The sequence below is a fragment of the Lepidothrix coronata genome, unplaced genomic scaffold, assembly GCF_001604755.1.
Source record: "Lepidothrix coronata isolate B3197 unplaced genomic scaffold, Lepidothrix_coronata-1.0 Scaffold41, whole genome shotgun sequence".
NCBI classification, from domain to species: domain Eukaryota; kingdom Metazoa; phylum Chordata; class Aves; order Passeriformes; family Pipridae; genus Lepidothrix; species Lepidothrix coronata.
The window spans coordinates 4,573,871-4,637,626 of NW_016690221.1; the positions used below are offsets into that span (position 1 = coordinate 4,573,871).

The 63,756-nt window shown below is 41.0% G+C and overlaps 1 protein-coding gene across 3 annotated transcripts; it reads left to right on the forward strand.

The window, feature by feature from the left end:
- Nucleotides 1–3,376: 3,376 nt before the first annotated feature.
- Nucleotides 3,377–27,233, forward strand: PDILT (protein disulfide isomerase like, testis expressed). 3 transcript variants are annotated; one of them, XM_017813334.1, is made up of 11 exons: nt 3,377–3,693; nt 10,869–11,075; nt 13,934–14,067; nt 16,225–16,362; nt 17,084–17,194; nt 18,098–18,256; nt 19,222–19,419; nt 20,430–20,550; nt 21,958–22,139; nt 25,827–25,916; nt 27,047–27,233. In XM_017813334.1, the coding sequence occupies exons 1-11, from the start codon at nt 3,495–3,497 to the stop codon at nt 27,113–27,115; spliced, it is 1,608 nt and encodes a 535-aa protein (XP_017668823.1). In that variant the 5' UTR covers nt 3,377–3,494; the 3' UTR covers nt 27,116–27,233. The 3 variants fall into 3 exon arrangements, with proteins under 3 accessions (XP_017668823.1, XP_017668824.1, XP_017668825.1); XM_017813335.1 differs by having other exon boundaries at nt 18,131–18,256; XM_017813336.1 differs by lacking the exon at nt 18,098–18,256.
- Nucleotides 27,234–63,756: the final 36,523 nt, after the last annotated feature.

The following is a 63,756-nucleotide window of genomic DNA, read 5'->3' on the forward strand; positions in this document are numbered from 1 at the left end:
CTATATTTCTGACAAGCAAAACAAAATAGTGCATTCCACTCTGCAGCTGATCTATCCAGTATCCATCAGGAAAACTGATTTGTATCATCTGCACATTGTTCCAATGTGTTCTGGTTTTGGCTGGGATAGAGTAAGCACTGCTTAGCAACAACTAAGTCAAGAATTTTTCAGTTTCCCACAGTCTGCTAGTGAAGAGGTGCACAAGGAACTGGGAGGGAGCACAGCCAGGACAGCTGACCCAGACTGCCCAGAGGGGTATTGCACAGCATAGAATGTCCTGCTCAGTATAACCTGGGGGAAAGTTGGTCAGGAAGTACCGCTCACTGCTTGGGGACTGTCTGGGCACTGGACAGTGAGTGGTGAGCAATTGTGTTGTGCATCACTTGACTTTCTTGAGTTTTCTTTCTCTCTCTTTCTTTTTGTTGTCTCCAACTACTACTGCTATGATGATGATTATTATTACTATTATTATATGTTATTTTATTTCAATTACTAAACTGTTCTTACCTCAACCCATGGGTTTTACCTCTTTTTTCCTGATTCTCCTCCCCATCCCCCTGGGGGCTGTGCCTGTGTGTGTTCATGTGATCCAGTAGCTCTGTGGTACTTGGTTGCTGGCTGGGGTCAAACTACAACACAATGTCTATAAAGCAAAAGAAAAATACTACCTTTTCCAGTTGTGACCACTCATCTAAGACATCACTTGCAAAGTTGAAGTATTCTGGCAGTTCCTTTTTACACTGGTTTATAGAATCATAATGGGAAATAATCTGAGATGTCAGAAGCCTGTGGTATCCATGGAATGATCTGCAAGGCGACCTGAGAATCTGCAGACACCGAGGAATCCAGGATTTAATAAACATTCTCATGATAAATGATGTTTTATCAGACAGTGGGGAAAAACTCAGGAATACAGCTTAGGAATCAGTCACCTGAAATGAAAGAAAATACACTTAAAACTAGCCAGGTATAGGACACTGTGTGTTTTTGATATTGGATAAATTAATGCAAACCAGTTTGAATAAATAGGTTGTTTGTGCACATCCTCGTTTCCCTCTAGTATTTTATGCTCCTCTTTATCTGTCAAAGAGATTGTGCACTGCTTTTTCATTAGAATCTTTCTTCTCCACTTTGTCAGCTGATGAATGGTTCTCATATCTCATCTCTAAATTTCACTTAACTTAGAAAAGTCCTTTTCTAAATATCTGTCTTAATTCCTGTAAATTTTATATTTTACTCTGCCTGCTTACAGAAATGAAATGCCACTAGTTATTAAGTGCTTTGAGGACAGCATCACCTTGACTTAAAAGGGTCTCTGCAATTATGCTATGCCTTAAATATGCACTAGATGGCGAGTCATACTGAATTTATGCACCAATAAAACCAATGAATCCCTGAAATATTTCCTTGTGAGTTCTATTTTCTTTGGGGACATGGAATGAACACAAAATAAACAGTGGGTGAGCACAGGTGAAATGCCAAAGAGTTCCATTTGCTCTGCAGTTCAGCTGAAGTGTGCAACTTGGGAGAAGACACTGGTCATAAAACAAACTCACAAAGAAAATGCCAACACTTCCAGTTTCTCCTAGTGTTTCCCGTACAATATACAGGTCTATGTCTAAAAGAAAACATTGTACTCCTCCAGTTTCAATTTTCTGTTCAGCTCTGCAAAATCCCACTTCTTTCCTCACTGCAAACTGTCCTGGCAGGATGGACTGTTGTATGACCCTCCTTTCACTGGCGTTTCCTTCTAGGACACAAAGCTTAGAAGCCCTTCCAAAATGGTGCCTATTTCCTGGTAGGAGGCTTTCAGGAGGGATTTAAGTTGACTGCTATTATTTCAGTGGCAGATAGGGGAAAACCAGCTCTCTATTCAAATGGTTCTATCATCCTACCTGTGCTCTGGGAGCCTTAGGCTGCATTCTAAGCTTGCAACACTGCCTGTTCAGATCAAACAGACCTTGTCAGTTTAACCTGTAATTCTAAAAGATGGTTTTTAACCTTACTAAGATGTTACTTGAAAGACATCTGTGGAAAAGAGCCTGTTATGAAGAGAAAGAGACCACAAAGTCAAATGGGAGACTCTTATCTTTCTACCTTTTTTTTCCTCTCCTTTAGTACCTGATCGCTGAATCTGTATTTATGTGTGATCTTATCTTGCAGGCAGCCTGAATACACAGCTCCCTCTGATTTCATTAGGCACCCTGTACAAGTACAAATAGAGCACATCTTAAGGTGCATTACAACCCAAACCCTTTGAGACTTAGGAAAGAGTTCTCTTGAAACCCAGCCCCACTCACACCAGGCGTGAAAACAACCTAAACTAAAGCAACGTGTCACCCAAGATCCTTCACCCTCCACAAAATGGAGGCTACCATGAACACTCCTTCCTTTTAGTAGTACCCTCCTGGATAAAAAGTCTGCTAGGGGCATGAGGAGCAGAGCAGCACTTGCTGCTCCTTGAGAAGGAAGAGTCATTATTGGAGGAATTCCTTTAACTCTCAGTTTGGTTCTACTAATCCAGACCCACCTGTCCCCAGGTCAGCTCCATCCTTTGTTCAACTGAAACAACCACTGGGATGCCTGATCCCCTATAGAGAGGCTGCAGCTCTGGGGGCACAGTTCACAAATTTCAGCACAGTTTAAGGGTCAAAAATGTTTCTGCTACAATTACAGATATTTACAGAAATAATAATTTCTTAGTAACTGGTACCTTCTCAATATTTCTGTAAGATATTTTTTAAAACATTCTGAAAAGACAAGCTAGAAAGGCCTCGTAGTTCACAGGCATGGTTGATAGCTATCCAAAGATGAAATAGTACATTTAGTCCCTTTGGTTTATTGCACAGATATTATAACTGCATGAAATTGTGCTACCACTGAAAACCAGTGGTTTAACCCACAAAGTAGTATCTTAATTGAGCTACAACTTGGCACTTAAGTAGAGAAAGGAGCCTCAGAGACAAGACACTGAAGAGATGCAGATATTAAAATTACATATACAAAACAATGAGAGTTTTTCCCTGACTTCAGCACACTCTCAGTCAGATCCACAATAAGTAGCTCCATAAGTGCAAGAGACAACCCTCAAATGCTGTCCCAGGTACCTCACCTGCTGTTTTGTCTGCAGCACTGCACCGGGTAACACTGACAACACCAGGGTGTCTAATTACAGAAGTGCACTGGCTGCAAGCATTTCCTCCTGTGCTCTCTCTCTCTCACCCTCTCCCCAGGGTTTTGTTACAGAAACGCTAAACCCAACTTTCCCACAGATACTTTTTCCCCCCAAACATTGCTCAAGATCGAGAAGTAGGTAACTGTCTTAACCTTGTTGTGGAAAGGGGCAGTTGGCTCCACTGGTGGTAGACTCCTCTATCAACCTTATCAACCTCTTGGTTTGGCTAATACAGCCACAGCCACATGAGCAGCAAAACCTGCTGCTTAGTGCTCCTTTGTTTCTTTCTTTCTCAGTATCTGGATAAAGGCAGGACACGATGAAGACACATCTGCTTTTCCCTCTTCTATTGCTATTTCTTACAGGCTTCCTGGCAGCAGACACCATAAGCCCAAATGAAGCAAAGCTAAAGAAAGACAAGCTCCCCAAAATAAAAAAGGAGAACAGTGTCCTTTTGCTGAAAAAGAGCAACTTTGACAGAGCATTGAAGGAAACCGAGTACCTCCTGGTGAAGTTCTGTGAGTATCAATTTGCACTGTCTCTTACCCTGGTGGCTCTGCAGAGCATGACTGATGCTGGGGCACTCAAGTACTCTTGTTTTACCATTGCTTTGTCCCCCAGAAGTCCTTGTTTGTTTTGTTTTTCTCCATGTATCTATTTCTGATCATAACTGCAGTAATTTATTCCTTTTGGGGTGGTTAAATACCAGTCTGCTACATAAGACAGTGCTGAGTTTGCATTCTTCACTTCCACTGCCTAATTTTGCAAGTATGTGTCTCACAGCAGTAATGGGTGAAACATTAGGAAAAAAAATAAAACCAAACAAAAAATAATCAGCAACGCTTTTCTCCCTCTTACATTTTCATCAGCACTTTGAATGAGGTTTTTTTGGATGGCAGCTCCTCTGGGAGTGCTTGGGCTTCAAGGAACATCCTTTTAAAACATTTTGGTGTTTGTAATGTGGCCTATTTCCCTGGAATTAGCACTTGATCAAGTGGAAGTAGGTTTGTGATCCTTCTATCGGGTTCATGTTCATTCCTCACAGGGAGAAAAGTAGTGGGGGCTTTTGAGTAACTAACTTTGTTATAGGGTCTGGCCATCAGGTACCTCACAAAAGCAAAAGCCAAAAGGTGTATTCTGGATGTAGTCTAGGTCAGTCTAAAATGAAAACACTTGTATTTTTCCAAAAACAAAACCTAAAATACACTGAAATTAAACATATATTTGGATCATACCAAACATTCACTAATCCTAAAACAGTGTTATAACACTTTAAATATTTTTAAGCTTTCAGAATAATCACATTAGAAAATTACTTAAAACATAATGTTTAGAACTTTTAAACACTCTTGAAAGTGTTGAAATTTAGGAAGATTTTATTTACTAATTATGGATGTTCTAAAGCTATTTGCCAAATTCACACTACAGTTGTGAACTGTTTTATCTCTCTGAAGATGCATCATTTTGGTGAAAAAATAATTTATCAGAAAAACCTTAGTAATTCTCTAATCTTAGCTTGGTAAGAGCTGATTTTATGTACAGAATATAAATGTCCAGGTCAGAGAAGAGTTTGTAGCCAAACCTTCTTAGTACTGGCACAGATTATCAACAAGGAGATATTGCAACACACTTCAGGATTGCAACCTAATACGAATGGAAAGCAGACATGTGAAGAGACTCATAGAGGGACAGAAGTTGAAGAAAGAATTGTTCTGAATACAGTAGCCCAAGACTTGGGCACTCAAAGGATGGGGAGATCCAAATCAGGCTTTCTTCTCCCTACTTCAGAGGTCTTGGACCTCTCCAATATCCCATCACTCTCACAACTGGCTTCTTCAGAAGGGAAGGACAAACACATTCCCCATTCCATTCCCCACTCTGTCTTCCAAAAAACATCAGAGGTGAAACGCTGCTCCACAACCACACCTTGCTCCAGTGATCCTCATGCCTTTCTGGTTTGGACTAAAGGCCGAGATATCTGAAGGGCTTATTGAAAACTCATGGATTGCCTTTCCCCCACAAAACATAAAGGCATCTGCAATCCCTGTAAAGAATTATGAAATCAGTCACGAGAGTGATGAGCTCCACAGCCCAGTACCTGGAAATCACTGGCCTCATCCTCTCTAGCTCCCTTTGGAGACATGCCAGTAAACAGCCTCTGGAGAGTGAAAAACTATCCTGCAGTGAGGCAATGCCCCAGGATGTTGGAAACCCGACTCCACAGCACTGAACAAGATGATTCATTTGCTGTAATCATTTCATTGCCACAACACAAAGAGACTAAAGATGAGACACGCATGTGCACCTGCACAGAGAAGCCATAAAGCCCTAATATTTTATGTCCTACTCCCTAAAACAGGCTATCTGAATAAACAATCTGTGTGAACTATTCAGGAAACTTAGATAATGTGAGAAAAGGCAATATTGCCCAGATCACACAGGAAATCTGTGGGGCTGTCAGGAACTAGCTTCAGAAATCCAGAATGAATGCAAGACCTGAGATCTTTCTGTTCTTGACTCACTCTCAATCACAGAGACAGTCAGAGAATGGGAAGGAATCCATCCCAGGCTTCCCAGAAGGTGGGATTTTTTCTAGTGCTGTACCAACACAGGGAAAAATTTGAGCTCCAAACTTTGGTTTAACACTCTCTCTTAGACCTGTCGATTGTGAGAAAACCCCAATGCTTTCCCTGTGGCATAAGCTTATTTACTTACCAGTCCCACAACATTTATCAGGTGAGGCCTGTTTTGATGTCTTCTGCCCAGCGACCCCCAAATCCTCCTAAAGCCCGTCAGTTCCACCCTCACAGCGTCCCAGGTCTGCCTTCCTTCAGGCAAGATTTACTATAAATACACTCTGACTTTGTGCCAAGCAGTGTACGGGTACCCTCTGGAGCTGGGCAAAGTGCACAGGGCATGTACCCAGCGTGAACACAAAGTATTGATCCAGAAACCCAGCACTCTTCTGCCCTCATCCCAACTGTGCTGTGGAACAAGACGTGTCTGAAAACCATGCAAGCATCACACAGGAATGTGCAAGCCCTGCTGCCTGCCCAGCTGAGTTATGTGCCCTGCCTGTGCCAGGAGCACATAATCTCAGTGCTCAGTTGAAAGTAGTTCTTCTGCTGTGGCATCTCCTAATCCACGTTAAACTGACCCAAATTTCATACAAATGCCTTTTGGCACAGGGAGTACAGGGCACTTGTCACCAGCAGAAGGTAGATCAGTGATGCCTCCATGGGAGAATTTCACTGTTTACATTATACATTGGCTGAATAGGAGTCCCTGTGTTGGCTTTTACTGCAGAAACAAACACAAAAAAGATCCCAAGCACTGTAACAAATAGGCTTATCAGAGGGAGAATAAACTTTTTACACTCATAAACACGAACACTAGAAGCACTGCTTTCAGAGCACATGCTAACACCACTTCCTCCCACCTATCAGAAGAATTCAGGAAAAGGCACAGCTCCCACTGAATGCTTGATTCCACAGATCTCTGAGAATGCCTGCTCCTGTCCTTCCCAGTGAAAAATTGTCAGTTCCTGGATAAACATGTGGTTAACCTAAGGACAAGCACAAAAATGGTGCAGACCTTGTCCAGCTGCTTTGTGTACTAAGCCCACTCTCATTTATGGAAAAGTAATGTTTACCTTTTCTGGCAGAACATTTGTACATCCAGTGAGGCACCGGGTCACCCATAGGATTCCTGCAACCTATGATTGACCATTATGCTGAGATAATGACATTTAATAGGCAAGATAAGGGTTACTCTTAAAGATAAATATCTCCTTTTAAAGACAAAAAGGCTGAAGGTGATGTTATTTAAAAAAACCACCAAGAAATTGCTGCCTGTGTATGGATATACTAGTTCATAAAAAGGGAGATTTCTAGAAGGCAGGGTGGGGCATGACTGATCTTAAATCAATTATACAGCTCAGATGATCCGCTCGCTTATAAAGCCAACATCCAAAGCATACTCACTCCTGTGATATGAAATGATTTCAGCATTCAGGTGTGGTCTTCTCACCACAGGAGGTGAATGCAAACAGTTCAAACCCACACAGAATAGTTATTTCTTACAACTAAGCTTCCCACAGGAACATAGTGCAGTGTGAAAGACAGTGGAATGTGGATGCCTCATTCCACTTCATGCCTCATTCTGACTTCCTCAGAAATCTGTGTCGGTCTTTAAGGAGTAAATCTTCTGAAAAGAGTCACTTTAATTGTTTGCAAACTATGCATATAAAAATACCCAGGACAGTGGAAACACACGTGTGGACAGATAAAGAGTCACTAGATGATGTTCTAGTTGCCTGCTGCAAACTTACTGACTACCATGGGTTCCTCATGTAGGTGTCCTCCTTTGAATAAGGATCCAAACTTAAAATAATCCTTGATGTTTGCATAGCAAAAGATCTCAAATGAACTGCAAACATCAGTTAAAAAGTAGAGGTCAGCACAGACCATGGCTTTATCTCACTGTAGAACAAAATGGGAGAATTCAAGGTCATACAAGAAAGTTTGCAACTGCAGCAAGATTAACACCCTTCCACTCTGATCTGTTAAACATGAATCTATTCTTCGTCTCAAGAGTCTTCTACAGAGAAAATTATATATCTGTAACACAACAGAAAAAAGCAGCCTACAGGGAAGATGACAAATGGGACTGCTAAAATGATTTTGTGACCATGTCGGAAACTAACAGGTAGGAAATCAGTATCCAGCATGACAACAGGCACAATCACAATAACTGCAGCAACCCCTAAACCACGAAAACAGACAGCAGATTAAGATTGGAGGCCATCAGCAATTAGCTAAAGGAAAAGAACTCATCGTGCTTCCATGTATACTGACTTCAAGAATGCTTTATGGTCATTAAACACATCCATGTATCAGCAAAAATTTCAATCCACAGTTCAATATATTTTAGCTCAGTAAGCTGCACTATGAAAAAGAACCAGCAGCTTACTCAGGTTATTGATGTACTCAAGAGGAAGAGTCTCTCAAAATACAAGGCTTCTGGTTCTCTTACCACTTTTAATTTTCCAACCCTTAATTTATCCTTGTTTTTATTTACAACACAACTAAAACTACAGATAATGAAGACACTCTCCTACTGTGATACAATGCTGTTCCTGAGCTGATGGCCTTTGAAGAGCCTCTACCTTCTGGCAGCTGTGGCACAGCACCCTGGTTTACACAGGTGTCCTAACACCCACGAATGCCTTCCCCAGTGACCTTGTCACCAACTCTGTTGCCTCTCATCTGTGTCTGTTCTTGTACTCTGCTGATGCTCAGCTCTCCTTAAGTTTGCAGCCTGTGATGCCATGTTAACCTCAGCAGCTGCTTCCTCATCCCAATACCTGACGTGATCAGTGTCAGTAAAAATCTAAACCAGAGGAAGCGAAACAAAACTCAAGAAAAGGCTCCAAAGAAAAGGAGTGATGATTTGCTGCAACACTCAAGCGACTTGAAAAATAAAACACCTGGGAGGCAAACAGAGAATGAGTGGAATGAAAAGGAATTGATGGAAAGCTGAAGAGGAGTTTAATCACTCAGGAAAGCAGGGGAAAGGTGCACGATGGATGTTTCCACGTGGTTTCTGGGTAGCCAAGGAAACAGTTTTTATCTGTCTGATGAAGAAGCCTGTTCACTCACTGAACTTCTGTCTCGCAGTTTTCGGGTTAATGGTACTTGAATTTCTCCTGGTCTCTGACTGCAGTGATTACTTTTTACATGATGGAGTCATGCACTTTTCCCAGCTCCAGCCTAGAGCTGATAACTCTACCAACTCTCATTATCTAAACATGCTACTTGCGTTACTAGTTACCTGTAACTCTGACTACTCAAGTCATTCAATGATAGGAGATCATTCTTAAAATATCTGTTTGGAATTGAAATATTTAAGAGAAAAATGGATCTTAAAACCCCCCTGACAATCTACATCAATGTCTCACGTGCATAAAGCTTAATATTTCCTGTATATTTGTGAAGCTTCAGCTTCTGTGTCTGGACTTCAACAACAATTTCTTCTACCCCTTCTCATTTCACTGTGCAAAAAGCACTTAAGTTTCCAAGTTCCCATCTGTGGTAAAAGGAGCTGTGCAACATTAGGTTATTAGGAAAAAATCGCTATACTGAAATTGCCTCTGGTGTAAAACATTGGCTTGGAATTAACTAGAAGGTGCTGGATCCTGATTTTCTCTGTGGTTTCCTGATCCTCATTCCAGCTGCACTCTGTCCAGATCCGGACACCCTTCCTCCTGGAAAGCCCAGTAAGTGCTCTGGGCTAGCCCTACCACCTGCAATCACTGTTTATCAGCACATTTAAACTCCATAGCAAAATGTCCCAGGACATAGCACATTACAATCTTATGGGGGAAAAGGTTCATAAGACCATTTTTATAAATTGGAAAAAGGAAGTTAAGGTTAGGATGAAATTTCTTTGACAAATCATAAATTTATTTGATGAAATAATAATGTTGCAGGCAATTAGAACATAGTTTGTTTTGGACTGTTGTTTTAAAGCTCATTTACTTTAGAGAAGCACCTTCTTTTCATCACCACAGTATCTGAGTGTCCCCTGAACAGGCACTAAGTTTTGTCCTACTAAAAAGCTTTGGCAGGTGAGCAGCTGGAGCAGCTGTTCCAGTCCATTTACTTTTTTGTTATAACTACACTGGGCAATGTCTTCAACAGGTAGGCTGTAGGGAAGTGCATCTGTAGTTTTGTGAAAGAATAAAAGACAGATGCTTTGTTAGATTTATGCTTTCGTGCATTTGTGTGTGCGATTGTGCAAGTATGTGTCTGATCGTGTGTGTACACAAACACACTCATATAGGCACAAAAGAGTAAACACAAATGTACGAAATCAAGATTAACTGGATGTTTTTCATCTGTTCGCAAAGCACATTGAAGAAACTAAACATTTGCTGTGCAGAATCTAAAGAAAAAAGTTTTGCTCTTTAAAATAAAAAAAATTTAACAAGACAGGGTATCTCAATTTTAATAAATTTTTTTTTTTCAACTGAAGTTGCAAAACTGTAAAGCTTCAGGCCTTCACCTCTTACTTAACTTTAAATACAGATATGTGACTTGTTTCCTTCTCTTGTCCTTTTTTCATGTTTATATAACTTACAGCTCCAGATCCCAGACTAAGATGGCCCTTCTCCTTCCCCCAAACACTTAGCTGCCACGTGAGCTAGAGAAGGGCTGGCACAGAGCACAGCAGGCAGAAATACATTGCCAGTCTCTAAAAGACTCTGTTCCTCTCCTCGTATCTTATCTGGAAAACTAATTTCTGCATTACAAAGGTTTGCCTCATGAAGTGCTTACAAAAACAGGATCTTATCAAAGAGTGTTAATGTGAGTGATATCTAACTCTATCTTTGACCTCCCTTTAACTCATACCCAGCACAGTCAGTCAAATTACTTCTTAATTCCTTGTCATATCTTCCCAACAGAAGACTACTGAAATGTTAGTAGTTGTTCACCACGGCTGGTCAAAGGACATGCAGAGTGGTGAACAACCAGCATTAATATAAAGAAGTAAATATAATCTCTCATTTATTTCTGAGTCGTATTTCTGCATTATTCAACTCCTCCAGCTACTACTTGACACAACAACCTCCACTAGAAAGCTTCACCCTGTGGCTTATGTAACCCACTTGCTTTTGATTGGCCTTTTCCAGATGTTTCTTTATCTCAGTCATCTCAGAATTTCTCTGAAGAATTTGCTGAGGCTGCACGACAGCTTAAAAAAGAAGCTCCAAGAATCCAGTTCGGCAAAATTGATGTGACACACCAACCTGATTTGAGAAAAGAATTTAATATTCAAGCATTTCCTACTGTGAAACTTTTTGTGAATGGCAGCAGGGAAGATCCAATAGACTGCAAAGGTAAACTGTCTTATACACTGATAAGATAATGATATGTGATGACAGGATGTACCTCTCTATTATGCTGTTGAGAAGAAAAACATAGATGTTCAGATAAAGAATACGCAAGGTAGCAAACTGGGTTTTACAATTACCTTTGTACCAGTACAAGAACTTGAATCTGAATTTATCTTCCAAGTGCATAAGTGAATATGCTTCTCTGTGTTATGTTCATACAGCCAAATTAATTGCTGGTGTTATTACACTGAACAGAGAATCACCTCAACAAGACAACTTACTCCCATATACTACAATAAACATTAATGAGCTATGCCAAACAAGAATTTGGTCCCAAACTGCTCCATTTACCCCTCTGGTCCACTACAATTCCCATGGGTAGTGTGCCTACAGGAACAGGCTGGAGCAACACTGTGCATCTATCAATGAATTGTGAATTCACTAGGTTCCCTGATATACAGGTATGCTTCCTAAGCTAAGGAAAATAATTTTGCAATTTAGCCATCAGAGGGAGCTCATTCGTGGCTCAGAAAAAATGTGGAATAACTTGAAGTCTTTTGGAGAAAGTTACTAAGCAAAGACAAGGACAGACTTGAGCAATCCCAGCAATCCAGGCCTTATTAGAGGTTTTTGTTCACTTATGGTATATACAAGAAAGTTTGGGCTTTTTCCTAAAATGATGAACTTTTACAGAGATGATAAAAATTGCATGACTTGGGCAAGAATTTCTTAGTGTACACTGAGTGCATACAGGTGAATCACAAGTTTAATACAACTAACAAAAGAAAGGAACCTAAAGTTTGCCTCCCGAGTCTGTACACAACCAAGTGCTGAGATATCTTTAACTGCTGAGCCCCCTGTGGCTGCTGCTGAAAGCTGATCTTCAGTATTTTTAGTAACTTGCTCCTCCTTGCTATTGAATTTCTTACCAAGTTCCCACCACCTAGACTTGTGCAAACAGCAGCTTCTGCACAAATGCCACTGAAAGCGTGATGTGCCATACTGAACTTTTATTAGAGGTGCTGATATCTGAAAGCAAAAGCCCCTGCCTTCAGTCTCCGATTAAATCTATAGCATTGAGAAGAAAACCTCTTTTAAGCTGGTAAAGCTGACACATTTTCTCGTGTGAACCAGTGAGTACAGAGTATCTTAACAACGCACACAGAGCCACCGTTCAGCAGAGCTGCTCTTTCAGACACACTTCCCATCAAGATGCAAGAATTAGGAAATTGTCTTCTGCTCTGTGTTTTGTACACCAACTGTTCAGAGCACATGTGCCACCAAATAATGACTTAAATTACATTTTGTTAACTGGTGAATGCTTATGTGCAACAATGAGTAAAACCTCACCTACCATGTATGACTCTCAAACCACCGAGCATTGACAACTGGAAATGTGCAGTGACCACCCAGTGACTCCTCATGTAGAACTTTGTGCATGCTTCATACCACAAAAAACCCTGCAGAGTTTGCTTAAATCAATAAATTAATTCAAACATTTTATGGAAGATGGAATTTTTGAATTGCTGCCCTGGCAATGGACAGAACATGAAAGCCAAATTCTAGGCTTTATAAAATCGTCACTTACAACTGCCAGGCCAGAATTTGGCCGGTGAAAACAAGCTACATAGGCTGTTTAAAGCAACCCAATAGAAAAATTAACCACATAGAAAATATGCTAAGGGGCTGTAGCACTGATATAAGCTGCAAAATCTCAATGCTGGATTTAGACAGCAGAAGTCAAGCACTATATGACCACTAGATATTGCTCTGTGCTTTGCTCTGCAGCCTGTACACTCCAGAGCAGATGTCTGCCTGCTTAACCTTAAAAAAGCCTGTATTTTAAACTAGTTGCAGTATTGCCTGCTGTAAAATTAAGGACAGTAAAATGGTCTGACTCTATTTTGATCTTGTCATACTGCTAAGTCCAGTACCAGGACTTCCATCTTTGATAATCCACTTGTTCTGTACATCTTGACTCTAGCACTTCACAGCATACAGGCTTTTTCTTTCTCATGTATGATTTTCATTAACCCTTTGTTGGACTCTTGCTCTGGTCCAACAAGGCTGTCTGTCACAACAGACAGAGTTAAAAGGGCTACTTTACAGCTGAGATTTTAATCACCTGAGCCTCAATCTGTTGCTTCAATTCCTCTGTAAAGATGATAGCTTGAAAACATATTTTTTAAAGATACCCAAGATTCTAAAACTCCTGAAATCTCGAAGAGAACTTACCAAAGAAACAGACGAGATGGAACAATCCAGAATTAAAGAACAACTTCAACACTTGCTTTTTTTCTTGTGTCTAAACTGAAGTGATGCTACAGCTCCACAGAGGAATTTTAACAATCTCTGTGCCTATCAGATCCCTCCTGCAGCACCAGAGGAACAGTTTTGACACCTAATTTAATTGAACAAACAGTTCAATAAAATCTGCAATTGGTTTGAAGTAATTTTGGATTAAGCCTCAGGTCGATAGCGCTTTGTAGCTTACTGTGATTTTGGGACATATGAAATCTTGCAGGACAGGTTTTCTACTTGTCTGAATTTCCTCATCTCTATTCTCCATATGTGATTAAGAATTTAACTGGATTTGCAACTATTTGCAGGGGTCCCAGAAAACACAGTACTGATCCACCATTGATCTTCCAGAGTCAGCAATAGTTTAAATGATGACTAGACCCTGGGGTTGAATTTAGATGTCCCAAGCCCACTCTGAATCAGCTTTGACCTCAGTCTTAAGGAGTCCAAGTCCATTTGTATTCAGCAACCCCCTGTACCTACACTGCCGCTATCCTGATTGCACAGAAATTTCTGTTGTTCATTTTGGTGGTCATTTTAACTTTCTTTTCCTTCCACAGGAGTCAGACAAGCCTCAGCCTTTATTACATGGGTGAAAAGAAGAACAGGACCCAGCACTGTTTTAATCAACTCTACTGCTCAGGCTGAAGCCCTCATAAAAGCTGATGATTTGGCAGTGATCGGCTTCTTTAGGGTAATTCACTGGAAAGCTTAAAAGGCTGGTTTCTGTTCCAACTTTGGGATATACTGCTTGCTCTCACCACCAAATCCCACACATCCAAAAGACCTAGAATTCACCTGAAAAACTCAGGCCCTCAGTTTTCTAGACATTTTAAAAAAAAAATTAATTGTTTCTATCTACTCTTTCACACTTCTAGACAAGCATCCCAAGCAGAGATAAGAAAACCTCACACCACAACACATTTCCTTAATCAGTACCCAGGCACAGAGACCCTGAGAACAGATTCTGAGAGCATGATGCTACAGCAATGTTTGCACAGCCCTGGCTGGTCACAGCAGTCTTTCCTGTATCCTCAGAGAAAGGGCTTCTGCCAAACCATCCCATATTTGGTGGGTCTTGGGAAGAGGGCAGAACTATTGAACTTCATTCTTTGGTTCACAGAGACTTAACCCATTGCTGGTGTGAGTTGCACTGCTACTGGAGTCTGCAAATGCAAAAAGTTTTAATTGCTGCCCAGAGTTGCTACCTATCACTGCATTTCTGTTCAAACACAGTGTAAAATCATAGACATGATTAGCTGGAGGCTGTTCTGGTGAAGGAATGTTTCCCTTATTGCTAAAGTCCATTAAAAAAAAAAAAAAGGCAGTAGATATTATCTAATATACTGAAGTGCTTTTTCTTCATCTTTCCAGCTGATGAAAATCAGTGAAAATCAGGGGTCAGAGCACAGTTCTATGAATATCATGCTAACTGTGGTTTTCAGCTCCTGTCAGCTGCCAAATCTTCATGGATAGGAAGTCATAAAATACTACCACTGTACATAATCCAACACATGTAGTCCTTTCTCAAGCAAATTCTGCCAATTCCCAGAGCAGAATAAGATTGTTAGAGTTTGGAGCTGAATGCTTGTGAACAATAGTCAATAGGCATGCTGTCAGAAGTCAGTAAAACAAGAATAGTTTTTCCCTGTTTTTTCAATTTTTAATATCTGAAACATTCAGCCAAGGATTTTCTCTATCTAAAGAGACTTTTATTCTGGTATCTCTCTGCCCAGTTGAAAGCACAGTGTCTGGACTCATACCTGAACTGATAATGTCCCAAATGTGCTGGCTATAGTAGATAGTCCAAGTTTAATGGATATGGAAAACAGGACTCATTAGCAAAATACCCCATAGTAAAAAAGCTGGTGAACACACCCAGCATAATAGGACAAACTGTGAAAGCGCTCGGAGTGCCCAGAATTTTTCTTTGCAGCAATCTGCTCACAGGCATTTAGGAAGGAAGGCAGCTTTTCTGTGCTGGGCCAGATTGAGAAGCCCTGGCTATCACAGTGATGCCAGAGTTCCCTGAACCACACTGATGGCAGATATTGCCTGCAGATGTGTTTGACAGGACACTGATTTCACTCGGGGGCTGAAATGACAATCGATGAGCATGAGCTAGGGCATGTCAGAATTCTAGTGGGTGGAAGCCAACAAAATAGTGTTCAAGCAAATAAAGAGCTGTATTTGGCCTTCTATTAGTCACAGATTGCTCACAGTTGTGAGTGCCAGGATGTGTTGGAAGGTCTCAGCATATAAATTACTATTCATCTAGCATGAAATAATTGTCTGATTAAATCAAATCTGGAAGTGCTGCTGCCTTTCATCATGCTTATTTACTATTAGTTTGAGGGTGGACAGCACAGTGACTATTTGACAGATGTAGAAGTAAAGGTCCTTGCCTTGAAGAGCACTCAGTCAAAGCCCCAAACACATCAGTCAGGTCCTCTTGCAAGCAGAGAGCCCTCCTCTCTAATCTATCACATCCTGCTGGCTGTGCAGGCACTGTGGAAGGGGAGCAGCTGGTGGCTCCATCCCTCCCCACTGGCAGAAGGGGAGTGCAGGGCAGGCAAGACATAGGGGACCACACACCATCCCTACTCACCCATGTCAGCCAACACTAGCTGGAAAGGTGAACACACTGGCCATGTCACAGCATTTCTATGATCTCCCCTGTGGTGAAGAACTCCCCTTGGAGCTAATCATGGCAAGCTATACCCACTTCACAATTATACTCTCCTCTCTACATCACAAGCCTTTAGGGGCCTGTCTCTCCTGTAGCTCTCACTCCCATGTGTCTTGGCAGGATGCAGGACACAGTCTTAATAAATACTCTTTCTTGGACTAGGAACTTCACAATGACAGTGTGGAAGTTTTCTATGAGATGGCAAGAGATGTGCCAGAGATGCCTTTTGGGATGACAGCCAGTGAGGACGTCTGTGCTGACTACAGCATCCAGAAGAACACTCTTGTTGTGTTTAAGAAGGTAGGAGTACAAAAGGTACAAAAGCCTAGCTGTGCTGTGGCAGTTTTGGGCTATGGAAAGGCAGTTTGGGAGTTTTTCAAGTTAAATAATTTTCTAGTTGAAATTCAAACAGCTTAACACAAAAAATAATGCATTTACAGACAGGAGAGACAAGTGGGTGGCAAAATGAGCAACCTTTGGACAACTGATATTTTCAATCTGGCTGCCTATATTCAGGTTTCTAATTTATGCTTAAGGATCTGGATGTAACAGCTTTACTTGCCAACCTGCATTTTAATCAACATGTGCTGCCAGGTTCAGTGAGATTTGCAGACATTCACCTCTTTTCCTATCTGTTGTTTTTAACTAAGAATCTTCTTTTCTTTCAGTCCACAATATAAGAAGTGGCCAACAGTAAAAACAAAACTACACAGAGTAATACCACTATTTATGCTAGGAAGTAGTCAGACCTAGAATTTCCTGAGAGAGTGTATGTCACAGATAGTGTGTATAGATGTAGAAAAGATTTTTCAGTATGTTAAGATTACTGAACAAATTAAAACTGTCAGCTGTACCTTGAATTTTAGCTATGATCTCATTCTGTAATCTAGCTGTGACAGTTATTTCACAAGTTACGGAATTTCAGGTGTTAAGGATCATAAAACTCTTACTTTTAAAGGCTGTCATTTTGCTGCTTAAGTTGATAAGGCCAACAACCTCACAAACTTCACTATTTGTCCAGGGAAAACCTGTGCATAATGAAGTGCTTGAAGATGGCAGACAGAACAAACTGGGTCTAACAAGGCTAATCAAAACCTTCACTTTGGATTTGGTCACTGAATATAATATTGAGGTATGTATTTCTCTGCATTAGCAAAAGCCACAGAAGAAAGACAGGAACCCACACAGAAAGAGACCTAGGGAGCTCTTCTGCTCCTTAGTGACTGAGAATTTTGTTTGTTTGTTTGAAAGGGCCAGCCCTAAACACATCCAGAAACACCAGCAGAACCCAACACACAGCTTTTGGTCTAACCCAGGCAAAATGATGCTCTCCTCTGGCAAGACATTGTTTCCTAGAGGAGAGGAGGAGTGGCTGGTTGAACAATGAACTCTGAGCATGCAAACACCTTCCTCCTGTGGAGCCAACACAAAGGCCTGGGCTGCCTCTGCAGCAGCTAAGTGGGGTGGGAAGTTGGAAGGTCCTGGCTCCAATCATTCCACTCCAATGCAGCAACCAGGTGCTCCGGCCAAGACAAGGACAAAAGAAATCAGCAATAATTGTTGCTAGTGCAGGTAGGGAGGGAAAGACATGGAAATACCTGCTTTCCTGGGGGACACCCCATTTCCTCTGATCATGGGGTGGCATGAGAAAAAGGGCAGCTCTGTGCAGGGAAGGAGACATAGGCTGCTGATGCCACCTAGAAGTGAAGGATGTGCCCAGCCAGGTCTGGCTCCTGCAGCTGGGCTCCCAGGGTAACACTGCCTTTTACTTTCAGCGTGTGTTATACAGGAGGGCAGGCTAGAAGATCACAGTCCCTTCTGACTGTAAAAATCTATGAATAATTATGAGGTTTTCCCTGGAACAGAAAAACACCAATCAGCAGCTGCTGATTCTTCTCACTTTATCTTCTTTAAAACAATGAAAAAAATCCAACGGTTGTGGAAATGATTGGGAATTGAGTCTTAAAAAGTAAAATTTGCAATAACAGAACTGAGTGATACACTGAGCCTCTGATTCACTGTTCTGCTTACAAAGAGTGGAACAGATGTTGAGCCTTTTGTTTCCCAGACATCTGTGAAGATTTTTGATGTCCCTGTTGAAAATCACATCCTGCTGTTCACCCCAACGAACTCGGAGACGTTCAGTGCGATTTATGAAAACTACAAGTCTGCTGCTGCGGAATTTAGAGGACAGGTTTGTAATGCTGAATCCAGCTCTGCAAATATGAATGCCAAAAGATCATGGAAAAACACTCACCAACATTATTAATGGTAAAAGTACTGCTGTCAGCTCATCTTCTAAGTCTACCAAACCACTTAAAAACAGTTTCAGTAACTATTATTTGAATTTGTTAAGGACAAGCTGAAAAATAAACTTTACTAGGACATGATTTTTTAAAATATAAAGTTCACACAAAGGAAGACTAATTCCAGCTGCTCCCAATTAACCTGTTCTGATTTTACAAATATGACTTTCCAGGAGCAGCTTCCAACCAAAGATAGTTTTAGCAAGGTTCTGGCAATTTCTGGCACTACCAGGAAATGCCATGAGGATCTCAGAGTATTGCCTGAACCAAGGGCTGGAACCAGCTACAAAATCTGAGAAATATTGTAAGGTATGTGCATAGCCTTGCTTGCAGCATGTGTTTGCATGTGTATGGACAGTTATAGGCAGTCATAATCACAAGAATTTCAGTTTTCCATTGTTAATCACTCTGGTGCTTTTCCTGCTCCAAGTACATGACACACTGAAGAATTGTACTAAAGTCATCTTGTACTAAAATATCACATATTGGTAAAGACATATGGTTACAGATGTTTCAGCTCTTCTGTCCTGTTAAGATTTATGAGGAAGAGCAATAAGCACTCTGAGGAGTAATTTAGAAGTGTTGCTAAAAGACGTGATAGCAAACCACTGTGAGAGGACAGAGGGAAAAACTCCATTACTTTTGGCTGCTTTAGCAGTTGTTATTAACTGAGGATGAAGGTATGATAAAGTCCATAGAGCTGCTGGTTTCTGGTCTGAGACCAAAAATTGTTCTACACAATTCCTTGCATTTAAGGTTAGATCCTCCTGCACTGCCAAGCTCCATTTCTCTAAAATAGCTAATGCAAACCTGGAAGAATCAACCAGATGCATGACTCTCTCTTTACTATCAGATACTGTTTGTTTTGGTGGATACTAATGAAGGAAGGAATGGACGAATTTTTGAGTATTTTCGCATCAGGGACATTGATGTTCCTGCCGTGAGAATCCTGAATCTGACAAGTGATGCAAAGTACAAAATGCCTGCAGACGAGGTGACTGTGGAGAACCTTAGAGAATTTTGCCAGAGCTACCTCAATGGAAAAGCAAAGGTATGTCCATTACTAATAAGACACCTCTCTACTACAACAGCTAAAACACTAACAAATTTGCAAGGCACCCCTTTTTAAGTTAGAACAGTGTCCTGTTCTGATCATCAGTCTGTTAATCTACTGTCACCCTAATGCATTCATCTACAGTTGTTGACAGAGCATTCCTCTGTATTTAACAACTGAGGTGGATTACAAAGTTTTCCAGTCCTTCAATGTAAAAACTGGATGGAATAATTTCTGACTCAATAATTTAGTTGATGTCAACTGTTGCATTTTAGTGGTTTAAAAACTTCTGATGTCTCAATCTTCCCAATACTATAACGGAGATATTTCACTCCCTTAGTTGGGATAGATGCAAACAATGATTGTGACAAATGTTGAGGTTACAGGAAAGTCCAGTAAACAGAGAATTGACAGTTTCAGAGTGGAGTAGGATTTGGTATTTGTTTTAAGCTAGTTTAGCAGAGTGAACTTTCCCAGGGGGATCATTCCCAATGGTAAATAGAGCATTTGTTGTCATAATGAGGCATCATCACACTCATGTCAAAAATACATTAAAACGTTTTGCTTATTCAGTGCTCTTCAGGCTCATTTATAGGGAGAAAAGATGGTCAGTCTGACAGCAGGCAGAATTTAAGAAATTTGAGTAGTAGATCCTGATTTCAGTGTTGGAGGGGGGCAGAAATACAGAAGAGACATAATGTCACCTTATCCCCATCAAGATCCGCTTGAGTGGCACAGTCCCACCAGGGACTCTACTATAGTAGAGTCTGTATTCAAGAGAGGGATGATTAATTCTGACTAATAACTGTGTGAGACCCCAGCTCCTGCTGAAGGGAGAGGAGGTAGTACCACGTGGAGGCTGGCTGGGATATAAAGATATAAAATAATTATCACGTAGTAACAGTGCACATTAGGTAATGTTCCACCATTCTCACATTAACTTGAGCTGGAGTACAGTTTCTCAATGGTCCCTGGATTTTCACAGCAATGTTTCTGTTTCTGCTTAGGTACATCTCTCTAGTGAAGAAATTCCAGAAGACTGGGACAAGATGCCTATCAAAGTGCTTGTTGGGAAGAATTTCAACAGTATCGTCTTCAATAAGAGCAGGACTGTGTTTGTTATGTTTTGTAAGTGTTATTGTTGAATTCAGATTTTAAGCTGCTTTAACATGATCAATTGGAAGGAAAAAATGAAAGCTCATGCTCATATACCAAGCTAACATGCTTATATACCAAACTAATTTTTGGACTTTACAGAAGCTGAGCTCAATGAATCTTTGTTGCTTGTGGAAAGCACTGAAGAAAAATTTGTGTCATATCTATGGTAACGCTGTGATACCTTTGCTGACTTAGTGTTGCACTGAGCAGTGCTGGATCCCTTCAGCAAATATTTGTCAGGGCCATATCAAATCTCAGTGTTGAAAGACAACATGACACTAGAGCATCATGTTGTACAATGGAACATTACAGCGTGTTGTACAGCATGAGTCAGGCTGTCTTCCAAGGGCAGAGGGAGAATTAAGTGAAATGGTCTGGTTATAATGCTCTAGGATTAAATCCCAGAGGAATTGTGGTTTAGCAAATCTTAGCTCCTTTTATCCTCCTCTGTCTGCAAGGGAAGTGGCTTTCCTACATTACTCTTTCCAGCAAGAAGCCACTGCCCTATCCTTGTACCAGCCAGCACGGATTAGTTTGTGCCTTGGTTACTTCAGTAAAGCAAACATGCAGCATTAAGAGAAATAGAGATGACTAGCTGTAGTGCCCCAAATTCCAGAGGCTCACGAAGGCAGTACATTCCTGCCACCCTCCTTGTTGGCTGCGGCCATTTCACTCACACAAGTAATTTTTACATTTCAGTGTCATGAACAAGCTGAATGATCTAAGCAGGAATTGAACCAAGTCCTCTGGAAATGAAAGGCTGGTAAATGGGAGGTACTCTACTCAGCAAAGTGCCCCAGAAATTTTAATTCTGTATAAACTGAGTATGAGCATTCTTCTCCTGACTGAAGGACTGCAACTGTGTTTTATGCTGTTTCAGGGGATTCTGGGTTTTCAGCAGTTTGCCTTTCTGCTAACCTGCATCAGTGCAGTGCTCAGAGTCAAAACAGCACCATACCTCAAACTCCTCCTTTTAGTGTAAATATAGCATGCTTTATGAACACAGTTAATTTTAGTCTTCAGGAAGTATTTTGTGCCTCAGACAAATATTTCATCATAGGAATGATGCAAGACTTACCTGGGTGGCATTGGTTACCTGGCACACCTCTCCAGCAAAATTGTCCAAGTGTTGCATTTATAGTCACAAAAGGCTAAAGAGAGCCAAAGCAGCACTGCTATCAGAAATGCATTAGTGAATAACTAGTTATCACTACATAAAAACCTGAAAGTCATGAAGGGTGAATGGTTTCAAGCAGAGACTGACCACAACTGAAATCCCAAACCCTGTTAACTTGAAGAGCTAAACAGGTCCCAGCGATCGCACCAGCACATGCTCTCCTGTCAGACTGTATCCTACCTTTGTTTTTTAATTTGCAGATGCCCCTTGGTCCCATGACTGCAGAAAACTCCTGCCAATCTGGGATAAGCTAGGAGAGCAGTACAACAGTCGTGAAGACGTAATCATTGCAAAGATAGATGTCACAGCAAATGACATCCTGTCTGTTGGATTAGCTCGATATCCATTCTTCACACTCTTCCCTGCTGGATCAGATTACCAGGTGAGAAGCTGTCACAGAAGAGTGTGGAGACACAGCTGCACACCAAGGGAGAGGGGGCGTGTTTGCACGTGCACATGTGTCACAGTGAGAAAGGACTCCTTTAAGTAAGAAACCTTTGGTCCTCATCTACTCAGCACTGGTTTTTGAGCAGAAGACATTGCTGTCAAAAACCTGAATTAGAGGAGAAAACCTTCTATTGTCTCCTTCTGTGTATGAGGCTGTGGCAAGAGCCCACATATAATTTACTGACTTGGACTACAAGTCATTACAGCCTCACATTCTGCTGTTTAACAGCCTCCAATCTTCTTCTTGGGTTCTAGCAACAATCTGAGTGAATTTACAGATACCTCCTGATGACTGCAGTGCCTTTTTACTTCAAACCATGACAGGAGATGTACTGTCGCAAAACTACCTATGCTAGTTGTTTCCAGAGCAGGTATGACCACAGTCTCTAAAATGCTGGTACTGCTCTTGTTATAGCCTCTACATTTTCACAAAACTCAAGTCCCAAAACTTTCTTCTATACACTCATGCCAGTAATTTTACACAGCCTCAACTGGGAATAAATATTTTTTGTCAAGACCAATGATTTTTGCACTATGCAAATATGAATCAGCTATGTTACAAAATAATCAGAAAATGCTGCTAAAAGAGATGGCAAGGAAAAATACTAAATAGCTTCATTTTCCATCTATATAGATTATCTAATTAAAAAGAAAATATTTCTGAAGAAAAAAATCAAGATACTGCTATAATTAAGATATTACTAAGCTATTCATTTTTCTTCTTAGTACTAAACTTAAATTAAATTCTCAGACATTTGCCCATGTCCTCATTTAATCTTTGAAGGAGAGATTTTCCTCTCAGATGTGCACGCACATCTTCTAATGAATTGAACTGCAGTCCTGCACACTCTCACTGGGTTTAGTCTTCATGCAGAAAAGCAGAAACCCATTAAATGCTCATAAGAAATGTCAGTTTGCAAAAAAACCCAAAACAAACAAACAAAAAACCAATAAAGACTTCCATTAACTATTAAGGGACTGCTTCATACTTAAAAATACCCTGAAATGAAAGAGTATTTGAAATCTCAATTTCATCCTCGTGCACCATGTTTTTACACTAGTTCCCTCAAATGCAGAGATTTTGACTTGTACTTGACCAGCAGTGCAGGTGTCCTGTACATGTCTGCAGTCTTGTGTTCTGACCTTCTTTCTTATGGCACAGTTGGCCACAGACATCTTTTCTCACTACAGATGACCATAAATGGTCTGAGACACAACTGAGCTGATAATACACAGTCACTTCAACATATTTATTTCCTGCCCAGCCAGCATTTACACTAGGAATTCTCCCACATGTCCTTCTCTGGAAGTTAATGAAAATCAAAGCACAGGATACAAATGTCAAGGCTCTGAGTATCTCCCCCGTTTTTCACCGTATAGGCACTGCCCCAAAATTACAAACCCTACTCCCTTATTCTGGTCAAGAAAAGAGCAATAGGAGGGGTTTGGAGCTGAAGAGAAACTGGTATGTTCAGAATGAAGAATAAGAGGAACAGGAAATATATGGAGTCCAACAATAACAGTGTCTCTTCTAGCCTTCAGTATCTTGTTAGATTTAGAAGCACAAACACATGAGCTTTCCAATGATCTCTACTGATCCTTCCCACTGTTTAAGGACTAAGAATGAATTGAACACTAGCACAGAAGTAGGACCTCTAAAGATGAAATAACTATGAAAAGACTGTAGAAAGCACACCAAAATGCATGTAAAGAAGTCTAAACCTGCTTCTGATAAAGCAAGGGAAATGTGGCTAACATAACACAAAACAAAGCTGTTTCCTAGAACTCAGTTATTGCGTTCACCACAGACACCCTCACACCTCGTTAAAGGCACAGCCAGAGGCAGAACACGTTGTGCAGTCCCTTCCAAGCACTCTCACCTGATGAGATCATATCAGATACCCCCCTCCTCCAAACAGAAGTATCTGCCAGGTCTGCAGGCTATGAACTGTCTTCTTTCCATGGACTGCCACTCCTTTGTCTGTTTAAGAACAGATTCAGCTTTTCATGGAGTTGAAGACAAGTCACTCTCTTCCTTTCAGTGTATGCAAAACCCGATGAGTGACAATATTTTTAAATCAGGAACCACTTCAACTTAACTGGAGTTAAATGGAGCTGGATGAGCCTAGAGACCTAGATCTACAGCTAGGTGTTTAAGCATGTGTCCAGTTTTCCAAAGCACCAACTAAGTTTCCAAGGAACAGTTATAGCCAGAGCTGAAGGAATTACAATTAATCTGATGATTTATATTGAGGAGGGAGGTGACCAGGCATCATCTGAGCTCCATCTGTGAAGCTGATGAGCAACTCATCCACTGCATTATCCACTCAAAATTTAAGAGAAAAACATGCAGCCTTTCAGATGGATTTAAGATGATTCTATTTGTTTCCATGGGTTGAGAAAAATAACATTTATATACTCTTATCCCCTGATTACTCTAATGAGAAGTGTTGACACCTATCTTCAGTAACCAGTGCAGGAATCAGCTTCTTCTCTGGATTTACAGGTCTTCAGGCCCTGAGAAATAGCTGTTCCAGCCATCATCAGAGTCAATAAAAATCAAGACTCATCTGAGAATATTAATTGCCTCTGGAGAAATAAAGTAATTTTTCTCAACTGAAGCTTGCAAACATATAAAAGTAGTTTAAAAGCCGACACACTTTTTATTACAAGAGAATACCTTACTGATTTGGAATAAAAAACTTTTAGTATACTAGAAGTGTACACTTCTAGTGAATTCACCAAAGACTGGAGGTGTTTTGTTTACAGACCTTTGAACTCAAGTAAGGTAAAAACATGACTAGTGTAAAGTAACACAAGATTATTCGTCTCAGTGGGAGTAAGTGAGCTTAACCCACAGGATAACAGGCATCTAAATAATAGGCCTATTTCTAAATACACTCAGGTAACAGCAGACAATTCCCAATGTCACGTACATGAGCTTTTACAACTTTTTTTTAGAAGACTTGTGCAAAACCCTTTTATACTTCCAGAGAGCAAAGGTTTGGTGGGGCGGCATCTTTAAAACACAACATAGTGCCTAGACTCACTCAGAGAATTTTAAAGCTCTAAACTGAAACTTCTTCTTTCATTAAACTTCCTCAGGAGAAAGTCCTCAGTAAATCCCCAACTTAAGGTGAAGGATAAGAAAATTGATGTCACTGCTCATCTTCATCCTGTTCTTTCAAGCTGTGCAACACTTGGTACTTCTGGACTGTCTATTTCAAAACTATTTCAGAATTTGAATTTCCATCAAAATCTTTAGAAAAGATGGCTGGACACTGAGAAGAATTCTCTTCAAAATATCTTGCCAGTATTTATTGTTAAGCACAAAGAACCCCACTAATGTCAGCAGTTGGCAGAATCCCAACTGAAACTATACAATAATAGTTATATTTTTTATACAAATCCTTTTCTTCTCAGGGATGTAATCTACTTCTTCTCTACACTTGAGTTTCAGATGACGTCGGAACCTGCTGTGCCTCTGCCCTCACTTTCTAAACTGAGCACGAAAGTCTAGAATTTGGTCAGTCTAAAGAACTGAAATGCTCCAGCTGATTTTGCTGTTATTTCTGGAATTTTACGTACAGAGTTAAATACTTAACCTTAAAATTCTTTTCAGGAGGTGGCCTATGCTGGGGACTATACACTGGAGGCATTTTCTGAATTCTTAGAAGAACGAAGCAAGACAAAAGCAGAACCAGGAGAGAAGGTAGGCATTTGACCCAGACACTGATCTGCTGTGTGATCCAAGGCACTTTCACACCTCGTGTGGGCATACCTGAGCTGGCCATAGCACAGCCACACTCCTGGGCCATTGTCATGTCAATACTTAGGTGGTTCTTACCAGCTCGTAGCTGGTTTCAAGCTGACTAGCTTGGCATGACCACAGCAGTTGCAGTCATACACACAGCCTGGCAGGCACACACCCCCTCACATCCTTGTTTCCATCACACAGAAACCTTTTCTCCCACTGCTCCTGTTATCGCTGAGTCACTACATCAACACTCTGGCAGTAAGTACTGCATGGCAGAAAGGAGCCTGTACCCTGAGAGGTGTAAGAAACACTTGCTCACAATTTTAGCCGGAAAAAAAAGCCCTAGCTAAGTAAGATTCAGCTGCAGCCGGAGTGGTTCAAATATCCATTGCCCACCTCATTCTGTTACATTCATTGCAGTTTCTCTTCATGAAACAAGGACTAACTGAGAGCAGATGATGTCTGGTTATGATAATCTGGTTATGATAATTGTCTGGTTCCTTGACCCTTTCTTCTCCACTGTAAATCAGACCAGATAAGTGCTTGCTGTCCCAGATCAGCCTGTTATTTAATCACAGGCACTCCACTGCAAAAAGACACACTTTAAGTGAGTGATGTGAACAATCTCCACACAGACAGCTACAGGCAACAGAAAAACCCTGACATGTAGATGGAGACACTGTCCATCCACTATAAGAACCCTGGGCCTATTCTACCCAGACATGAAGTGGATCCACAGGATGCCAATATTACTAATGTTCTTTTCAACTAGTAGGGAAGCTGTCTGTGGTTGAAGAAATAGTTTTAAGTTTTCAGACTTATCTCCACCAGAGGCTTTGGTTTGCTCATGCATTCACTGCTCGAATATAAACCAGCGAAAAGGTTTGAAAACCTGAAAAGCACATTTTAGCAACAGCTGCTCTACTTCTGACCTCATTAATAAGACCTCAAGCTGCTTGCTTGAAAAGATGAAAACCTGTGCTTCAACCAATCTTAAAAATTTTTTTGAAGAGAATTACTAGAGCAATTGTCTTTGTGAATATTAGTAATAAGCAGCTTTTCTCTTGCATTTTATTTTTTAAAAGGATCCTTTGGGAGGAATCAAAGAGGATCACAGCCAAAAAGAGACTGTAATAACAGAGAAAGAACTTTAGTAGTGCAGAGAAAGAGAAAAATTCTGAGGATTGTGGGGAATCATTCCTGGAAGGAGCTCACTGGAAGAATGAATCATCTCAAGTGAACGCAGAGCTGAATTAAAAAATAAAAATAAAGAATTCAATATCAATGGCTCATTATGTGTGACTTCTCTTCTGAATCAGATTTAACTCCTAGTTTTACAGGGATTGGTTGTCGTGGGTTCTTAAAATAAATGCCTCTATTATCAGTAAAACTGCCCTCATTTAGAAAGGTGTATGTGCCATGGAAAATCAAGATATAAAACCATTCTTTCTGAACAAGATCTGCAACAGGATGACAACCAATTTGTCTCCAATTTACCCTAAGACAGCCCTATTGTTTTCAAGAGGGATTAACTGCTCCCACAAGGATGGGTCTAACACTGCAAAGAGCATTTTTACAGTGATCTTCGAAAGAAGTAATTGAACCTAGGGGCTGTGCCCAAAGGGGCAGCAAGGCACAGTTCATGATTTTTTTATTATCAAGCAGTAAAAAATGCAGAAATATATGAGATATAATTTAATTCCAGTAAGGAAAATACCATATCTGATACACAAAGACACAAGTATGACTCACATTTTACTTGCATGAGGTCCCTTAACTACCCCTCACATGTTATAAAAGTAAAACAGGTGAAAGTGCTGGAAAACACTAAATTCTTCCTGCAAGGACCAGATAAAGCAGAAATAATTCTGAAGATTTTAAACCTTTTCTTACACAATTATTAAAATTTCATTTCACAAACAGGTGCCCAAAGTCTTTGTTCCCAACTTGTTATTGCTAATAAGTTACTTTCTTAGATAAGCAGAGGAAAAAATGATGAAAACTTGGAAAAAGAAGGAATGCCTATTTGAATGGAAGAAGGCTTAACCACTGCAGTGAGAGAAACCATGGAGACCCCTTAACCCACCTGTCACACAAGTCAGCAAGAGAGGGACAATTTTAAGATACTGGACCTCTTACATTTTACAACTATTTGCTAGAAAGTGCAGTTCATGAATGATGGCTTGTTTGCTGCCCAGGTTGCAACATGTAATTAAATAAGCACATGCAGAGATTTAAACAACTTCTCTACTTCCCAGTTCTTGCAAATAAATAGGACTCAACATGCAACACTCCTCATGAGGCTGTCAGTTGTTCTTCACTGATGAGGACTTAACAAGAAGACACAGAATGTAAAACAGTTTATGTTGATTCCTCAGGGGCACAGTTTAATCTCTGCTGGGGTCAACATTCGTTGGGACTGCAATTAAATCCACATAATGGAAGAGTATTCTTGTGGAAGCACATTCAGTGCTAGATCACCATTCCTAATATGGTCCACCTGGGTTTTGTAGGTCTTGGACCTAGTTTCTTGAGCAGTTTACTTCAAACCAGCTGAAACTGCTGAAGACCACAGATCAGATGGGCTCCACACATTCAGGTTTCTGCCAGCTGTAGCTCCCTCCTCATCCAGAAACATCACCTACAAGGGAGAAGGGACTTAAAGCTACACAGGGAAACTGTAGCTTAAAAGTCAGCATGGAAGAGGTGAGAGATGCAGCCCACTTTCACTTCTAATTATGAACCACAGCCAAGTTATTATTATTTGGAGCAATTCTCTGAAGATGACAAAGTTTAATTCTCATATGTTCTAGGACAGATTAAATTTTTGATAGAACTGCAATATGGTACAAATCAAATCAAAGTGTCACTTAGTGGCATGAGGAAGAGATGGGATGGTTTTGAAGAGTTCAAGCTGTTTGCTGTGGGTGGAAACTCCCAGTGCAGCTGGACAGTGTGGGATGCAGTTAACAAAAAGTGTTTCTCAGCACCCTTGATAAGAGGACTTCATTTATGAATACCACACAGAAAAAATAACTTGTCAGTTTGATCACTGAATTATACCCAAACTGCCTCTCTTATACACACTGAAGAAGACAACTCTCCATTGGATGTCATACATGAGTTCTCTGGGACACTGCCAGCAGGACCTTGGACAAAGTAAACCTGATCACTGCTGGATATTGGGTTTCATTTGACTTTCATTTAACATTGGGCATTCATTAACAAACAGAAGCCCTCATTTGATATCCCAGGAGATCAGATTAGAAAGCGAATGAGGTGAACTGAATCCCAAAGAGAAGGAAGTGTCAGTGTGCTTTCCCTTTGCTGCTTACAACATGATGAAATCTGAATGGCAAGCAGTGCCACCTATATATTTTGAACAACTATTTAACACAGAAGCTATAATCTTTTAATTAGTTTCCTTACAGAAAAAACAGAGCAAGCGATGTTCAGCACCACTCTGTATCTGGCAGATGGGTTTACCATTCAAGATAATGAAAAAAAATTAATTTTCACTGCGTCTACCCACTGTATACAAGGCTCAATCCTGAAACTGCTATCTATCCTATTATAAGGTGCAAGATTACATTTTAATGAAAACATGTGCCATCTCAGCAAATGATGTTCTCATTTCTATTCCAGCCACTCTCAGATGTTGTGTCAAGACAAGGGGCCAAGTGCAGACTCACATGCCATGCCCTGACACATGACAGGAGCTGCAAATCATCTGGTAAGAGCCTGACTGAAAAACAAGTCTTCCCTAGCTGAAAGTTTGCCTTGTTGCTGGCTGGGTTCCTCCAACCCTCAACAGTGGCAGGATGTGCCCTCAGTGTCAGGCAAGTGACCTGGCACATTGTCTTATTTTCCCTCTGACTCAAGTCAGGTGCGGAATATTTCCCTGGAACAAAAATTTAAAAATGTCACGAGGAGAATTGAGCCCTAAATGTGTGAAATGGAATGACTTCCTCAGGCTTTGCTAAGTCAAACACTACTTGTAATTTAGTCTAAACATGAAGTGAATCTGTTTAGTTTTAAAGAGTACATAATTATAACCGTGCTCAGACATTCTAAGCATTACTTAAAACCATATAAAATATTTTAAAAATCAATATTTATTAGTTGAACTTGTTCCTGTAAATGAATACCCATATTCTGAATGCCACAATCACATGAAAAATCTCCTCATGCACATAAACAAGCCCTATCAATTAAGACCGACAGAGCTAAGTAAAGAGATATCAATGTTTACCAACAGTGGAGCTGCTTTAATCTGCAGTGTCAAGCTGATTTGGTTATCAATATAAAGCAGCAAAAGCAACACTCCCAGCTAGGGATCATATTTATAAAAAGCCCACCAAAAAAAAAAAAAAAAAAAAAAAAAAAAAAAAAAAAAAAAAAAAGCAAAGCATAGCAAAGTTTAATACAAAAAAGAGGTAAACCTGAACCATCCCCAAGAAATGCTGACTCGTTTTTTCACTAAATGCCAGCCTATTCCGCCTTAAAATACAAGCTTTTAGCACCTTGAAGATAGCAATTCATCTCATTAAGTTCTTTTCTTAAATCCTGAGGAAGAAAAATGATGTTCAGAATTGACAATCATTCATAAATGCTCAGATGAACAGGAAAAATAATCAATCCTAAAGAGAACTACAATAATTCTTTTTCTCTTTACAACCGCTTAATCCTAGCTTGATTTCCCTGGAATCACTTTCAGCTGGCATTAGCATAAAAACAGAAATAGAGCCACAATATATCAAAAGAGATTGATACAAACACAAACGCATTGACTGTTCAAAAAAAAAAAAACCACCTGATGTGTAGCAGTGGCATAATTGGTATAACCCAAAAGGTCTGGCTTGGAGGTCAGAAGTTGGGTGTTGGCAGAAATACATACGTGTACTATATGCTTGAAGACTGATGGGACAGTCAGAGAGAAGTGTCTAAATCCAGTATTTCAGGCATTTAATTCAGAGAATTGGATTGTCAAACTTCACATTAGGAAGTTTGATGTTCTTGTCATTCCTTTCTCTCATACTCCTGATAGTAAAGAGAGGATAGTTTGTCCAAGGCCACAATGATTTGATGCAGATACATTAACAAAAAGAAACAACTTACACTTTAATAAAAACACGCTCTTGTGTTAACTCAAGTGGAGTTTGACCAGTGGAAATTACTCAGCTCAGATGTCTGCAAACCATGCTTGGTATAATCAGCTGTGATGGGGAAGGAGGGTACGTTAATTTAAAAACTTTCATTTTGGAAAAGCTTTAAACCCATTTGTCCTCTGGGCTTGTGGCCATGCTATTGTGGCTTTGCATCAGGAGTCCCACACAGGCTGTCAGCCACTCACTCAAGCTCGTGTCCAGTTCAGAGGGTTTCCAGGTGGATTTCACTGCTCACGTTTCATACTTGATTCACTACATTTGGGAACTAACATGACTGAAAGGCCAAGCCCAATGCAGCTATTTTGTCAGTTTTAGAGGAGGCAGCTGTTTCTCATGGTGCAGTCCTGGACCAACAGGATCACACATTGCCCAATGTGTCCTCGGTTTCCAGTTTCTGAGAATCACCTTGGAAATATTTGCTTTATGTAAAACATTGACAGAACTAAAGCCGTGCCAGCCCTGCTGGCCACCCCTCTCTCTGCTGAACAAACATGCAGTGGCTGCCCACTCCTCTCTCTGCTGAACAAACATGCAGTGACTGCCTTTTCACCAGAGCCTGCCAGTTACCCTGCACCAGGTCCTGGGTGGGGAATTTCCTGCACAGGGACTCTTACTGTTCACACGCTGGATCTGCATCAGCACTTAAACACCATGCAGTGAACACAAACAGCTAAAGAATCGTTTTCTCCCCCTCCCCAGCAAGAAACACCATGTTGTATTTCATTCAGCTCTCCTGGGCAAATGCATGTTACCAACAACTGCTACCAGTGAGTAATAAATATTAATAAAGCATTTAATTGGAATCTTATTGAAAAGCACTTTCACCAGCACAGCTGGCAAGAGCCCCCTTAAACAAATGCTTCTACTTGCCAAGTACAACATAGGTAGAGTCATAATTAGTCAGGAGAGGCTAAGGACCATACACGTGTGAACATCACTGCTGAAGCCTGAGCTTTTCAAAGCACGTATTTAATAGACTGAAATAATTAGGGAATTCTGCCTAAATTTTCCTCCTCTGGCCTTGTCATTTTTGAGCAGATGTTGGTTATTTCTTAGTACACACACTACATACTAACCAGCATCCTGGGAAATCATTCCCTCCAGCCTCTACATCCCAGGATACATCACCTATGGCTGCTAGGATAATAAATCTTTGACCAGTAACGGATGAAAGGTTTCATAAAATCTGGTTAACTATCGTTTCCCTTTACTTAGTTTGACACTGGTGGGTCCTTGTCTGCCTCACTCTCCTTTCCTCCAAAGCACTGATATTTGCTGAGTCAGGGAAAAAAAAAAAATCACCCTCTTCCTCCATATCCCAATCCTTTTCTTAAATAACTGTTTGCCAAGGTCTAGGAGCTTCAATGGACCAAGGCATTTGCCCAGAAACCACATTTGCTTTTAAGACTCTGAGAACACAGCAAAAATCTGTACCGCTGTTTTACGCTGGCTGCACAGCATCAAGTGCCTCTGGGAATACTTGGTTTAAAGGTGGTAACTACAGTCTTTGTAAGAGTCAAGTGTGGGATTTAACAGCTTTCCAACTGGTATTAAATACACACTCAAGTCTAAACTATTTCCATTCCAGTCTTCAATATTTTCCCGTGTAATCCTTTATTAAGATTCACAGAAGAAGAGATTGGACACTTTTTAGAGTTCACTTAATTGACAATCTTTGCTGCAAATTCTTCTGTGTGGTTTCCCACTTGAAACCCTTGCACTAAGATGCTGCTTGGCATAAGAATTCTCAGGACAATTTCCTCAGAGAGCACACTGGTGTGGAAATGTGAAGAATGTGCTCCCTCAGTAACCAGAGGACTTCATACAGAACAAGGAAGATGGTCTTCTACGGAACAGTCATTGGGGAAAGTGAACCATAATTTGTGACAAATAAAAAGAACATTCATTTGGATAAATAAATGCCTTCATTTTGAAATTTTGCAACCTGAAATCTTCTCTTACAACTGACAGTCACTGCTGTTTAGAACGGAACAAATTCTCATTTATGTTAGGAGCATGCAAAATACTTTTTCAAATATGTTTATTCTTCTACAGACTTGTTCCTAACATTTCATTCAAGCCAAGCACAACAACGAATTCCAATCATATGGTCAGAGATGAGAAATAAGACTACATGACTTAGGAATATCACACTGAGTGTTGGACAACAGAAGCTTAAGGCAGTCATTCTGCACAAGATTTGAAAGTGTCAGAAAAGCTGCCCAGGTGCAGCCTAAGGGGATGGGCTGGCAAGTCAAGAGGTGACAAGGACAAGCCCAGCTTCGCAGGAGCCAGTTCTGCTAATTCCTTTAGGAGTTCCCACGGCACGTCCCTCTCTGCGCTGCTACCACCACCTGCTGGGGGACCGGGAGATCCCACCCCCTGTGTTGGTTCCCTGGGACGCATCCTGACCTGGGGAACAGCACGTTCCAGCACCGACGGAGCCAAAGAACAGTGTATTTGGGAGAGAAAACACTCATGGGCTACGCTTATGGGGACCCAAAGGATCACAAGTCCATCCATGTATCCTCGTGAAAAGGAATGGCTGAATGAAGATCTACCAGATCCTTCATACCTGTACATAACACACTCACCAAGCTCTGGGGCTGCCAGAAAGACCAGCTCAGTGCCAGGGGATCTTCAAACAATGCAGTTAACCAGAGACTTCCAATTAATTAAACCTGACATCAAGGGGGAAAAAAATTCTGAAAGCAGTTTTACACTTGCTCCCTGAAATGGAAATGAGGGAGGCAGAGTTTGTGTTTCCCTGCACAAATCAGCTTTTTCTGTACACAAACACCACTAATTACCTTCTCTTCATGTCTGAATATCAGAAAAATTATCTATATTTAGCAGACTCAATATAACATTAGGAGTAGGATGAGGCTTTGGAGCAAAATACATTGAAGATCTCATTCAAGAGAACTCAGCGTTTCTCAAAGCTTAATGCAGTCAATCCATTTGCTTACAGAGAGAAGAGAATGAATTTGATTAAAATTTCTGCTATCCTTTCGATCTTATGGGTTCTCAGCAGAAATCTTTTAGAGGACAACATGAAAGACTTGTGTTCTGTGCATGTTATTCTTTCCGTGGATACTACTTTTTTATGTATTCTACACCATACTCAAGCAGATAGCAAATGACACAATCTCTTATCTTCAGCATGTTGTATCCCCTCTTCCCTCCTGTGTTCTTCTGGTGTCACAATAAATACAGAGGGAAGCGCAGAGTGCAAGAAAGGCAAGGAAGATTTGTGAAACGGAGAGATGCCATGGAACTGGTGAGAGACCAAGCCACTGACTAAATATGGGACTCCCAAAGGAAGAAAACCTAAAAGTGGTAAGTAGGACAGGACAAATAAAGATCATGAGAGGAGATACATATAAGTGTGAAGAACTGAAGAAAAAAAGAAAGAACCAGTTTTATAAGAGGGGAGAAGCTCTACTGCTAACTAATGTTGCATCCAGTCCCAAATACAGAGCCCTATTGTACCTAAGACACCTCACATTTGGAACACTAACTATCAGTGCAAGTCTCCCTCTACAATTTTCTGAGAAGAGCCTTTGGATTCTTCTATGGAATTACTTGGGTTTGATTCAGAAAGCCTCTACTTTGGGGAAACAGTTTTAGTGCAGTTTTATTGAACCCCAGAAGAGTGCCAGGCAGTGGAGAACATTTCAACTAAACCTAAAGTTAAAACTGTCAATATGTGATAAAACCAGTTCCCTGAAATTTTTCTGATCATGAAGTTTCCATTAAAACTGTGCAGTATGCCCTGTGGAGGTTACATCAGGCTGCACTGTGTTATTTTTCCAAGTACATCATTACCATATTGTCAGGATAACAACCAAGGACAGCTGAGAGATTATGACATCCCATGACGGCACTCGCCTCATCTCAAGTCATGAGAGGTAAAATGTACATCTCAGGAGTGAGAGAACAGCCCTCATTCTCATTCTAGAAGACACTGACAAGTGAGTTTTAGTTAGAAGTACTGTAATTATCCACTTTGCAAGAGATAGTGATCAGTGTTTCTAATTAAAGATAGGTGACTGTACAGAACTTTGTAATTATGTGAGATAATCTTTGCATCAAAATAACACAAGACCCATACTTCATTTGTGTTACCCAGACATGTAGGTTTGGAGCATGGCAAAACAATTTCACCCCTAGGCAGCTACACCAAAAACAGAGGTACAGACCTGTATGAAGAGGATCATACCCTCTGTACAACTCATTTCACTCAGGGAACTTGCACACACATGTTAATTTGGGTGACATCAGTAGCATCTACAAGGAGAGTTTGCCAGGCTGCTTGCCATCAAGCATTTTCTAGTAGAAAGATCTATAGACTCTACAAAGATCACCAGATACCTACTGAAGCTTCAACCATATGGGTCAAGCCCATTTCAACAAATTTATTGGGCGTCACTTTGAGGAATGGAGCCTCTGGGAACTGTCAGTGCAGGCATTTCATCTTAATCCCCTTCACAATGGTTTCTATGGTCTTGAGCCAGCTGGCTTCCTGTGACAAACCTTTTAGCTTGGTCAGTTGACCAACCATAACCCAGGCAGAGAAATCACAGGCAATCACTTTCCTAAGCAACCCCAAATTTCAGAGGCATGAGTAGAAGCAGCTATGCCCCAGAATGATCTGTAGACCATCAACATACAAGTTATGCAGTGAATTATTCGATGAGAATCTGACCTGCACTTTCAAATCAACAATTTGTTCTTCATTTTCTGACTTTTGTCCTCAGGGCTAATCGTTTTGATGGTTTTATACTCAGAATGAACCTGCCCTTGTGTGCTTATGGCTGTTCCTTCAGTTTCTACATACTTTTTCCTCCTTGCTTCAGCACAGAGATAGGAAAAGACAATGAGTGCTTCAAGACAGCAGTAGAGCAAGGTAATAGCAAGCAGTGATGAAGAAATGTGGATGGAGGTGTTACCATGGCAACAGGGGGACAGAGAGTTTTCCAGCTTTGGGAAAGCAAGAACATTTTTCATCACTGCTTCTACTCTGAGTTCTGAGCAGCCCTTGTGACTTTTAGGGTGAGGGACAGGAGTTTAAACAGCATTTGGCCCCAGGGAGCTGTTATGTTATGGAAGAGGGTAAAGGATAAAGAGCAGTTGAGAAAGCAACAAAGAAATTCAAATTGGTGTTCAGGTCAACACCTTCAGTATAGACTTACACTACTGAATTTTGCAGGAGATCCATAAATCCATTATTTTTTCAGAATAACTTACAAAAATATAAAACCTATCCTTTTCTGAAACAAAATGTTTATTATCACATTCCCAAGCAGTGGCTACATTTGCCGAGTTTCATGTAGGCACAGCATTTCCTTGACAGAACTGACTCCAAGAAGAAAGCACCATATGTGACAATAGGTGTGGAAGAATCACATTGCAAGCAAGGGATACCATAGGTCTGCAGCTAAATAAGACCACCTATTGATAGTCGTTTAACAGGGCTAACTTTGCCCCTTTTTGTTGGTAGAGGTTTTCCAGATGAACAGTATAGCATGTGGGATACACAGACAAGCTCCACGTGACTGTGGCACAACACTGTGTACAACATTCTCTCTTTAACAGGCATAACAGTGAAAATACATTGCTCACACCAGCTATCATTTACAGTAACTGTTGTTCCTAAAGAGCCCAGCATAAGCACAGAGAAGGCCAAAACCAGAACTCATTTCCCCACTAAAGTTATCAAAACATCACAGTGACTGGCCAGCTAATGTGGCTATACTATAAGAGGGAGCACCAATTTTCTTTTAAACGTGTAATGAAAGAGCAAGAAGGCTGCAACGCTTTTCTGAGTTAAGATACAAAGGGTATGTATATATGTGTTCTTAAATATAAAGAAGCTGTTAGCCTAAAGGACAAACCGCATGAACTCTGCAAGTAGGCAGAAGATTTACAGAGAGGCAAAGCTGCCAATTTGCAGAGATCACCTCCTGGGGCAAGCAGTCTACAGCAGTTATAATTTCTGAAAGGTACTGTGGGAGTGCTATTAGGGGGAAGTGCCATTTGGAGTAAAGGAACAAAATGCAAGAAATTATATCTGAATATGTAGGTCTGTGGATGGCAGATGCCTCTCCTGGTCAATACAAATACATTTTAGAGGAAATAATGGTAGTTCTAATGTCAAAGCAAAGGCTGCTAATATCAAAAAGAAAATGCAAATCTTTCACCTTCTCAGGGGTGTGATACTTCTGACAGTGATATATGATATAATCTCACCTCCTGCTTCTTTGGGAAGCTGAGTGCGACAGATAATCTCACATTGTTTTTTTGGAGGAGTAGATAAATTCATCTGGTGAGCCAGGAAGACCCTTGTCTAGGTCACAGCAGTTTTTGCAGGATGCCATGTCACAGCATCAGTCATTTGCACTTTCCAGTTTCTTTCTGACTCTGTCCACAGTGAGACCTCAGCAGCACACAGAATACACTCCAGACCACTTTTAGAATATGAAACAATAACCTAGGAGCAGGAGGCTCATGGTATTAACCCACCATCAGTAGTGACCAGTGAGGCATTCAGGCTGCTGGCTGCATCAAACAGAAAGCTTATGGACACAGCTTTGCTATTCCCACCCAAACATTGCCTGCCTCTGGCTGACAGCTCACCCAGAGCAGGACAAAGCAAATCCCTCCAAACCTGTGGCCATATACTACTTTGCATTTGTGGGATGGTGAGTATTAAAGGAGTGAATTGATCCCTTCACCCGCTGACAATGGAGTTGTGATCTTCAGGTTTTCTAGGAGATGCTCAGCTGTTATACTGCTGTTGGCTGGAATAGAGTTAATTTTCTTCACAGTAGCTGTATGTCTTGGATCTGTGCTGTAAACAGTTTCCAGAGATACAGAGATGTTTTTGTCATTGCTGAGCAGTGTTCACACAGAGCTAAGGCCTTTTCTGCTCCTCAACCCACCTCACCAGCAAGGAGGCTGGGGGTGCACAAGGAGTTAGGAGGGGACACAGCTGGGACAGCTGACCCTGACTGGTCCTATTCCAGACCATATGATGTCACGGTTGATGTATAAACCTGGGTGAAGAAGGAGGAAGGCGGAATGTTCGGAGTGAAGGCGTTTGCCTTCCCAGTTCACTGTCACTGTGATGGAGCCCTGCTGTCCTGGGGTGGCTGAACACCTGCCTGCCCATGGGCAGTGGTGAATGAATTCCTTGTGTTGCTTTGCTTGTGTGTGTGACTTTTGCTTTACCTGTTAAACTGTCTTTACCTCAACCCACAAGTTTTCTCACTTTTACCCTTCCAATTCTCTCCTCCATCCCAGTGGCAGCGTCTGAGCAAGTGGCTGTGTGGGGATGAGTTTCTGGCTGAGGTTAAACCATGACAGCTGCTCTCAGCTGTGCAAAGCCTGTGCTGAAGCCTCTGCAGGCCTTTGGAGTAAACTCTATAGACACAAATACCCCATTAACATCACATACTGAGAGAAGTTCTATTATCAGAGACACACAGTACGTTCCCAGGCACCTTATACCTCTGTTTCCCATACCTAGTCCTTGCTATATTCCACTTGCTGGTAAATGTGTAATAACAATGGGCACTGTCAGCTTGAGTCAAATATGCAGGAAAAAAAGAGTCTGATGTTTTCTGAGAGGACTCAATGTCATCCACTGATCTAAGGTGAGGGAAAATCTGGAATAACAGATTTTTCTCAGTCATATGGTATGGAGACTTCTATGTGTGCCCAGATGTGCCTCTGGGAAAATGAGAGGTCACAAGTGGAGTAGGCAAATGGATATGATCACTTGCTTTGTACTTCCCAGAGCTGTTTTCTATGTGTATATTAACTCCCAGGAAGATTGAAATGATGCGGTTTCAGTTGTTACAAGCAACCTCATGCCTGAAATTATGACTTTCTTCAACAAGCAGAGGAATCTTCTCCCCTTCCTGTATCACCTCAAATGGTAATCCTACAATTTAGCAGATGACAGTGCTTGCAGAAAGCAGCTGTTTTCACTTATAAAATGGTCCCTGACAGTTCCTGCCCACTCATTAAGAGCACATTTATATTCACAGTGGGGTGGATACCTCTCAAACTGGCAGTTAATACACTATCAGACTTTTCTGAATAAAGAATTTAGTTTTCCTTATTCAAATCTCAGTTACCAGCCTGTTAACAGTGGTATGGATCAAAATAACGTGGTGACTGCAGCCAGATGGTCGAGCAGGAGGATTTCAATCGGCATAGCCAGCGGTTTCTGTGGAGCCAAGACTTCACTTACACATGGCAATCACAGGCAGGAATGTCACTGTGCTGTCTCAGTGTATGCATTTTGGGGAGGAAAAATTCATCAGCTCTAGTTTGGAACCTGAACTCCATTCCTAACTCCCATCCACATTGCAATAGTGAACATGGGCCACAAGGCACCAGGAGACTATCCTCCAGGCAGCAACCTCACCAAGTCATTGCCCAAGCTTGGGTTGGAGGTCTGAATAACTAAGACCTGAACAAACAGATGTTCCCCAGGCACTTCAATACCTCTTCACCTGGGATGAAAAAGAAAGAACTGTTTCTCACTTGGCCACCCCACCACTGAGCCATGTTTCCAAGAAATGCTGAATACATTTCTGTAATGCTGTCCTATTTCATGGAATACCATGACAGCAAATAAAAGAAAGATATAAACTATAGTTGCCCAACTCTTTCATGCAACTATCACCTTCTGCTACAGAAAAAGAACCAAACATCAGCATGGAGGGAAAAATACAACAAAGTGAAAGGAACTAAACAGAACAGGTACAGACAGAAAAACTGCCACATACTTTTAAAGGCTTTTGAGGCTTAATAAGGAAGAAATACCTTACTGAAAGCAGAACCACAAGTTGTGAATTTTTGCGTTTGCCTCCAATTTGTCTTAAAATACTATCAATCATATCTCAACGGATAAACATACTGCTGGCAGTTTCACCTTACCATAGGCATCATCTCCATCTTCAGCCAACAGAGGTGAGCATGTTTTCTTTTGCACTGCTTTGGAAAATCCTGTAGATCTACTTGGAAAGGAAAATTCCATCTCAGGAGTCCCTCAAGCTATAAGCACACAGAAAAGCCTCAGCAGAAGGGGATCACTCAGCTGTTTGCACCAAGTGCTGCAGCAACACTTTCGGGGCTGCAGAACAGAAGTGTGGGCCAAGCAACTGAAATGCTCAATGGTCCAAATTCCAGCCTGTTCCCTTAACACAAAGGCCATATCAGCGGAGGGATGGGCATTGAATGGGCTCTGACGACAGGAGACTGGAAAGTGCTTAGGTGGGAGTCGAAAGGAAGTATGTGGCTACATTTGGTGCAAGCCTACTGACATGTCTTCTCCTCCCAGGCTGATCCAACAACAAAAATGTACATGTAAATTAATGTCTAGGAATCAAGGGCAGGAAGGTTAAAGTTATTATTTGCTCTAGATCACAGCTGCACCTTATTACTGCCGCAGAATACATTTACAGGGTAATCTTGAGGCTGCGAGTTGTTCTTTTTTACACCACTAAGTTAAGGAGGATCATCTCTAAAGGAGTCAGATAGGGATAGAGTATTTTTCATGGAGCAGTTATGAAAAATGTACCAAATACCTTGGGAGGAAAAAACCCATCCAGAAGCGTGAAACTATTTTCCAGTTCCTATTGCCTTTCCTGCTTCATTCCCAAGGCACACACCAGGGCTGGCAGTCCTTCCCCCTTCCCCCACTAAATAAACCTCCAGGTAAGAAGACAGACAGTTCAGCAGAGCACACGGTGTCAGAATTGATTCCACCCAGCATCCAACCTGACTTCTCAACTTCGCTTTATTCAGTTAGTGCCTATGACTACTACAGCACAGTTACTGTGTGTATTCTGTTTTGATCTAAACTTCTCTACATAATTGTGGATTTAGGCTACTTCAAGGGGGAAGAACAAAGAACAATGGCAAAATAATTTTATTCTTACAGAACAATCTATTTGCAGGAGAAAGAGATGGTAAATTGCTGCCATTTTACTGTCTTGTTTGAATAATTTTCTGTAGGAGAATTTTAAATGCCTTGTGTATCAGGAAGGGGCAGCTGCTCCGTTTTCCATATGGGTATTATGGTACGAGGCACTGATGCAATTTGGAAGATGGACTATTGACTGTTGTGAAATGATGCTGAAAATGATGCAATCAATTTAATTCTCTAATGGCCTAAGGAAAAGAGGGGAAACTTTCTGGGAATTGTTTGACCTGCCTTATGAGAGGCTGAAAACCCTCTTCTGAGTAATCAGAAGATGGATCTCATTTTATACAACTTTTTTTGATTCAGTAGCTGAAGGAGGAAGAACTGAATCTCAATTTATAATTCTAGTTCCTTCCACTATTACTCAAAATGAGCGAAGACAACAGTTTTCATTCCAAAACCCAGAGTGCTCCAAGCCTTTAGATGACCTTCAAGAGAACTTCAAGATAGTCTCACCATAGTCACAAAAACATTTCTGGTTCAACTGATCTTGTAGAAGTGTGCTCTTTTATCAAATATTTTGTGGCAATCAATTAGTTTGAAGTTTTCTTTTTTAAAAAATAAATACAGAGTGAGATGGTTGTATCACAGGATGAAGGGAGGCATCAGTTCAACTCCCTGTTCTGACCAAGTCAGGGATATCTGGAATGAAAAATGACCTAAGCACATGAACCTCTGTGTGTGATTTAGAGGGTGAGAGAGTCCATGTGTCTTGGAGTCACACAGAAAAATGGGCTTTCATTCTGAGAATATAAATTGTGGCAATTCTACATTCACAGTAAAAAAAGGGTTCATATTGCTCCCCTGCAGAATTAACATGCATTTCAAAGCATAAAAAGTTGCTGAAATTGGAATTGCTGCCCTTTAATCGATAAAATATTGGCATCAAAAAAGAGGGAAATTGTTTCTGAGGTACACGCACTCCCTTAAGCAACCTGTATTGCCCAAGAGGATGTGACAATCATTTCTGTTCCATTTTTATTATTATTTATGTACAGTGGAAGACAAAGATCATGTTATCATGTTCCTCTTTTTTTTTTTTTTAATGAAGAATTTTTTAAAAGAACAGGGAAACTACAAAAGATAGTTTTACCTCACACCTGGTAAATAGAGATTCCGTGGGCACATTCAAAACAGGTATCATTCAAACAAAGCACCCCTAAGTTCAGAGTATTATCCATTGCTCTACACCTGAAGAGCTCCTGTGCATCTGCAAGGTCTCTCCTGAGCCATACCCTGGGCCATACTATTGGGATGGCCATAGTATTTCTCTCTGTTTATTGTATAATGAATTATTGCTTTGTAACAGTCTTCTGACCCTAAACAGATTAACCCGAGCTGCTCTCAATCACATCAAGGTCCAGGGAGCAACACTAATCCAAAAGTTGTTTGTCTGCATTAGCCTGGTGCTGTCTACAAAGGACAGCTTGGCTATAAAGGCATGGGATAAGGATTCATGAGATCTGTTTTCAATTCTCAGTCTCACTACAAGTTTCCTTAGCAGGGCATTTAATTTCATTACAGCTTTCACCCACTCCAAGTATACACACTTCCTGCTTAAACTCCAAACTACCCAAGAGCAGGGCCACCCAACCCTGAGTACCTTTAACAGCTGGCAGAGAGCAGAGAAGGAGTTGCAGCTGGACTCCAGTGCTATATTGCATTATGAACATTAAGGTACCCAGCAAGCTCCTCCCTGCCAGTGAGACCTGACTGGGCATTTCTCCCACTGTTTCACTGGCATTCACAGGCTGAACAGGCAGTGAGACACTCCAAAAAAAAGTCAGGCACTCAGCTTTTTGCAGGAGGATTTGCAAGGTAAGCGAGGCCAGGACCTGATGCAACCTTGCTGGTTCAGCCTGCCTCCCCTCTATCCACCACATATTCCCTTTATAATGAGTCTTCAGGATAAACAATGCCTGAACATTTTTGATTAAATGCTTTTCGAGCTCTTAAAGTCCCCAGCAAGCGAGTTAGTTTGGACTGTGATATTGCATTATACAAGAATGATTGATTGAAACAAACCTTTTTCCCCTTTCACTCTGCAGCTATTTCCACAAGTATTTTGAATCTGGCAAGAAGTATGACATTATTGATTTGCTCTGCACTGCTTGGTCTGGAGCCTCATCTGCAAAAGCATTACTCCTTATTGCTTCAATAATTTCCCTGAGTGCAGAGAACTCCATTGTATTTTTTTTTACATAGCATTTAGTGATTCTTTAAATTTTTTATGTGCTCTGAAGCTGAATATCAGCCATTTGCAGAAACACACTGGAAGGTAACCAGAAATTCAGATGTCTCCATAGACATATGACTACCACTCCTGCTGATCCGAAGTTCTCCACCAACGTTTTGCTTAGTCTGGGACACTGACAGCACAAAGCACTTATGGAAGATTTCAAGTGATAAGGAGGACTGGGCAGAGAAGAGAAACTGATTCTGAGCTTGGGGCAGAACACATTTCTGTGCTAAATGGCTCCTGGTCAGTAGAAGTGAAAGCAGTGTTTGATGCCTGAGCCAGGCCCTCAGGAGATCCAAGCAATGGGTATCAAAGCACCTTCATTTTACCCCTTTTCCTTTCCAAAATCAGCACGAGGAGAAGGAGCATCTACAAAGTCAGGCTACGAGGCATCCATCCTAGGAGCCTCTTCCATATGGAAGAGAAAACAGACTGACAGTGGGGTCAGAAACATGTTGGACACTCCAAGGAAATGCAGTCCTGTAGCCCACTCAAACTAAGGGAAGCCCGAGAACACACACATACAGAGTGGTGAGACTTGAAGGAGCTGAGGTCCAGTGGTTTTGTAATGGAGAGCCAGTGACTGCTGCTTATTTTCACAGGCTGTTCCCTTGTGTTTCAGCTACGTGCTGTAACCCAGCTTGCAGGCTGAGGACCAAAACAATTACAGTAAGACAGAAAACCTCCCCCTCTCATTAGAGATGTGAATGAGCTGTGATCTTCACATTAAGTAGCATTTTAAAGTTTCCAGGATACTGCAACACAGAGAGTTATTTAGCAGCCTGAAAAGGTCACATCTACTCTGCCTCCCACCACTGTTTACAGAGCACAGTAGGCATCAAAAACAATAGGTCGTGTATCTTCCTGCTATAGATTTAGGGGGAACAGAAATTAGAAAAAAAGAAGCAAAATAACACAACTGTAAATGGGGCAAGTGAACAGCAAATGCATCCTCTGCTATGAAAAAGTTTCTTTTCACTGGTTTTAAGATGAACACTGAACATTTTCCACATCTCAGGAATCAGACTCAAGCCTTGAATACTGAGCCAAGAATAAATCCATAAACTAAGATTTCATTATACACAACATCTGCCCAGAAGCCATTTTACACCTCAGTCTTTGCTTTATGGCCAAAGAAATTAACAGCTTCATGTGAGATGTCAGCCAACAAGTTCTTAACACTGAAACCCCAAAGCTTCTCTTTGTCAAGCAGCTAACTTGTCTATTTTGGGTGGCAAAGAGCATTTCAAAAGAAAGGGACAGTATTATACCCCAAGATATTGCACTATGACACTTAAAAGATATATAGTCTTATAACAGATTGTGTGGTAATCTTCCCATGTAGAAGATAAATATCTTTAGAGGATATGTTTAGAGGAAGGAGAATGCTATAAGATGTCCAGTGCTGCTAGCATACACTGAAACTCAATACATAAAACCTTTCCATGTTTTCTTTCTCTCCAAGCAGCTGGATGCTCTGATGCAACACAGCTGACACATTCCCATTGCCACTACCCCAGACTGTATTTCCTGCAGGATGGAGGCACAACATCATCCCAATAACCAACCTTACTCACTCCTAAAAGTGCTTCACTAACCATCTCCTTACCTAGCTAAAAAATAAAATGTCTCTTTTCAAAGTAATGAAAGTCCCACCCAAATCCTCACATAAGCAACTCTCCTGTGAAGGCACACAGACCTCATCCTGGTGGAACACACAGAGCCTGGGCTGACACTGGAACTATGGTCCCACAGCATGGCTCTGCTGCATCACTTGCTGCAAGCACACACAGACGTGTTACTGGGGGTCAGAGCAAGGCTACACTAAAGCATTAACCTCTGGTTTTGTATGAGTGAAAACTGGGTCAGCTCCACTGGAATCAGCAGAATGCTGCCTCTCTACACCACTGAAGAATCAGGCTCAAAACTATTTTTATCATATTTTTAAAGATTGTCTCAGTGGTTTTAAATCTATTTCTTTGGTTGTTCATTTTTTGACCTCATTTAAGAGACTCTTCAGCAGTTCTAATCTGCACATCTGTTCAGCCCAACAACAGGGCAATTACAAAAGCAATTTCAAAAGATACTTCTAGTATTTAGGACTGACAGATTCTCGCAGGTGACAGCTGCTTTGCCATACTGCCAAGTTCACAGCAAGCTTTGCATCACTCCCAGAGCGGCTGCAGGGAAACAATACACAAGGCACACGTCGCTGCAGTGACGTGAGGAATTTGTCAATGGATAAAACATCACACGGTCCTGCCAGGGCACCTTAGCTCACCTCAGCTCACCTCCAGCACTGCCAGCTCAGCGGCACCACCTTCCTCATGTGCCAGCACCTCCATCCTTTCTGGACTCAGACAGCACCCCCCTTGTTCCAGACACGTTTGCTACACACAGCATCTTTCCAGACACCCTTGGGAGAAACTGAAATGGAGGGGTTAAGGGGAGAGGACATTATTGTCTTGTTTGCACCCTTACAGATTCGGTCTAAGCCTTTAGTTAAAGGAGTACACTTCTGCTGATTTCAGGAAATTGGGGACAGTTTAAAAACTGTTGAGATTTGGGTTTTTTTCTTTAAATTAACACTTACATGTCTTTTTCAGCATTTAATGCAAACTTGGCCAATAACAGCTGGATACTAACTGCCATCCTGCAGGTCATCAGCCACCATCAAACTAAGTGGAAGAGGAAGACACTGCCTGCACAGCTGCAGTGGCTGGTACTGATCACACCACACCAACAAATTGGGATGTGCTCCTGATCACAGCTGCTCTTCAACGGTCCATTAATATCTGCACTGCTTTAAACTCTCACTTCTGATTTTAATCCTTAGGGCAGTCAATGTCATTATAGTAAGTGGCTTCCTTGTCCCTATCCCTACTTATACTGTATTGAATTACGTACTTAAAGAACATCTTTCCAGACTGACTGATTAAACCTCTCTTTGCTAGGTGAGCTCAGGCTTTAATTTTGTCTCAGAAACATGTCAGGTCCTTAGCCTGTTGTGAAAAAATTAAGTTTACTGAAATATTCTAAGAAGCTCTTCTCTAAAAAGTCCTTAGAACAAATCATTTTCTCTCTAACTAAGCAGGTATACTTCTTATGAAATACCAAACATTTCCTACTTTCATTATTTCAGTATGAAAAGTGTGCTTTTCTTTTTGTAAAGTAACAGGTCAGTTTGAAGGTCTAAATGAAGCTCATGTTCCCATATCTAATTTAATATTTACCACTACTGCAAATGCTGTTCAGAGGTTATTTTGACTTTGGATTTGTGAGTCAAAAGAACTTATTTGCTCATTGTTTGCAAAGTCTAACTCCTCCACAGGAATTGTGCCTAACATACTTAGCAAAAACTGGAACACAGAGAGTGAAGTTAGGTGGGAATTTTGCTCCCTCTTTGTTGCCACTTTCCTAATGGCATTCCCTGCTTCCCATCCTAAAGAGTACCAGCTGTAGATGTCAGACACATTTCTGGAGGCCTCACAACTGCCAGTCACAGAAAGCTGACTTCATTTGTTGACTACAAAGTGCTGTAACAAAGAACAACTCCACAGCTAACAGCAGCATCTCTTCAAAATATGACTGTCAATACAGTACCTTTAAAAGCTGTTCCCTGACTGATTTTAAAATCACATATGGTTCAGAATAGACATTTTTTTTCTTTTTCAAACTACTTTTAAACTGAAGAAAGAAGATAAATTAGTTGCTAATAGGGGATTATGCAGGGGACATATATAATAGGGACATGGAAAATCACTGCACAGCACTGGAGAGTAACACAGCCACTCTCCTCTTCCACACCAGCCAGACAGTTGACTGAAACCATCATTTATTATTCCATTTGCATCATCTGAAATGAAGCAGCGTATTAATGTGCATTGTCACATAAGAAGTAGTGGAGATCTGTTTAGTATTTCAACAAAAAGATGAGATGTGTGTTGACTTCTGAATTCAGCACGTAGGTAGCATTCAGTACCTGCTCCCGCTTTGCACCAGGAGGGCAGGATGGGGACCCTCCCTGTCCCCAAACAAAAATCTTCTCTGGCAGCTGCTCATTTCTCATAGAATCTCATTACTTTTAATAAGACACGAACAGCATTATCAGACTACAGCAAGTGGATTCACCACCCTCTTTGCCAGCCTGTTTTCCCCACAGCCTGTCCTGTTTTGGTTGTTTTTTTCCCCAGTAAAGGACAGCAAATCAAGTCCATGGGAAAAAAATGCAGCCCTTGGAATTTTTCTCTCTGACACTTGGATGACTGTTTAAGAGGGTCTGCTTTCACAAGTTGAGTTCATTCCCACTACCTGTGCTTTTATTTGCAAGTATAACACAAGCTCCTACCAACTCTGCATTTGATGTGACTTCACGTGTCATTTAGTTAGGAAGAGGTGCCAAGTGCTATATTTTCCTTGGCTAAATATTTTATAAAGTCTGTATTTCACCTGCCCAGGACACACTGATCGATCCAAAACAGAACCTCCCTCTTTCGAATGCTCTCTGTTAAGAAAACAGGAGCAGGAGACCCCAAAACTATGCTAACACAGCACCGAGCACTCTGACTGCAGAGTGCTTTGGGGGCTTGGAGAGCCTGGTGGTTCTGCTTGGACTTCAAATTAAGTAACGGCAACTGCAGCCTCAATCAAAAGGTTTTACAGTCATTTATAATAAGCTGATCTCAGAGCACTAACAGCTAGGATGCAGCTATGCTGCATGACAGAATTTGGCCCCACAAATACGGTGAGATATTCTAAGGATGTTTCCCGTACGAATTTTCTCCAATAAGTTCGCCCAATGATTCGAAGCAATTGAGACATTTTTTTAATCTGAGGTTAAAATACAAGATTAACAGGTTTTCTGTCAACAGTTTATGTGTGTTTACTGCATATCTAGCTCCTTACTGCATTTAGGTAGTGTTATACCCAATTTGCCAATGTCTGATTTTCTGTCTAGATTTGCGAAGGAACATAAATCTGGCAAATGACCGCAGATCCTTTTTTCTTTAAAAATCTAATTTTGGTTTCAACTTAGTGCTGATTCACATAATAACCGATTTTTAAAAAGCACATTTTCAGATATTTCAATCTTACAAGAGTTTTCAAATTCAAGAGCTTCATCCACACTGGAAAACCACTCAGAGAATACATACAGAAAATTAATTAGAGTTCAGTTCCTGACAGAAGCTGAGCATCTGCTGAGTACAAAGATCCAGTTTCCACTGGGAAATAAATAAATAAAAATCAAACCCTAAATTAAATCAATTTGTATTACAGGCACTCAGAACCATTCAGGACTGGGCACTTGTGATCTAACTTTAACATAAAGATGTTCAGAATTAGCTGCTGTAAGCAGCTTTTTCACACAAGTTTTACCATCAGTATAGCATTAACACAAGGGAGTTTGGACAACTTCAGAGAGAGCAGGAGCTGCCTGTTAGCAGTACCCCGTATCACACCCAGTTTTGATGAAGGACTCAGGATGTTTTACACTATCACATACCATAGTAGAAAAAACTATGATAATTACTACTAAATGCAGCTGTTTTTAACAGAATTCAGTTCCTTGTCAAGACAAAAATTCTTGGGATAAGTTTTTAGCACAATTCTCAGTGATTTAGCTCATTAGAAGTCACTTTCCTTAAAGCCTTCTATGTGGACTGTAAATTTTTTGCTGTTGCTTCAGACTTTCCTGTCATCTCTCCAGAGTTCATATCTACAAATCCCTTGCAAAATCATCTCTGTGCTTTGTTCTGTGTATTAAGGACACCCTCCCACCTGGGCTACTCAAGTCATTAAGTGGACTCTGAACTGCACATATTCTTCTCTTCCCCTCTCTAACTTCCTTATAGCATTTTATGCCTTACAAAATATGGTAGTACAAATTATTGATAATTTAAAGTGTCACTATTCTAACTAGGTTCTTGTTGATCTAAAAATGCCTGTAACTATTTAAGACTGATTCAATATGATAATTGAGTCTACCTGTGATATGCTGGCAGGGCAGATACCAGTTTTGTGTGCAGAGCTTGGAAAATAGTCATATCCCCAAAGCCCTGGTCCTCAAAATTCTGTCCTGGACAGAGGCTTTGTTTGTAACATGGAACCCCTGTCTCAGGAGAGAGAAACATTAATAAATTACAAGGCTTTTACTGCTTTAGGATGCTATTGTTGCCCATTCATCCTTTCATTCTCTCTGTTTTGTTTAAAAGACAAAATCTCTCACTAAGCAGCCTGTTGATAACCTTTGGGCATATTTCAACATGGGATCAAAAAGCAAAACCAACAGGGAAATAAACACCACTACTAATTTATAATTAAAAAGGATGACCAGTTACAGTCTAAAACAAAATCTATCACATGACTGAAACAGTTCAAGACAGTAATTAATAGCAAACGGCAACATTATTAGAGCACTAATGCAGTGCAGTCATGTGGGAACACTGAAATCCCTGGAATGTGAGAAGAATTTAAAATCCAGCTGATACGGCTGTAAATCATCACTCAGCCAGTAGGGCTGAGGTGTGAATTGTGCTGAAAAAACGGAGAGTGGTAAAACTCCATCATTCATTTCATTATCTTCTTTTCCCTCCCATCTCTCCCTCCCTCTTCCCACTTAGAATTTCTAACAAAATTACAGCAAAACTCATGACCTTTTCCATCATTTATGACTATTCTCTTCTAGCTAGCACTAAGTTATTGGAATGAAAATTGCCTTCTTGATTTTCCACTGCCTTTAGTAATATACAAGACTAATTAATTATTTTGCAACAAGAATACAACAGATAGAGTGCATGCCAGCTTGCCAAAAAGAGAAATTAACAGTAAATATGTTGATTAGTTGACATTGCCAGGGACAGGCCCACAATTTACAGTAATTTTTATTACCCTACCCTTTCTAATCAAACATGACTACCAATTAAATGCAAAATAGATCCAAGACATTTTTTACATTATTTTAATCTGGATTTTGTCAGAAGAAAGAAGTTGAATCAAGTCACTGTTTGGTGAAGGCTTTTCAGAAGCCAGGTCTTGCAAGGAGAAGTGCCACCAATAGCAAGTTTTTGCACTGGTAGTTGCAAGCTGTGAATAAAGTTCTGTACACATACAAGCTTTTGTGAAATCCAGACCCAAATAATTTCAGAAATACAGATTGAAACATCCACTGAACTACTGATGTATCACACAATGGTGAATACATTTTAAGATGCTCTTATTTTCTACCAGCACTGTATGAAAATAACAAGCACTATTCAGAATGTGAGAGTACAGCAGAATCATGAGTTTCTTCAGAAGATTAGTGGCATTGCAGTATATCACCAAATCCATGTTCCCACCAGATCAAACATACCACACTTTAGATTGGCATTTAATACAGATATTTGTAGCCTGGAGGAATAATAAATGAAACTAATTAAGTTTAATAATTCAAGAGATCTTGGCATGCCTGATTGCTACATAAAGGCTAATTATCTTTCTCCTTTTTTTTCCAAATCTTCCCCTGCTTCCGCCAAATTAATCTGGAAACTTCAAAAATGTGAAAGTATTAAGAAAAATAATAGTTATGGTAAACCCTTTCAACACAGAGAAAAAACCCTGTAACACGTCTACAGCTGATGCAAACTTGACTAAAATCCTACAGACTTTTTTAAAGAGTTAATGCCTGTTTTCACAAGTAGTCAGCTTAGTCATAAAGGAGACTTATTTTCCTGTACATACTCTCGTCATAGAAACAGGACCCAAAAAGCAGCCTCAGATAGACCTTAGTAAATCCAAGTCATCAGCTACACTGCAGCAGAGACCTCAAACATTGCAATGTCTGTACCAATTGGTTCATGTGTGTTGGCATGCAGGAACTTTCAATAAAGATCTACTTCATTCAGGAGTGGAACGTTTAAAAGTGTTAATAGACTGCTCTCTTCTTTTCCCACATTTCCCCAGCCAGGGCTACTATCAACACACATGTTTCAATTAACTATTTAAAACCTGTAATAGTATCTTAGATTGAGAGAAAAACAATTCATCAGTTAAGAGAAGACAAAATTGAGAGCAGGTTTTATCAGAAGCACTGGACTCAAGAGGGAAGTTTTCCCTGGATGGAGGTTATTCAGTGTGAAGCACTCCAGATTAGCAGGTACCCATATAGAAAGCAATAGGCAGGGTGTTCCATATTAACAAAAAATGTACCACCAAATAAAAAAAATCCCAAACCAAAACCCAATCCGAGCTGCATCTATTAATTTTCTTCCAAAATCCACTTCTAGCCAATTGTCTTTTGCCAAAGCGAAGAGTTAAAGAAAATACTTTTTAACGGGTGATTAATTTCCTTCACAGTACAGTGAAAATCTTTAGAGCCAGAGGTTGACTTAGATTACCTTGCTAACTAATAAAGAGAACAGGTTTTTAATTAGGTTGCCTAAAGCTTATTCTTCCTTCATTATTTATGATTCTTCTTTTGTACGGTGTAATTACTAGCAGCAACATATAGATATTATAAAAAAATCCCTACACCCATATATATATAGGTATATGGAGAGAACATGTCAGTAAGAAGCTTCCTCCTCCTGTACAAGCATTTCTACATAACAGTAACTGCAAAAAGAGAGCCAGTGTGTGCAAACATCAGCTTTGCTCTTCTTCAGATCCCTCTTTTCCTGGGACATCTGCAAGATACATTTAACAGGCAGGCTGCTGGGCAGCTAGGCTACTACCATGGCATTTTTTCTTGTTGTGTATATCCATTTGACATTCACAGTTTGACTGGAAACTCTTCCAGGGAAGGCTATTTTCTCTGGTACAGTGCCTAGCTCTGACCAGCAGTGACGGTTTCTCAGCAGCATCATTAAAACCACCATTCTTTGCTTGTAAAATATGTGCAACATTTGCTTGATAGAATAACACTGAACCAGGCTGGCTCCCACATTGATGTTTGAAATTACTGGAGCTGTTAGGTTACATGTGTACGTAGTGTGGGATGTGCAGAGAGCTGCATAAAGGCTGTGAATTATTTACACATTTACCATCATTCATTTCAGATGAGCTGCCTTCGCTCACTAAGTCCCACATCTCCTCATTTACTATGACCATCAGGGAGACTGTGTTAAGGCAGCAAATATCAACCCAACGTCAGACTTTCATCTCACCAAGGGCTGGATGTACAGCAGCACTGAGGAGCAAGCTGGGGGAAACTGCTGTGACGTGAGAGAGGTACCAAAGTCAAGCAGCTCCTCTTGAATGTTGAGCTGTCAATATTTTAAGGCAAAGATGGCTACTGAATACAGGCAAGTAGAATATAAGCCTATAGACCACTAAAACCAGGCTAAAAGGACTGTTTTCCAAGTCTTCAGTTGTTGTAGCCACTGCTTATCCCAAAACATTTTCCACAACATTCAGTTTTGTGAGAGTCTTTGGGACAGGCTTTGTTGGTTTATGTATTTCACCTGTGCAGGTTTCTTCCTTTTCCTCATCAGTGCCCAGAGAGAGCATTTAAGGTCAATAATTACATATACACAGCACATCCTCCTTCTATTGTATATTATGCTTTTTCAAAGTTTAATAAGCCTCTGAAAATAAAATGAACATTCCTGTTTAGTTGCATCTGGGTGTAATGAAGGTGGCTTTTTTTTCTCCAAGGATTGAATTAATTCACTCTAGCACCCTCTCTGTGTAGATATACTGCCACCTCTATTTGGGCACAGAGAATAAAATGTTTGTGACATCATTAATTTGCATTGCAGCAGTCCTAAAAGCCTTGTCATTGTCCAAGCAATGCCTTTGTATCCAAACAGATCAGGAGGAACAACTCCAGTCAATGATCTTATAATCTAATTTAACAGGGAAATTTTTACTGGTTTTCTGTCTCTGGTTTGGAAAAAAAAAAAAAAAGCTTGTTAGATTTAGGGATGACTTTCCTCCATGTACTTTGCATGCACAAATCCAAAAACCTGAGCCAGTCCATCAAAAAGAAAGATCAGGGGAAAAATAAAAAAAAAAGAAGAAAAAGAAACTATCCATAATTGCTTTTTGCTTTAAAGCACATGAAAGGGCGAGTAGAAGGAACACAGGCAGGCTATTTGAGTTGCTTATAAACATATGGTACAACAGCTTCCCAGCGGGAATGCATAGGTTCAGTTTTCTGCTCAGATACAGTGGCTGCTGCAGGAGGAAGGACACTGCTAAGGGCCATTTCTTTGCAGCATGAATGCAGAGAGCAACTCAGGATAATCAACCCCACAACACAGTGAAAAATACACTTGGTGGCTTTTCTGCCACACACTCACCACACATCCATGCCCAGGGACCCACACAGCATTCCCCTGGTTCTGGTTATTTACAATTGAAGACCTCTGGGGCCACAGATACAGGAATAAATTAGTACAGATTTGTGTCTACTTTGATGCAGTGCTCTCTCTTTTGTTTACATCAGCAGGTTTTGGTTAACTGTGAGTAAAACTGGACAATAGAGAGGTCAGACTGAGATGGCCAGTAACAGGACAGACACTGTCTCCAGGGGAATTGCTAGAGATCCCCCTGGTTCACTCATGAGAACTTTCTGCCCATTGGGTTTGTAATTAAATGACCTAATTCCCAAATGATTCTTGTCAACTTGTTAACTGTCTCTGATACAAATTTTCACTGCTTGAAGTGGGTCAGATCTTTATGCAGAAGGTTTTCTGTTTCTATGGGGAATTATTCTGCAGAAGTTTGGATTATCAGTAGAATTATGGTACACTCAGATTTTCCCTTGCCCATTCTATAATAACAAGACCCCTTGCCCTTCTTTTAGCAGCTTGGTTCATTTCACTAGTGGCTCCTCAAACATTTGAATTTTGTATTCCTAGAAATCTGGTATTCTAGTCTTCTGCAAAATATGCCATCTCCCCAGAAAATGGAACGTATTTGTGAGACAGCAACAAGAGCCTTCTCTACTTAAGCCGAATATGCTAGAGCACAAATTCTTGTTACACTGACTTACAACCACATATTGCAGGCACACTTCAAAAGAACAGACACAGAGGCAGTTAACACATAACTGTGTGACCCACTGAGACACTCCCTGTTTTATTTTGCTCACAACGGGCCCTGATACAGAGCTTGTGATGACCACTTGTGGTGGTGCATCCCCCCTCTCCCTTCCTCACTGAGCAGAGATAAGCAATACAACAATTTGCACGTGCACACACACGGCCTAAAAGCAGCAAAGACGTACTTACACTACTGAACTCCTTGGACATTCAGTGCACAGTGTATTATTGCCTACCAACATTCAGTCATGTGCCTGCAGTGCTCCTGGCAATGCTTATAATTGCCCTTGGTTGATTTACATGTCGCATTTTAAGCACTAGAGATGAGCGGTGAAGTTGCCTGCAGGTCTGAATCCTTTTGAAAACATTGTATATCATGGTAGGGGAGGTAGATGAAACAGTTCTCTGACAATATAACAGCAGGGAGAAAGTTCCCTCCAGTACTTCTGCAGCTTCTGTGCCATACATCAATGACTAATTTGTACTACTATAACTTCACTTAGGCCCATACAGTTGCACCAGGAGGAAGAATTATGCCATTGTGTCTATACAAAGGCCTATTCCCTGTTTATTGCAAAAATAAGTGCCTTTTAAATATATAGGTGAATTCAGCTCAGGCATGAGGAATACTGATATACTCAGCCAGTCAGCAATAATAGGACAGATTCTAATAGTGTTACTGGTATGTTTTTGACAGTCTATTACTTCAGTGGGACTATTGTATGAAGTGTGCACTGCTTGGTACAAGTAAGATTACTCAGAACCTAACCCTGTATTAGTGATTCACCCGGGAAATTCTGTGAAGCAGCATCCTTTAAAATGCCAAAGGTATATTCAAAAGTAAATACATACGTAGATTTAGAGGTATGATCCTACCTAATACTGGCATAAAGGTTTCATCCACAATTCTGGATATATCCTTTGTAATATCTAGTTAACTTTAAACACATGCTGAAGCCTCAAAGAAATTAGTGAGAATTAAATACCAGTCTTTGAATAGATGCTTCTGTCCACTAAGTCCATTGGATCAGATGTCTAATATTTACCAAAATGCATGTTACTACTTATCAACTCACCAGGAAAAAAATTAATTCCTTCAATAACTCTTCATGCAAATTTTAATCACTTTTTCAATGTCAAACCTTTAATTAGGCCGTTCCTAGGAAGCAGTGTGAACAGGCCATTAGCAATGCAGTCATAGAACAAAACTCTATTAGGAAAATGACATTTTGACTTTAGTGGACTCAGACATTCACCAGTGTAGTTAATGTGACTCTTATATTCTAAGTAAAAACAAGAAAGTACTGCAACAGGGTTCTGAATGCCCTTGACTGTTCATCAGAACTGTAATTTCTATATGTATGCTACTGTAAAACTGTACAGAAACACCAAAGAGAAAGTATAATTTTACTAAAAAGAAAATCTGACACTATTTCATTTTTGCTACTGTTACAAAATTTCTATCACCAGCAACACCTCCTTCATTTCCATCCACCACAGGGAAACAGACATTTCTTCATTTTATTTAGGGCAGCAGTGGGGCAACTTGAGGAACAACGAGCCTGCAGTACTGAAACACTGAACAAGCAGATGAACCATGGTAACAATTGCTTACATTAATTACAAAATTGACAGGCCATATATGTATACATATATATATATGGACTCACTCAATACATACACTAGTTTGTAGTACCTAACAATAAATCTAACCAATATTGGAAATAATGCTGTCCTCTTTGGTATTTGGAACCACAATCCTCTCACATTGTTCAAAAACACTTGTGCAGTCTCCAGGGTTCAAGTTGTACTGCAGAGAATTCAAGAAAATACACCATCCTAAGGACATGGCAAAGCAAGAAAGATGACAAACAAGGAGAACAAAGAGGAAAAGAAAAAATACCATTATATTCAAGTTATAAAAGGGTGAACAGAAAATAGATTTTAAACAGTAAGTGGAAAAAGCAAGAAAACTATAGCTAGAGATTAAAAGAGTTCAGTGGCTAGACCCTGATGACTTGAAGAGAGTTTCTTTGAAAAGCCTGAATTGAAACAAAAGCTTCTCCATTTGTATTAGTAATGGAACAAAAATCAAGCCTCTGGGCAAAATATGAGAGCAAGGCACATCAGAGCTGAAGTGCAAGATGTGAAAATTTTATGCTCAATCTTAGCAGTGAAATGTTTTTATCTGAGGAGGTTATTGTAAACAGTTTTATTTTAGGAGCTGCCCTTTGAGAAGCCACTACATAAAAATGCACACAGAAGAAAGCAAGATGCTTTTCTCTATTTGAACTTTGCCTGAACAGAAAAAAATGCTGTTTGCTATTTATAAAAATGTCTGAGAGCCAACAGCTCTTAAAGCATGTACCTACATTTAAATGCTTTTATACTTTCAAAAATCCAACATAATCCAGTGATGCTTGTACGAAACTTATGAAGAGCTGCTGAGTCTCTTGCTGTAACACTGTAAGTACAGCCCACGAGAGCTCATCTTTGCTTTATACATTCAAATATATGGATGAGATCAATTCCAGTTTTAATACCCATGGTCAAAGCAGTCTATGAATCTCTCACGCATGAGAAGAAACAGCCTCCATGAATCTTCCATCTCTTCAATAAGCAATAAAATGCATCTTAATTGTTAATACTTACTATTTAAAACGGCAGCGTGGAAATTGCCAAGTGGCAGAAGTGCAGAGATACTAGACAACAGGGTGCAGTGAACTTTATGGGAGATGGCGATTGTCATTTTTAGGAATATTAAATTTCACAGGCATCAGTGCTCTGCTGTGACTTTGAGGCTAGCTGGAACAATGAACTAGCTCTTGCTAAAGATGGCAATACAGAAGGTTAACCCAAGTTCATCTTAGCTGTTTATGTGACTCCAGTATAGAAGTCGCTCATACTCAGCTCTGATACTCAGCAATCAACCAAAACCTAAATCACCAGTAGAAGATAAACTCTCCTCATTTAATGATAATTTTAAGTTCACAAAATAGATTTCCGGAGCCCCGCCCCCCTCTGCTTCCCACTTGTGATAGCAACTTACCAACATGGTACGGGGCTCTGCAACATGAGCTGAGGCACAGGTCCAGGGACACATTTCCACAGGAAGCTTTGGACCTGCTCCCACTGTGCACAAGCCCAGCTCCCCTCAGGAAACACCACCTGGGGAGCATCAGTGATGATTACCCCATCTCCACCCAGCCTTTTATCCACATCCCTCCCCTCTGCCCCCAGTGGCTCATTTGTCCTCCTCTTAGCACGTTTCCTTCAGCCTGTCAACACCGTTCTGCTTTCAAGAAGCCCAGAAAATGTAACAGACTGCAAGGAGTTGAGCAAAAGAGCAAGTAGAGCCTGGTCAGGTTGTCCTGAGGTTAAACCTCAATCCACAAAAATACATGGATACAGAGTGACTTCCTCCCAGCTCCAAGAGTTCTGGCTGCTTTTGTCCTTTCTGTGTTCCTGACTTTAAGCTGCCCCCCAAGGACTGCTGCTGATGGGTAATACCCAGCCACAGCAGCCAGCTCTGACCCCTACCTGTCACTGAATGAACAGACCTCAACCCTAAACCAGACCCAAAAGGGAGCAGAAACAGGTACATGTTGATGCGAGCCCTGGTCCCCAATGGACTTGACATTTTCTCAGCAGGATAAGATCCAGCAACTACAGCTCTGCTCAGAGAGGTCTCCTCCACCTATGTACCTGCTCCTGAGGGACTGGCACTCTGCAGAGGGTTTGTTGACACTGAATACTACCAATGATTTAATAACACCATTCAGGAAACCTTGCTGCTATACCTGGGGCAATGCTGGTGTTCTGCCCTTGACAGTTCTCCTCACAGAAATGTCTCAGTTGCTCTATAGGAGACAGCAATAAATTCAATGACATACTCAGCATGTACAGATCCTGGACCAAGTGCAATTTTACTGACATGCATGAAGTTACATCAGAATTGATTCACCCCAGTAAGTTAGATTTTATCTCACTGTCTGCATCATTGTTGCCCTTCAAAAGTGTGTGTGAGCAGTCACCGCACAAGGACAGATTCACCGCATGTTCTAACTCAAGCCCCAGAATATGCTGCCATGATCAGGAAGAGGAGGCTCACAGGCCCAAGTTCACCTGGTGCCTTGGGAGGTTGCAAATATTTTGTTGAGGTCAATACACCACCATCGCATGCCAAGAGAGGCAGGCAAAGCCTCCAGCCTGACACAGAAAGGTAGAGAGAGCATTTCAGCTATTCCTGAATATGAGCTGTAAAAAATAGCCTCTGGGTTAGATCTGTAGCTCTTATGGACAGTATGAATCAGTGACCCAAAGGATCTAAATGATTTTGATGGGAATGTTCCTGGGAATCACTGATTTTTTTAAGAGAAGGAAGACTGACTTTCTGGAAGCTCTGTTCTTCATGGTGAGGTTTTGGGTGCCCTTGGCTCCTTGTGATCAGTGGGATATTCAGCAGCAAGCACTCTTTGAGTTTCATTGATATTTTCAAGGGTAGGAGAGAACTTCATTCCTTTCGAGTACCACTCAGACAAAGATGAAAAGCTTGTGAAGGTGCCAATTATATAACCTGGCTGAGCCGCCTTGTCAGTGAAGAGCTTTGCAGGATGTGTTCTGGCTTCACAAGATGGAAATTCAGTTTTTATTCAAGCAGTTTGATTTCGTGAATTCACTGTTTAATCCGTGTAGCCACTGTGATCAGTCAGAAGCTTTAACTGAAAGGAAGGTAGCTCAAATTAATTCTACCAGGATTTTGCAGTGTTTACTATCCTGTATCTCTTGGGCATCATGCCAGCAAGACAAGAATTCAAGACAAGAGTTGATGTGTTCTGCACTGGAGACAACATATTCTTACACTACTTGACAGAGCCTTAAGCTGAGATGCTGGACAGGCCCCAGGTATGCTCCCACAGTGCAGTGGGTACATCAGATTTGGCCTGGAAGTTGCATAGCCACATTTGTGCTGAATTAAATCCAGATTAGTAAAACCTGTCTCCTGGTTTATTACTATGGGCAAGGTACCAAGTCATATACAGCCACACTGTTTTCCAGTCTAAACTGGCCTGTATGCAGCTGCCTGTGTCACTCGGAGACAGCATTTCTCCTCTCCCCAGTCTGTATAAGTGGATTATATTAGAGTGCCTTGGACTGCCAGGCCTTTGGGACAGGGACAGGCTTTGGCTTAGGTCAGGGGGATACATTCCATCTTGTGGTCTCACTCTTCAACATGAATGCACATGTGTTCCTGCATTTGAGTAACAGCAGCTCTTCCTTTTGTAGCAGGAGGACAGAGCAATGAAACTGCTGCTCTGATAGAAAGAGTGAAAAAATATCAGCAAAATGTATACAAGCTTAAAAAAATGTATCAGTTTAGTCCTGGAAACTTACGTTCAAAGCCATGAATTCAGAGTTAGTTTATTATGCAGTAGATTTCCAGCACCACTGAGCTTAATGGGATTTGTTATTCTCTTAAATGGGCTTTCCCCTCAGAGCACCTTGTTTCATTAGACCATTTAACAGAGGTGTGAGTGAATGAGGTGTGTAAACACAACACAGCCACACCAGCTGCCCTTTTGTTTGGCACACCAAAGTGCTAATCCCTCTTACAGACTATGGGCGCACATGTACTGCACTCCATGCATGAGGATATACATGTTCTGTGGCTGTGGAGGCAGGGAGAGGTAGTGGGATTTCTCTTTGCTGAAAGCTAAAGAGAAACTGCAGGGAATTTCACAGGTTCCCTGACAGAAGGCTTTGACTTGCTAATGGTCTCGAGTGTGTTTAGAGTTCAAAATTGGAACTATCTTCCTTGCACTAACAGTGTTGATGACTGGTTCTGCAACAGCCAACTATCACTTTGGGAAATGACAGATGTAAACAGAACTGTCTATAATTAATAACACTTTAATTCATAGCAGGACTAAGTGGACCTGGCAAAAACAAGGCCCTCAGACTCTCTGTTTCCTGTAAAGTGTCAACACAGAAAAAAACAATACAAGGAATGTGAAAGATCAAGCTCTATTTCACAGAAGTGAAACCAAGGCATGGAAGCAGCATGTGACCCTGGCAACAACCCCAGGAGTGAGCCCGAGCCCTGCTTGTTCATTCAACACCTGAATGAAACTCCTTTTCTGATGGTTCTCCCAGTGTCCTACCCCGGTGTACCCAAACTATGTGCTGATCTTCTCAATGTCCAGCTCTCTGATGAGGAATGCTTCCACTCCAGAACTAATCAGAACATCAATTTTCTATCAGCTTTAATATTTTAAAATGAGACTTCTTTGCCATTCTGATCAGCAAGTCGAGGGTAAATGTCATAATCCTTAGACAAGTAATGCATCCATTAAGGAGACATTTTGCACCTTTTCAGGATGCAATTGTAGACTACTCAACTGACTGACCTCCATATTCCCACTGTTTACAATCATTCAGTTTTCAGATATAAGATGATGATTTTTCTCAAGGAAAACTTAAAAGCAGTTCCAGCAGCTATTAGGCATTGTCAGTGAAATTCCATTTATGATGAAAAAATAAACCCCACAAAACTGTTATGTATACATAACAAGACAGCATCAGGAATAACAAAACTAGTGTTAAATGGCATGAGTTTTCCACAGATATCTGTTCTGTAATAGGTATAGAATAGAAACCTTGTTGAAAATAAAATTAATGTACAGAACAAGGACTGAAAAAATTAATAAAAGCTGTGGGACTTGAAAAGAAATGGTTTCTTTCTCTGCCATTTTCATTTGTGTGTGTATTCATGACTGCGTGTAAACCTAAATACTTTCCCAAGCCTGGAGGCAATGTTGATTCAGAAACACAGAATAAAAATTAAAGAATCAATGACCTGTTGAAATAAATGGCAAAGCTCCCTTGACTTCAGCAGAGACAGAATTTTGCCCCAGATATTTGGGACAAATTTACCAACAGCCAGAAGGTAATAAATTTGACCTTTGAAAATCAGCGAAGAGGTAAAGGAAAATGGCCTTTGGATTGTCCACCTGTTTTGTAAAATTTTCCTGAAAATGTAACAAAAAATGCTCAAAACTTGCTTCCCTACCCCCACCTTGTCATTATCTGGTGATGCCTCTTTCTCCACTATCTTAGGGATGGTGTAAACTCATTAAGTAGAAGTGCTGGTCTAGAGTCAGATGGAGTAATGACACAGCTTCATGTGAGATAGGGTAGATCAGAATGGGCTTTCAAGGTGTGCCAGATGATCTCATGCTTATTTTGTGTTAAGAGTGTGCAATGGAGGAGAACAGTACAGACTAGTTCCTGTGGTATATACATCTATGGTACCATGCACTCACTTCCACGGGGAGACAAGCCTATGCTGGTTACCCTGACTCCATCCTTGAAGGTTCTCACTTTCTCACACTTACCCTTGCAGCTGCTGTGCTGAAACAGAGACAAACCACAGTCTCTCATTTTCAAATAGAGGCAGTGAGAAAAAGAGAGACCATAACCCAACACCTTTCATGTATTTAAACTGGTTTCAGAGCCTGAGTTATAGAGAACTTAGATGCCATGCAGTATGCAATGAGCCTGCCAGAGAAATCTGTTGTTCTCCCTGGGTGGCCCACCAACACCTGCATGACAGTGGTGTCCTTGCAATTTATGTCACTGTAGCTGCTCTGGATGACACAGTGAAAAACAATCTGGATGTCACCAGCAGCTCCCTCAGAGACCACGAAGCCTGGACAATCTCGCTGCTGTTACCTGTGCATGTTGTTAAAGGGCTGTGTTTGGAACTGGCCTCAGAGGTCACACCCCATGGGTGTGAGGTTGTGAGGCTGCCCAGGGACAGCCATTCTCTTTAACCTGGGAATGGTTTCCTCAAGGGTCCAGTGAGGATTAGGATGGTGATGGTATGTCATCAGCTCCCCACATACCCTATATAGTGTCCCTGCATGTCTAGAGGTTTTGCACTTACTGCTGGTGGTTCTGTGGCCCCTGGCCAAGCTTATCCACTGCACCCAGACCCTCTGGCTGCCTGGGGCAGAGCAGCTGTGGCAGGATGGCATAGCAAAGGCTACTCCCTCTCTGTGGCATCGAGGAAAACAGGGTGCACCAGGTCAGGCACTGGCTTGTTACAGAAAGCTGCCTGATCTCACAAATGAACCTTCTTTCTATTGGCATGAGCCCAGCTCTTCTCTCTCCTTATTGCTGTAAAGCAGCAGCCACTAGACAGGTAGGATTAAACAATGCTCCTATAATAACAACAACAGTCTTCAGGCAGAGTGGAAATCCTGGCAGAACAAAGCCCCAGCTAAAGGTGGAATAATGCATGCCTGGGACAACCCCTACTGTTCTAATTTTTCTGGTATTTATGTTTAATTAGCTAGTGATTCAGAATGGCTCTGGGAGTAAATCCCTTCTGGATGAATCCCAAGGTCACTTCCATGGCTGCAGGACGGAGAAATGCACTGAAGCCTGGCCAGCTGATAATCTCTTGCCTTGCTTATTCCAATTGAATCCTTTTTTCTCTTGGATGAACTTATCCAGGAGCCAGCTAGACTGTAGGCCCCTGTTAAATAATGATGATTATGTTCTTTTTGCTCACTGTCGACAAAGAATTATAGCCCCTCATTTAGAGCTCATTTCAAAACCATAAGATTCTGTAATTGAAAGTGGCTGAAGCTAATTTGATAACCCAGTTCTGAACACAGCCGACTAACTACTTTCCCTTTGTCCTTCCAACAGTAATGGCCTTGTCAGGAAAGTCTTCTGTGCTACTTTTAAGAGAGCAATTATGACAGAGGTTGAAAACTATTGTCCTGTGACAGGCTGCAATTTCAACATAGCCTTCAGGTTCCCAGCAAGGCCAAGGGCATGGCAGTAGGGTCAAATGCCCTTCAGGCACAGCTGCCCTCTGAAACCCAGTGCTCACTCTCTTGGGCGACTGACTTCCCAAGATGCAGAGCTCTGTCCAGGAGAACATCTGACACTTCCTCAGATGACATGGATATTTGCTGAGCTCTCCAGGTGTCTCATTGCCCCTCCTTCCTGGCAGCTCCCCTAGATACACTAGACCATTGACCCTTGTGATTAAAATCCTATACCAGGACACCCTGAAGGCTCTTCTCCCTTAGAGCAGCCACTGCTGACTGCACTAGTGGTGCAGGATACACTGAATCCCCCTCTTATGCTTAAGAGGTGGGTATATTTCTACAGCACAGATGGGCAAGAGATGAACTCTGCTTACCCCAGTGAACAGCCCCATGGAGACAAGTGGGATACCCTGGCAATGCTTCCTGCCCTCAGCAAGGTCAAAGCAGCCTAAACAGGCAATACAACACAAGATAGAAAATAAAGCCTAAATGGGACACCTACCTAGTGCTCTGTCTGCCAA

Excerpts from the sequence above, each read along its gene's own strand:
- PDILT (XM_017813334.1), top strand. The coding sequence starts at position 3,495 with ATGAAGACACATCTGCTTTTCCCTCTTCTATTGCTATTTCTTACAGGC. Across the intron at positions 3,694-10,868 it reads GTACCTCCTGGTGAAGTTCT|ATGTTTCTTTATCTCAGTCA; the intron begins GTGAGTATCAAT and ends GGCCTTTTCCAG. Across the intron at positions 22,140-25,826 it reads CTGCTGGATCAGATTACCAG|GAGGTGGCCTATGCTGGGGA; the intron begins GTGAGAAGCTGT and ends AATTCTTTTCAG.